This window comes from Gopherus evgoodei, unplaced genomic scaffold (assembly GCF_007399415.2).
Source record: "Gopherus evgoodei ecotype Sinaloan lineage unplaced genomic scaffold, rGopEvg1_v1.p scaffold_40_arrow_ctg1, whole genome shotgun sequence".
In the NCBI taxonomy this organism is placed as follows: Eukaryota; Metazoa; Chordata; order Testudines; family Testudinidae; genus Gopherus; species Gopherus evgoodei.
The window spans coordinates 1915851-1984521 of record NW_022060061.1 but is presented as its reverse complement, the minus strand read 5'-3'; the positions used below and the strand labels follow the sequence as shown (position 1 = coordinate 1984521).

The following is a 68671-nucleotide window of genomic DNA, read 5'->3' as shown; positions in this document are numbered from 1 at the left end:
CAAGAGTTAGGGAATTCCAGCATTAAGGTTGATTCACCCTGGAAATGGGGGCTGTGCACCCTAAAGGGGCGGGGGTCCTGGAGCCCCCCAGCCCTGTTTGAGGGAAAAGCTCTCCTAATGGAGATCTGCCGGTGCCTATGGCAGGCTGTAGTGCAAGGGGGAGAAAGATGCAAGGGAAAAGCCCCTGCAGGAGACACTGGGTCAGGGCTAGGAAAGGCCAGGTGGAATTCATGCTGAACGTCTTTATTGTGTTTTGAAGAACAAACTCTGCCCTGAAGAAAGGACTTGAAAAGACTTTGGGCATGGTGTTAGTCCTTTCTGGGCTGGGTGGACAGGCCAGAAACCCTATGAGACCCCTTGTGCATGTGCATTAGGATAGTCTTTACATGATCATGAACAACAACCTTTAATTCTGGCATTTACTAGCTTTTGACTTGGCTTTTAATGTAGGTTGTTTGTTTTTTTTGTTTTTTAATGCAATAAAGTATAACCCGGATGTTTTACTCTAGGAGTCCATTCTCCAGTCAAATCATAAATACAGGGGAATGATCATGTGGGAAAGGCTCTGGAGTAGGCCTCAGGAGATCAGGATTCAATTCCTAGCCATGTGTGATCTTCAGCAAATTACTTAGGACCAGATCCTCAAAGAAATTTAGACTCCTAATTTCCACTGATTTCAATGGAAGTTAGGAATGTAAATACCTTTTGAGGAGCTGGGCCTTAATTTCTATGTTTCAGTTTCCCCATCAGTAAAATAGGGGTAATACTTCCCTACCTCACTGGGTTGTTGCAAGGATAAACTCATGAGTGTCGGTAAAGTGCCTGGACAGCACAGTGATGAACGACAGCTAAGTACTTAGGCAGACTTTAGATGCACTGTGATGATGCTCTTTGAGTCACTTCCACTCATTCATAAAATGGGAAGGTTAACTGCATCTCTAAATGACTTATTATTCTCACCCCTGGTGATTCATACTGGATAAAAGCAGGCAGGAGGAGCACTGGGAGAAGGGTGGATAGGAAATCTAGAGGGATAGAAGAGGGACTGGAGAGGGCTAGAGAAAAGGAGGGGAGATGGGGCTGGATCCACACCTTCCACAAAAAGTGATCTATACACAAGCAGTGTAAAAAAGCCAGCCTGTTACATCTGTACACATGCGATGTCCTCCCTAATGGCTGCTCCTCCTAGACACTAACAATCTAGTACTGCTATCACTCAAGTGGTGGAGACCCTGGGCTCAAATCCCAGTGTTCTACAAATACCAGGAGGGAGTGGGTAAGGTACAAAGTGCCTCTGGAATGACCAGAATCTGTCTGCAAATAGACTGATAACTGTTCTAAAAAAAAAGTAAACTAAATGTTAGGATTGGGATGTGTCAGGCTTGTCACTAGTCCATCACCTAGTGGAGTTAGCCAGCCAGAGCAGGAATGCCTGCACCTGAATGTCTCACAGCTCAGATGAATTTAGGGGAGTTCTTTAGTCAGGATGTTTAGACTGGGAAGGAGCAGATCTATTTAACATTGCCGAGGTCTGAAGAAAACAAACTAGCTGTTCCCGTGTAGCCTGGGCCAGGAAGATGCACTGGGGCTGATGGATATGCCTGAGATGGAGACTTTCGGGAACACTGATTGCACAGCTACAGCTAGGATGAAGGTGGCAGCTTCAGGATAAGGGTGGGGAACTGGCAGTAGCTGGATAACATGGTGTAAGAACCAAGAGGAGAGGATTCACTTCTCATTCAACTGAACCCCCAAACTCTGCTGAAACCACCATAAATTGACCCAGGATTGTGCAAGAGTTTGCACACTAGGGGTGTGAACCCCACAAACAGGAAACAAAGCTCCTCAGCATTCAGTGGGTGTTTAGGCCTGGGGAGTGGGGATACACCTGTGATAGCAGCAGCAGAGGGAAAGCTTAGAATTGGATCTTGAGGCCTGCCTCCCTCCCCGTCAGCTGTCTGGGGCTGATTGACTTTCGGGGTTTCCTTTGCTCCCATCTCTGCTGTGACTCTTCCCCCCCTACCCCCCCACCACCACTCCCTGTAAGTATCAGGGAGTTCATTGGGCAGAGAAGGAGCTGCACAAAACCAGGGAATTAATCACAACCGACCTGTTGCCCTTTTGTCAGTGCTGGCCAATAGGCCCCTATCAGGCGCTGTGTCAATGGAGCAGGGAGCACGGTGGTGCCTCAGCACTGTGGAGGGGATGGGGAGGCATTGAGCAGCTGCTGTGGTGCCCCAAACCAGCCAGTTTCTAGAGGTTGCCTTCTGGAACAGGCCTGGCTCCTTACCACATGAGACATGAATAGTAATTACCCAAAGCCTTCTGTCCAAGGAGTTCAAAGCACTTTACAGACATTAGTTATGTTTCACAAGTCCCCTGGGAGGTGGGTCAGAATCATTATCTCCATTTTACAGATTGGGAAACTGAGGCACACAGAGGGGACATGATTTACCCCGGGCCAAAGAATGAATTGGTGAAGAGCCTGTATTGGAACCCAGGAATCCTGACCTCCAATACACTGCTGTGGCCAGTGAACCTCATTCTGTCCCACAGAACCTAACTTTCTGTCCCTGCACAAACCACTTGCCCATGCTCCATCCGATTTTATAGGATAAGAAGAGAAAGGTATGGATGGCACAGAGGTTAGTGCACTAGCTAGGAGTTGGGCAACCTGAGCACCTCCCGCTGAGTCACTACTTCCAGCAGCATGCCTGGGCTTTTTTAGAGACTTCACCATCCAAGTACCGGCCCAGCTTAGTTTAAGAGGACCTACAGGGAGCAAAGCCCTCACAGCAGGGCTGATAACATGCCCAGCTCTGGGTGAGCTGGATTTCTCAATGTTCCCAGCATGCCAGAGTCACATCTACTTACACTCTGCATCCTGAATGTGACATGTCTGAGAATAATAAAGGGAGAAAATTAAACAGACTAGAAAATAATTAATTACTTTAATTAAATCACCCAGTGAGCATCCCCTAAACAAAGTTATGCTGAAAGATAAGGAGGAGGAGATCCCTGTGCTGGTGGCTTTGGTCCAGCTGCATCTACGTGAACCATAAAGGCAGAGTTAAAGCATGCTCCCAGTCAGGGGCCCGTGTCTCCTGCCATAGCTCTGTCTAGACCCCTTGGTGCAGCGGCAGGCACTGTCTGAGCTTTCCTGTGCTGCTCAGCCAAGGCACCTCCATCCCATTCATCAGCACCCAGAGCAACTTCCAGTCCTAGGGCCCTGCACCTCAAAAGCAACTACAGCTAGCCCTGCTCTCACACACTGCAGCAATCCCATCTCATGGCCTCCACCAGCTCCTTCCCTCCGGTATTCCAGTACTGGACTCCCTACATGCAGAGCCCAGCTGATGCCTCTCCCGTTCCTCATCCACAGACCCTTGCTATGCCAGCCATGGGCTTCCCACTCAGACAGCTCCACCCCTCAGTCCTGCCCTATTCCATTCCGGAGTCTAGTTTCAAGCTGATCTCAGTGTATCCCATTCAAAACTTGCATTTTCTCACAGCTCCTCTGTGAAGGCCAAAACTGTGGATTTGATTCAATTGCTTTGAGTTTGGGGTCTGTTTACACATGGCACTGAAGGATTCAGATTACTGAGTTTCATACCTGTCTGCTGTTCACTTATACCAGGAAGTTAACCATGCTCTCAGCAGAGACTGATAAGCATGTTAGGAAGGAAAACTCCACCAGACAATGAATGGTACTGCTGAGGATTCAGCTAAGTTATTTAAACTCATTTTTGTACTGGCTGGGTCAAAACTGAGCAAAGGAACTGGCAATTTCCACCTCAAAACCAGCTCGGGGAAGGGAAATGACAACTCCTTCCAGTGAGTCCAACACGGTTGCACTTTGATGGGGTCTCCATTGCCAGTTCTGCTCTGCCTTCTGCTCCTTTATGAATAGCTGTGGCACTTTCTGCTCATGCATCTCCTCCAATCTGTAACCCCACAAAGGCAAAAGGCCTGGACTGGGCACTGTCTTAGCTCACCCCCAAATAACCGAGTGGAACAAAAGTTCTGGCTGCAGAAGTCAGGAGCCAATGATTACACCAGAAAGTTAGAAGACTTTCCCATCCATACATTTCCCTGTAATTGTAGCTATGTGACTTATGTTTATATGTGCTACACCTTAAAGTTTCTGCCATGTTGTGAGGCGGAGCTGACGGAGGATGCTCCGGAGAGGAGACCCACACACTGGACTCTCTCCCTCATAGAGACTTTATTTTGGTTCTGTTGTTTTACCATTTTCCTTAATCTACAATAAAAGATGCCTGCACTGGAATTCTATGGCTGCCTTATGTGGATGTATGAACAGCACAGTCATATATGTAAATGCTTAGCAATCCTTGGACAGGAGCTTCCAGAGAGGGGTGTTATTACCTCCAGAGGATTTTATTGTGATATTTATGAGGCAGAAGGCTGTGAGTGATGTGGGAGAATTTCTGGGAGGGGGGACAGTGCCTCTGCTCTAAGGCAGAACTGCAGCCACTGGTGGAAAAAGGATTAGAGAGGGGATTACCTGATGCAGAGCTGATACAGCTGATAATCAGCTCAGGACTCCTGGCCACAGAGTGAACATTTGAGGTGCTGCATGATTTCTCCATGATTAGCAACCACCTGAGAGATGGGAGGCGGTGATGGTAGTACACAGGCTGTTATCCACTAGTGGGGCCAAGACAGCACGGGTGAGTACTGGAACCTGATCGCCTTCAGGAGTCAAAACGGGGCCACTCCACACAGCTGCCACTAACGCGCTCCTCATTGGCCTCCTCCAGCCCTGGGCATGTCTCTGGCTAGCTGTGTTCCCTGAAGAGCACAGAATGGTCTGGGAAGGGCCCTCACAGGGTCCAGTCAACACGTTTCTTGCATCCAGCCCAGGAATGGGGAGGTGGATTGTTTGAGGCTGGCTAGAAAGGGGTCCCTCCAGGACTGGTCACAGGAAATTTGGCAAGGTGATGGACAGACAGCATGGATGCATTTTGGATTGTCTGGAGGCTTGCCCTGCCCGGGTGAGACCTGCTGTGGGATACATGCTCCAGCTGTCTATATCCAGTGCCTGGAACCCCCGCTAAAGAAAAGAGCAGCGTGCTCCGCTAGCTGGTGGAAGGCATCTTACTGAAGCGTTTGTCCCTTTAATTTTTTTTTCTGTCTCCCGCTTGCTGTGATTCACTCTCTCCTTTCTTCCGTTTTATTTCAAAGCCTTGTCTCAGGAGATCTCTGTTTTTAGCACCCGGCATCCAAGAGCACTTTGAAGGCTGCACTCGTCCACATCTTCTTCACGCAGCACAGGCACCAGCAGAAACAGCAAGTGGTGCCCTAGCATGCACCGGGCCTTCTCCTTCCGTTTTCCATCCCTCACCCCGACCTCCTCTGAGTTTTGTGCCTCACCGTTCATTCCATTTGCCCTTCTGTCCAAGGACTTTGGGTGGGCTCCCAAAGTCTGAGCCGAACAGCTTAGTGGGACAGACATTCAGTTCAAACCCTGGTAGCCTGGAGGGTTAAATCGATCCACTTTTTAAACCTGCAGCGAATTGGCATGAGAATCACTGAATAACAAGTCCTGATTACAGGTGCAGCATGAGCCAATGCAGGGCTAGCTTCCCATCATCACTCATACTTAGGTCAAGTGCTCCAGATATGCTGCTCCAGGTACGCCACTATAGAACTTTTGTTTGGACACTTGCTCTAGCATGGAAGGGGTTTTTCCATCACTGTCTTAAATCAACCTCCTCGAGAAGTAGCAGCTAACTCCAAAATTTTCTGTTGACCTTGCAGTGTCTGTACAGGGCTCGGTTGGCTTTACTATGTCTCGCAGGGGTGTCAATTTTTCACACCACTGGAGGATGCAGCTAGGTCAACTTACATTTTAGCTGAAGCTCAAGCCTGTGTCTACACTACAGGTGCTAGCACGGCAGAGCTACTGCGCTGAAGTGTCGTAGTGTAGACGCTTCCTACAGTGACGGAAGGGTTTTTTCCATCCCCGTAGTTCATCCACCTCTCCGAGAGACAGTAGCTAGATTGCTGGAAGAATTCCTTTGACCGACTCATATCGACATCGGGGATGGCTCAGTTACATCGCTCAGGGGGTGAATTTTTCACACTCTGGGCGAGACACCTAGGTTGATCTAAATTTTATGTGTAGATGAGGCCCTAGGCTTGGTCTATGCTGAAAAATTATATCAGCAGAGGCACATTGATCAGGGGTGTGATTTTTCACACCCCTGACCAACATAGCTGTACAAACAAACCCTCCAGCTTAGACGCAGCTATGTCAATGGAGGTAGTTAACTTTGGCCTGACCTAAACTAGGAAATTAGATCAGTACAACTATGTCGTGCAGGGGTGTGAAAAATCCACACCCCTGAGCAATGCAGTTAAACCACCCCATGTAGACAGCACTCGATCAATGGAAGAATTCTCCCATCAACCTACCTACTGCCTCTCAGGGAGGTGAGTACCTACGCCGATGGGAGAAGTCTGCCTGTCAGCAGCGGTAGTGTCTTCACTGAAGCACTGCAGCATTGCCTCTCGACAAGCCCTTTGTTTGGGAGCGATCGCCTGCTAAACCCAGGGTTGTGGGCCCAATCCTTGAAGGGGCCACTTAGGGAACTGAGGTTTTAAAAAAAACAAAAACAAAAAAACCCCACCTGTCTGGGGATTGGCCCTGCTTTGAGCAGCAGGTTGGACTAGGTGGCCTCCTGAGGTCCCTTCCAACCCTGATATTCTATCCGTACAACGGAGCTCTGCTGGCCTGGCACGATGTCTGCAGTGTAGACCTACCCTTAGTTCTGTGCTCAGGGGAGGTGGAGTTTAGTCCTCAGGCTGCAACATTCTTGATCTCTTCACCCTGACTTGCAGCAAGACAGGGCAATCAGTGACTATTGCAGTGGTCCCTCTAGGAACTGGATTGAGAACACCAAATATGTTTCCCGTTGGGGGAATGAATGGGTGAACTGATCCATTTCTAAATGCCTGCAGGAGGTGCACTCCCTGATCTGGTTACTCCAGCATGAGTTTGGGCTGGCAGGTTGTTTAGTATCTGGTAGAGCATATGAGACAGAGTTTTCAAAAGCACCTAAGCAAATCCTATAAAGAGTCAATGGGACTTGGGCTCCTGATTCACAAATGTGCTTTGGTAAATCCCACGCTAATGTGGGACTGTCATGGAGAAGGACAGCAATGCTAAAATTAATTGGTCAATGTGTGCAATGCTGGGATGAATTGAGCTGGGCAGTGTGTACACACACATGCACATAGGGCAATGCTAGTTTGAACTGATCCATGTGTGCGTGCCTTCCCCTGGATGGAATCAGAACTGCTTCACCATATGTCATAAGCCCTATATTACTAACGGAGATTCCTGCTTAGCTCCAGTGTCATAGTCTGTGCTTTTTGCACTAGGAGCATCTGAGTTCTATTGCTGCCGTTGCTGCGAACAGCTGTGCTTTGAGTGAGTGACAACTGTGTAGTGCCACTGTTTTGTCACATGCATTCTGGATTTGAGATTCAAATTAAAAATCGAGCCGCTTTTTCTAAAGGGGAAATCAAACCAAAGGGAATATGGTTAAAATTTTGTATTGTTCTCCTTTTCTTGCATGGCTCTTGGACATAGGGACAGAGGAGAGTTAAAGAGAGAGACACCTACGCCCCCCAGGAGATCTGTGTGTCTCATGCATGATATACAAGCAGGTCTCCCAGATCTATTGACTTTATAACACATTAAGAGTAATAAATACCCCAGAGACAGACTGCAAGGAGAACACACACACACCAGCATCTGTCTTCTAAGGCAGATGGGCGGCCTGTTTTTCAGCCACAGAGTGTGCCCAGAAACTGTCGCAGTGTTGGATACGGAAGGATCACAGAGGGTGGGTGGGTGGCAAGGCAGACATATGGCTTATAAATATTACCCCCTTGGGAGCGTCTTGAGGAGGGTCAACTACCCCCAGTGAACGAGAGCAGTGGCAACTGCACCATGCAGTTATAAGGCCCTGCAGAGGATCTTGGCGTGTTTTACCTGCATCCTCAGAGCCTACCACCCCTCATTAATTAAGCTTCAGTTCCTCTGTGAGGTAGATAATATAGTATCTCTGTTTTACAGATGGGGAAAACAAGCACCCAGACTCTGAGTGAGAGGGGCAATGGAAAGAAGCAGTGGAGACTGGTAAGACCAGAACATAGGTAGGTGAAATTGACTCACAGAAGTGCCATTGAGAGCCACTCAGGAACATAGGACTGAAGAGATTTCTGGGTCACCAGATCCAGTCCCCTCCTTTCTCAGGACGCCCTGCCATATCATCCCATTCAGAAACTTATCAGGCTCCATCATCACACTAGTTAGGTTATTTGGTCCTACTGGGAAGCTGTTCCAGAACATTCTCTGATGCTTAGACACCACCTTCTAATTTCCAGCCTATACCTATTCTTGACTAGTTTATCCTAATTTGTTCTCTTGCCAACATTGCTCTTTAGCTTCAATAGCTCTTCTCCATCCCTGGGGTGTCCCCCCGCCTCCCCCGTGGTGCATTTATAGAGAACAGCAGTAGGTTAAGCTCTTCGTGTAACTGATTCCAAATAGGGCAGACACTGGCCCTCCTTCTCCCCAAGGTGGTGCCACTGCACAGAGAGGGAGAACATGGCTTTGTGCTTCTTCCTTTTTGTGGTAGTCGCATTAGAAAGACAGCGCCTACGGACACAGCAGAGATTCCCACCTTGGGAGCACTGCACTGGAGTCACCTGCAGTATGACTAACAAGCTTGTGCATTATTGCTCCATGGGACAGGACCCCCCAAGGAGGGGGAACATACACAGCATGTGGGCTTCTGCTCACACAGCTCCTCCCTGCATGTAGGGGGGTCCTGGGATTTGAGGGGCATTACAGATAGGGTGACCAGACAGCAAATGTGAAAAATCGGGACAGGGTGAGGGGTAATAGGAGCCTATATAAGAAAAAGACCCAAAAATCAGGACTGTCCCTATAAAATCAGGACATCTGGTTACCCTAGTTACAGAGGCAATTGAGACATACTCTACAGATCTGGGAAGATATTGTACAAGGAAAGAGACTCACCCAGTCGGCAGCGCCTCCTTGAGGAGAGGTATGATCCTCTCAGCTGTGCCAGCTGGTCTCCTCCATCTAACAGCTCCTCAGCAACCTGTATGGAGCGAGTCGGGGAGCAACAAGCCAATTTCCAGGTGCGTGCCTATCATAAAACAACGCCCTGTGAGTTTTGCAGGGTAATCTCTCCCTGATGGAGCCAGTCGCCCCTGGATCTTAGACAGAGAGAGCCCTCCTTCCCATCCAACACAACCCTGTAGCAGTGAATGCTGCTCGCCTGAGTGTTACTGAACCAAGCAGCCCCAGTTGATATGAGCTCGGACTTTGCTAACAAGCCCAGTTTACCTGGTACAGGCTCCGGGAAATCATGAATGGGCATTCTCCATGGTAGGAGTTACCAGGCAGATGCACATAGCGAGGAGAGCTGGCTATCCACCTGCATATATACAAAGCTGTGCTCCAACAACGCCATCTCATGAAACTTGTGTCATCTTCACCGTCTCTCGGCAACTAACAGCCAAGTGTCTATTGTGATCCGGTAATTAAACAAGCTCCGGGGATGTCACTTTGGCCAGGTGTGCCATGGATTCATATTCCAGCCCTGTAACAAAAGGAACTGCCTGCCAGCAGGGAGAAGGCCAAGGGCTGGGTAAACAATCCCAGGGATTTTAATGACAAGGAAGTGACAGTGGCTTGTCAGTTTCCTCTTCAATGAGCAGTTTCACAGGTGCTAGAAATGGGTTCTGTAGCAAGGGCATAGAGCAGTTCTTCCTCAGGCTGTGTCATTAGTCGCACTCCAAAGCTAAGCAGGGTCAGGGCAGTTCTGTAGGGAGACCGCGGCAATGAGAAGTGTCCCTGACCAGTGTTAACTAGAGTGGTGCTGTGCAGCAGAAAGTAGTGTTAGCGATTCAGTGGGGGACACTTGTTCTTCTGAATCAACACTGATCCCGCAGCACTAGGGGATGATGAGATGTAGAAAACAAGGTCCCAGTCACTCAAGCTCTCAGATTATTCCTCCCCGCACCAGTCCACTAAGATTCTGGGTCCTGGCCAAATTCCTGCTTTGGCAAAAACATTCTGCCCCCTCCAAATCCTCACTGCAGCTGAGATGTTTCAGAATCATTTCTGAATTTTTCCCACCCCGCCAGATATTGCTTAGGACACGAACAAGGCTCCACCATCATCTATCTATCCTGGGCTGCTCTTTGCATGTCCTCCATGTTCTGTCCCATACACTTCCCTTGCTAAATCCTGTTCAAGGAAGGAAACTGTTTAAGATTGCAGGATTTTGAGGGAATCTCAGCCCCACATGCTAGGGCTGCAGCGACAACAGGCCTGATTTTCAGAGGTGCTGGAACATGCAGCTGCAGGTTGAAATGAGTGGGAGTTGCGGATGCTCAATGCATCTGAAAATCAGGCCCAATGCATCTATCAGAATGGCAGCCTCACCTACCGGCAGGAAATTCAGTGCCTTAGTGGACCTTATCTCATAGAATTAGGAGTGTGGGTTGATATTTTTTTTGACACTCAAAAAGTGCCAGTGGGTCTTTAAGAGCCGTAAGAGATCAGAGCTTCTATTTTGTGTCTCATCTAAAAGACAGCACCTCCAGCACCACTCTGGCACTGAATTCAGAGCTGACTAGGAGGGGGAGATTCTCCCACACCGCTCCCTGCAGCACAGTGACCTCTATTAGTGCACTGGGGTAAGTACTGACTCAGAGGAAGTCCCATCTCCCACAGTGAGCCACTAACAATAATTCCCTCAGGCCCAAGTGTTCCATAAAGGTCTCTCGTCCAGGTAATGACCAAGATTGACCTTTCTTATCTTGCAAAATCTGATGAGACCCATTGGCCAAAATGTAACATCCACAGCAGGCATCAGTGGTGAGCTGCAAGGCTCTCCCTACAACATGGGTGAACTGAAGAGACCAGGTACGTCACTGCTTTGAATTCCTTGGGACAAGGTCTGTCTTTTCGTTCTGTGTTTGTGCAACACCGAACACGCCGGGGTCCTGGTCCCTGTATTGCTACCACAATTCACCTAATAAATAACGTACTGCACCCAGCACAATGAGGAGCTGATCCATGACTGGGCTTCCTACGCACGACCATAATACAATACATAATAATAACCACCATAGCCACAACCTGCGCAGGGCCCTGGTTACTTCTGAGCCTGAGAGAGAAATCTAACCCAAAACAATCCCATAACGTTCCACGCTTGCTGCTTCCTACAGGTTCCTGGAACAGGAGGCTCTGACTGGAATATAGAACAGGGCTGCGCAGAAGGAACTGTGTGGTAAATGGATTGCGTAGGCAGCGCCAGCCCTTCAACAGCATACCTGAAAACAGAACATGTGGGCGGCAAGACTGCCTCCCTGCCCTGCTGGATGGTAAATCTGATGTCTGGAAAACGCCAGCTCTGGGGTGATTCAGCTTCATTTTGATCCACATGGATTTTAAGTGGTGGTGGTGGCATGATGTGAGGGAGCTGAGTGTCTGCATTGTGGCCTCTGAACCCCCTGTTTACACACCCGTGGCGTCATAGCTTCCCTTGTTGTCGCTTATTAGGGGAAACAGATATTGTGAGCCACAGCTGACATTGCTCACTACTGACAATCATACCACTACTTAGCATTACACAGAGCTGTTCATTTTCAAAGTGTTTTATTAACTAACTAATCAGTTCTTAGCAAGTAGGTCACTTAGAGAAACTGAGGCACAGAAAGAGGAAGAGACGTATGTAAGGTCACAGAGTTATTGTTTAAGCTGGACTCAGTTCCTGGTTTCCAATCCTGTGCTCCAACCACACCTTTCACCCCTGTTTATGTATTTTATTGCTGCCATAATCTGAGAGATTATGCTAAAGCACAGGACTAGGAATTGGGGCTCCTGGATTTGATTCCCAGATCTACTACCACCTTGTTGTGAGACCTGTCTCACTGCCTGTCCGTGCTTCCGTGTCCCCATCTGCAAAATAATAACAGCAACACCTAGCTCTTGTGCAGTAAGGTAGTGGGGCAAGAATGTGCAGGAATGATGTTCCCAGACTTCTGACCTTACATGCAGGGAAGAGATTAATTAACCTCTCTCTGGCCATCATGGCAACACTCACAATAGTCTTTAGCCCCCGTCTCCGGTGAGGTGAGAACTGGGGGAATCTGTGGAAAACGAGTCATTCTCCAGCATTTTAACCTGCAAGCAGAAGCAGTGCGTGATCTGAGGAGAAGGTTGGGGAGAGGCAGGGAGAGAAGGTGAAGGGGGAGTGGGACTGGAAGATCCTAAAGGCATCTCCCGTTTAATCGTTTAGCAGCCGCCTTATTTACTAGCAAAACCATTTATCATCTCTGCTGGTGACTTGCCTCCCCAGAGGCTCCTTCTGAAAACTTCCAGTCTGCTCACACATTCCAGGTCTTGGCATGCCATGGTTTGCAACACACTGCACTGTTTACACTGTTCTCCCCCTCCTTGGCAAGTGGCTGATCTGTCATGTCGCTGTCAAAACACATCCAGATCTGAAGAGTGGAGGGCACCCAGGTGAGAGTCTCCTTTCTCACGGTCTCAGTCAGTGCTGAGCCCTGTGGCCCAGCAGGTTACTAGGATGAGGGGAGGGAGGGAGGGGGGTTGCTACAGGAGTGGTGCTGGTGATTCTGCAGAGGGGCTCTGAGTCAGTAAGGAATCACTGCCTCAGCATAGTGCCAGCGTAGGTTATGAATGGGACTTAAATATCTTCTTCACGTGTGTCTGCCACATTGATTCAGTTTCCAGCCTTTTCCCAGAAAAAAGCAGGAGCCCAATGCTCAGTGGTGGCTATAATTCAGAGCCCTTAAAGGAGTTGGGGCTTTGTCCCCTTTTTCTGCCCTGTAAGTGTCACTGCTCCTCCTTACTCTATGACCCTAAGGGACAATTTCCCTGACCACCCAGTGGTTTTCCCTCCCTAGCTTGTTCCCCACAAAGCCTGGCTTCTTCTGAAGCAGTGGCCCTCTCCTTTCCCTAACACCAGGCACTAGTCACTTCAGATGTGGCTAAATTAGAGTTCCGGCTGCAGCACTAAAGTATCCAAAAGGGTCTAGTGGAGAGGATCTGCTGGAGAAACACTCTGAACGTAGAGCCTAGGAAGGCAGGAGAATCTATGAAAAGCCTGCCTTGCTCCTGGGAGCTGAAACCCTGGATTCTGGCTGCTATGTATGAAAGTGGCATTGCTGCCTCACCTGTTGGGTGGAATCAGAACTGCTTAGCTGTGTGTCACAAGCCCTATAGTGCTCACAGAGATTCTCCTTTTACCTTGAGGGCTGTAATCAAATACCCATTGCTGTCCTTCCCCAGCTGCTGCCATGTGGATCCTGACTCTTTAAGCCTCCCCACCACCCTCTTTTCAAGGCATGTCAGCTTCACAGCTTTGCTTTCCAAAGGCTCCTTATGTCATATATTACTTATACCCACTGCCCCCCCACAGCAGAGACAAGAGGAGCTGAGAGCTACTCTCCTGGGGGAGTGGTGCTGGTTCACTTGAAGTGGGCACAGCAGTCCTACATTGAATGGGAAGGCTGGCTGGCCAGGTGCTTGCAGGGATCGCAGTCCTCCGTCTCTAATTAACTGAGTGCCAACTGCTGAGACACTGCAGCGTAACTTGATTTCCTGAGGGGAAGGAACATAGGCTGAAGATGTAAGACAAACTTTCCCCCTGCGGCTATTGCTGTAATGAGAAGGGAGGCAGGAGAGAAAGGAGACGTGCTCAAGGCTCCATCAGGGGTAGACTGGCTGGAGTAAAGGGAGAATATAAATCCCTCTCTGGCTTTCATTCGCTCCTAGTTTATCACCCTCCAGCGATGGATTGAATCCCATGCAGTGTGAGGTAGTGGTCTCTTTGGCCTGAGTCCACGCACTGCATAGTGTGGAACTTTCCATTATAGCTCAAGTTCACACTCAGGCGACCAAGGCTGAACTTACCTCTCCCACAAGCTGAGTGAAACAAACAGCATCAGCCGTGAAAAGGACAAGACTGAAAAGTTCTTTCACTTTCAACAATCTCAGCTGCTGGGAGTAAAATAAGTTGAACATATGAATTAAAAAAGGTGTAATTTTTTTTAAAATAACTGTGTCCCTTTTAAAAGTGTGGTTTCATTTGAATAGAAGGTGTGGTCTTATTTGCATAGCAGCTGGCCCTGCTTCTGATGGGGTCTCTATGGACACCATGCCCTTGTGTTTGGTCCCTAACTTTCTAGGACATATGTTGTTTTCTTCTCTCTTCTGTTCCACTGCCATGTCATTTCTTCTTTTCTACAGGGTGAGTGCTCAGAGGTCACTGTGCTTTCCACACAGCACGCCTCAGCAGAGGAAGGGACATACACAAGCATCACAGAGGTCTAAGGTTTAGAGTAGTGAGCTGGGTAGTCAGGACTCCTCAGTTTGCTTTGCAGCTGTGGGAGGGAGTGTTGTCTAGTAGTCAGCAGAGAGCTGAGGTCAGAGATGCCTGCATTCAATTCTAAATGTTCCAATCGAGACTAAGCAGAGACCCGGGGAGGGGGGCAGTTTGTCTTCCTCTGCAGCATGATGCATGGGTCATCTGCTGGTTTGAACTAGAGTAAATGGTGGGTTCTCTATAACGTGAAGTTTTTAAAATCGAGATGTGAGGACTTCAATAACAACCAGAGGTTATGGGCCTAACGCAGGAGCAGGGGCGGCTCTAGGCATTTTGCCACCCCAAGCATGTGCTTGGCGTGCTGGGGCCTGGAGCTGCCCCTGCGCAGGAGTGGGTGGGTGAGGTTCTGTGGCCTGGGATGTGCAGGTTGGACTAGATGACCATGATGGTCCCTTCTGGCCTTAAAGTCTATGAGTGTGTCTGTAGCTATTTGCGTTCAGTGATCTCAAAACGCAACAGGGGCAAGCCATTAAATATCACACACTGTTTTCCTAGCCCCACTTTACAGATAGGCTAATTAAGGCAGAGGGACAGGAAGTGACTTGCCCAAAGTCACAAAGCAAGGTAGTGCCAGGGCTGAGAATAGCACCCAAGAGTCCTGTGTTTTCTCCTTTTGCACCTACCTCATTTGACTGACCTGATCTTCCCATTCTACGATCGCTGAAAGAGAACAGGTGCCTCCATTTTCCTTGCCTTGTGCTGGCAGTTACAGGTCCCACTATCTGCCTCTCTGATCCCTGCTTCCTTCCAATCCAGTCTGGATTTGGCAAATATTCTAAGGTTTCAAAAATAAGAGAAGAAATTTTCATGATTTGTTTGGGAGTTTATCTGAGCAAAGAAATCAGCCAAACTGGGGCTTTGCATCTTTCTGTGACAGTGAATTTCCTCTGAGCTAAATGAGTGCAGCTGAGCTGTGAAAATTCAGTGCAGTTTCTTGGGGATCCTTGGGAGCCAAACTGCCAGGGGCAGGGTCTTGCCAAGCCCAGCAAAATCTCCAGTCCTAGCCAAAGGAATTGAGGCTTGTCATGTTACTATTAACAGAGCTTCCTAGGGTGATGGGAGAGAGAGGAAATGCACTCATAGGGAGTGATGCAAAGGGAGGCAGAGGATAACTAAAGGCTGTGGAGGGCTTCAGACATAAGCAGGGAAGCAAAGGGGGGTGCTAAAGGGGGGAGGGAACAAGTGAGGATGGCCAGACCCTAGGGGATAGTGGGTAATGAGAGGGAATGAGAAGGAGGAAATGAGTGATCAGACGATGTGAAAGCAAATGAGGCCAGGGAGGAATCAGAGAAAGTGGCAATGAGGGAAGAGTCAGGTATATGGGCAAGTAAGGCAAGAGACGGGGGCCACGGAAGCTGGAAACCTCTCAGCTTTTCCTGGATTTCTGCAGTTCTTTTCTCACTGGGTAAAGGCTTTTGGCTCTGAGTGCTGCTGGAGGAAAGCCCCTCATGCTGCCAAAAGAGAGCAGCCGTGACGACTAGTGCTGAGGCCCCACTCAACCAAGATGTTCATGCAGAGGCCTGGACTTCTTTGGCTTCGGGGTGCAGTGTGTAGTCGTCCCTGCTTTAAGGGGGATTCTCTGGCAATTCCCAGCCCCATTCTCCTCCACTCTAGTGTGTAACATCTCCACCCCACAGGATGACGGAGCTCTGTGTGTGTGTGTGTGCGCGTGCCGTTTCCTCTAATTGTCGGTTCACACAAGGACAGCGTGGGAGTGTTGAGGAAAACAGAACGATACGTGGAAAAGAAACCCTCTGGGATGAGAATAAAAGAGAGAGGATGTCTGCGTCTGAGAGAGGCAGTTTCTGAATGCATGTGTGAGACGCTGTGCCTGCAGCATGTCTGCGTGTGCACACGATGGTAATCATGGGGGCATCAGAAAAAGTAAGTGTGTGCTTCGTGCAACACGTGTGTGATGTGACAGTGCATAGTCTGCAAGTGCACATAAGAAGGGCTAATTTTGGTGCATAGCTGTAGCAGCTGTTTGTGTGCAATGATATTTATCTCACCCCCGTTGCTGTAGTATCTGAGACCCTCAGAATCTTTAACGCATTCATCCTCACGCCCACCCCTGTGGCAGAGCCGTACGATTATCCCTACTGTTCTGATGGGGCACAAAGGTACAGAGAGACTCTGACTTGTCTAATGTCACAGGGAATCAGTTCTTCTACGTCCCAGGTGAGTGCCCTAACCACTGGGCTATGCCAGCTGCCTGTGCTGTTAGTGTAAGGGGGGGTGAGAAAGCGTGTGTGTGTGGGTGTGCACACACGAGAGTGAGTGGTTGTGTCTCTGACAGTGTGGGGGGTGTATGTGTGTGAAGGGAGGTGAGACAGCATGCATGTGAGAGCTCTGCTGGGTTCACACTGTGTTTCTCTCCTCCTCTGTTGGATTACACAGAGTAATGATAACTGGAGCGGCTCCAGCTAGCATTCTCAACACCCCTGGGAGTCACCCTTTGCACCCCATTCAGAGTGCCACCTGGGGCTAGCTCAGGATTTGGAGCGGCACAAAGTCTGCATGTGTACTTAACCCATAGGAATCTAGCTAATTCTCAGGGCTGGCACCAGCTAATCACTTGGAGGTGCTGTAGCGGGGAGCAGGGGAGGTTTCTGGGCACTGCTAGATGGGGATGGATAGGGAATTTAGGGCAGGAGCTCCAGCATACCCAGTTCGAGTGCCTCATAGCAGAAAGAGCTGTGGAAACTGGTACAGAAGCACAGGCTGTGGATGTGACAGGAGCTTCCAACTACTTCAGTCCGACTGTCCCAGCAGGAGGTGCTGTGGGGCATGTGCACTGAGTGCAGAGGGCAGACTCCCAGCTGCCCCAGTCCCGGACTGTCCTGGCAGGAGGTGCTACAGAGAAGTGTGCAGAAACTTTGATTGAAGGATACTGGTCTCCAGTGTATCTGTTTCTCCAAGCCTCTGATCTGCTGCTGGAAAGAAGAGCTGACAGGCCAGCTGGCATTTAAGGGTTTGGGGATTTTTGCTAAATGCATGGGATCCTCTTGGGCTGGCTAAGCGTAAAGGAAACACTCTCCGTCAGGTGTTACACAGCCCTTCCCAGCAGTAGAGCTGGCACTGAGGGAACTCAAGGCTGTGGGCTCATCTTGCCTCTCACAAGACAGCGGCTTCTTACATTTCCCCCTTGGTGATCGCTACGTGTCAACTCTGCTGTCAGAGACCCAAGGCCGTTGGCTTCTTGCTTCTCAAAGGACATTAGCAGTGTCTTGTTGAAGGCAGAACTGTTGCAGCAAGAACCTGCGGGTGTGGCAGCTCAGGACAAGGCCCTCCAAGATCTCATGGCTGCAGTTGAAAAAGACGGGGACAGGGCAGGCTTCTACGGGCAACTTCCCTGGACAACCAAATCCTTAAGATTTTGTTCTTTTGGAGGAAAATCCTCTGCTATAAAGGAGACCACTGTGAACCCTGACCTCCCACAAAGGGGGCCTATGCAGGCTGGTAACTGAAAAATTGGGTTGTTGACCCCTGTTGGATTGCTGTGCCCTATGCATGGGGTGATTAAGACATGATGCTTGGAATCAGGTCCCATAGTCAGCAGGTTTTTGGATGGGGCAGAGGTACCACAACAGGCGATGATGCAAGAAAAAGCTGATTGCTGACCAATTGTCTCCTGCTAAGATGGGCTGGCTTCATGGGGGAGGAAGACAGGAATCCATCTGGGGCACCTTGGAGGGAGACCAATTCTGATGGAGGGCTGGAATGGTTTGTTGTAGTGTGAGCGGCGCTGTTCCTGGGTTGCAGCCCGTTTAGTGAGAACATCCATTTTCAAACTTTACCCACAGAGGGATACTGTGGTCCTCAACCCCACAGGGTAATCACCATGATCCCTGACGGCCTGACCTCAGAGGGGGCCGGTGATATAGTGCCCCCAGGGTCTCTGGGATCTCCGAGGTTGGCCCATAGGCTGTACTACAGTCTCCTTTGGGGTTCCAAACATTCTCAGGCTGGACCCGCTGCCACAGATCACCTCTAGGAAGCCTGGCACAAGGCTAAGTGTGTTTCAGCAGCTCCTGACATCTGCCCTGCCAGTGCCAGGGAGCTCCTGGAGTCACATCTGGTTATAAGAGGAGCAAATCCTGGTTGTCCCCATATTCTCCCCCTTTAGGCAGCCTCAACCGATGGACCAAGGGCCATGGAGACCTGAATTCCTCCTCCTCCTTAGATGGAGTGTCTGCACCTAAGAGGAAGTGGTCTGGGGCAGGGTGTTTGGGTGTCAAACCCTACAAAAATCAAACACCCAGAGCGTCAGAATTAACTTAGAACTAAATGTAAATACAAAGGAACTGGGAGAACAGCCAATGGAACGGTCCTCTGCATTTGATGCCTCTTGGGTTGTGTGGCCTGTGGCACCACCATGCGGCCAGCAATGAGACTGTGACGGGAAGGAGAGGCAAAGGAGTGCAATTTTATAGTATGGGCCAAATGCAGACCATGGATCTGGCTCCACTGAGGCGATATCCTTGCTTACCATTGCTATTTGAGGCAGGAAACCGTGTTCATGTCCTGTTCCGGTATGGCATCCCACCATCACTGGTAGAGGCAGACCTATTATTTCCAGGTTTTGATGGGACTCTTACCACGCCAACAGCAAATGTCTTGTATAGCACAGGGGTCGGCAACCTTTCAGAAGTGGTGTGCCAAGTCTTCATTGATTCACTCTAATTCAAGGTTCCGCGTGCTAGTAATACATTGTAACATTTTTACAAGGTCTCTTTTTATAAGTCTATAATATACAACTAAACTGTTGTTGTATGTAAAGTAAAGATTTTTTAAATTAAGACACTGCATTTAAAATTAAATTAAAATGGAGATCCCCCCGGACCGGTGGCCAGGACCTGGGCAGTGTGAGTGCCACTGAAAATCAGCTCATGTGCCGCCTTTGGCACACATGCCATAGGTTGCCTACCCCTGGTATAGCAGATGCCGTCATTCATAAGAACATAAGAATGGCCACAGTGGGTGAGACCAATGGCCCATCTAGGCCAGTATCCTGTCTTTCAACAGTAGCCAGAGCCAGATGCTTCAGAGGGAATGAACAGAACAGGGCCATTTATCAAGTGATCTAGTCCCTGTCCAGGCCCTGCTTCTAGCAGTCAGAGTTTTAGGGACAGCCAGAGCATGGCACTGCGTTCCTGACCATCTTCACAAATAGCCATTGTTAGCTCTATCCTCCATGAACTTATCTAATTCTTTTCTGAACCCAGTTATACTTTTGGCCTTCACAACATCCCCTGGCAATGAGTTCCATAGGTTGATTGTGCTTTATGTGAAGAAGAACTTCTGCATATTTGTCTTAAACTTGATGACTTAATTTCATTGAGTAACCTCTGGTTGTTGTGTTAGGTGAAGGGGTAAATAACACTTCCTTATTCACTTTCTTCACACCAGTCATGATTTTATAGACCTCTATCATATCCCCCTTCAGTCATCTCTTTTCTAAGATGAACAGTCCCAATCTTTTAAATCCATCATCAGATGAAAGCTGTTCCATTCCCCTAATCATTTTTGTTTCCCTTCTCTGTACTTTTTCAAATTCCAATAGTTTTTTTAGATGGGTCAACTAGAACAGCACACAGTATTCAAGGTTTGGGCATTCCATGGATTTATACAGTAGCATTATGATAATTTCTGTCTTCTTATCTGTCCGTTTCCTAATGGTTCCTAATATTCTGTTTGCTTTTTGACTGCTGCTGCCCACTGAGCAGATGTTTTCAGAGAACTATCCACAATGACTCCAAGATCTCTTTCTTGGGTGGTAACAGTTAATTTCCACCCCACAATTTTGTATGTATAGTTGAGATTCTATTTTCCAATGTGCATTTATCAATGCACTTTGCATTTATCAACACTTAATTTAATCTGCCATTTTCTTGTTCAGTCATCCAGTTTTGTGGGATTCCTTTGTAACTCTTCAGAGTCAGCTTTAGACTTAACTATCTTGAGTAATTTTGTATCATCTGCAAACTTTGCCACCTCACTGTTTACCTCTTTCCAGATCATTTATGTATATGTTGAACAGCAGTGCTCCCAGTATAGATCTTTGGGAGACTCCACTATTTAACTCTCTCCATTCTGAAAACTAGCCATATATTCCTACCATTTGTTTCCTATCTTGTAACCAGTTACTGATCCATGAGAACCTTTCTTCTTATCTCATGACTGCTTACTTTGCTTAAGAGCCTTTGGTGAGGGACCCTTATCAAAGGCTTTCTGAAAGTCCAAGTACACTGCATCCACTGGATCACCCTTGATCACATTTGTTGACTCCCTCAGAGAATTCTAATAGATTGGTGAGGCATGATGTCTCTTTCCTCAACAAAAGCTGTGTTGACTTTTCCCCACACATTGTGTTCATCTGTGTATCTGATAATTCTATTCTTTACTATAGTTTCAACCAACTTGCCTGGTACATTAGGCTCACCGGCCTGTAATTGCCAGGACTGCCTCTGGAGCCTTTCTCAAAAATCGGAGTTACATTAGCTATCCACCAGGCATATGGTATAGAGGCTGATTTAAGCAGTAAGTTACATATCAGAGTTAGTAGTTCTGCAATTTAATATTTCAGAACTCTTCAATGAATACCACTTGGTCCTGATGACTTTTCACTGTGTATCAATTTGTTCCAAAACCTTCTTTTATTGACACCTCAATCTGGGACAGGTCCTCAGATTTGTCACCTAAAAAGAACCCTGGCTCAGGTGTGGGACTCTCCCACACATCCTTTGGAGTGAAGACTGATGCAAAGAATTAATTTAGCTTCTTCACAATAGCGTTGTCTTCGTTGAGTGTTCCCAGTCAATATGGAAATAGTTGAAATCCCCCATTATTACTGGGTTTTCTGTTTTTGTAGTCTCTGTAATCTCCCTAAGAATTTCACAATCGTCACCATCCTGATCAGGTGGTTTGTAGTATATTCCTAGTGCTATACTCTTATTATTCAAGCATTTAATTTCTATCCATAGAGATTCTGGGGTACTGTTTGATTTATTTAAGATTTTTACTATACTTGGCTCTGTGCTTTCTTTCACATATACTGCCACTTCCCCACAAGTGCATTCCTATATATTCTGTACCCTGGCATTCCGGTTTCCCCAGGGCCGGTGCTTCCATTTAGGCGGCCTAGGCAATCGCCTAGGGCGCCAGGATTATTGGGGGGGGCGGCATTTTGCCGGGGGGGGGGCAGCAGGCGGCTCCAGTTGACCTGCCGCAGTCGTGCCTGCGGACAGGAGCGGGGCCAGGCAGACGCCCTAGGCAGACGGCCATTTCACACACACCCCCCCGCGGGTCCGGTGGACCTACCGCAGTCATGCTGGCGGACAGTCTGCTGCTGGAAAGGCTCCGGTGGAGCTGCTGCAGTGATGCCAGCGGGCAGTCCGCTGGTCTAAAGGCTCCGGTGGACCTGCCGCAGGCATGACTGCGGTAGGTCCGCCAGAGCCTTTAGACCAGCGCACCGTCCGCCGGCATGACTGCGGTAGGTCCATTGGACCCGCGTGCCGCCCCCCCTTGGCAAAATAGCGCCCCCCAAAAATTCTGGTGCCCTAGGCCATTGCCTAGGTTGCCTAAATGGTAGCGCCGGCCCTGCCTGCGGAGGGTCCGCTGGTCCCGCGGCTCCAGTGGAGCTGCCGCATGCATATCTGTGGACGGTCTGCTGCTCCCACGGCTCCGGACCTCCTGCAGGCATGACCGTGGCAGGTCCACCGGAGCTGCGGGACCAGCGCGCAGGCCGGCGAAATGGCCGTGCGCCTAGGGCACTAAAAATATTAGCGCCGGTCCTGGGTATCCCATTGATTATCATCATTCCACCAAGTGTCTGTGATGCCTGTTATATCAATATAATCATTTATTACCAGGCCCTCAAGTTCAGCCATCTTAGTATTTAGACTTCTTGCATTTGTATACAAGCACTTATAACATTTGTCAGCATTTAGTTGTCTGCCCTCATGTGAGGTAACTTAAAAGGACTCTTTTTCATTTGACTGTTTCTCTTCAGCTCCTACCTGTACTTTATCAACATCCATCTGCTCCTCTTTAGCAGGATATAGAGGATCCCCTGTCACGGTTACACACGACACCGTCATACCAGTCAGTTGAGTCATGTTGCCATGGCATTGTCTGAAGCATTGTTGCCCTGGCTGGGTGCAAGGTGCTGTCGCTGTGGCTGAGTGCAAGGTGCGAGCCCCATGGTGCCATTCGAAGAACTGATGCCTTGCCTGGATGTGAGGTGCCATTGCGGTGCCTGGGCGTGAGATGCCGTGTCTGGGTGTGAGATATTGTGGTCTGGTGTGAGGCACCGTGGCTGGGTGTGAGCTCATATGGCTGTGGCCGGGTACGAGGCAGCATTGCCATGGCCAAGCGTGAGGCTTTGGGCATGAGGTGCTATGGCTGGGTGTGAGGGGCTGGCACTGTGGCTTGGTGTGGGGCACTGTGGTTGTAGCTAGGCATGAGGCGGTGTCGCTGTGGCCAGGCGTGAGGTGCTGTGGCTGGGCGTGGGGCACTGTGGCCGTGGCTAGGCATGAGGTGGTGTTGCCGTGGCTAGGCGTGAAGTACTGTGGCTGAGTGTGGGGCACTGTGGCCGTGGCTAGGCATGAGGAGGTGTTGCCGGGGCCAGGCATGAGGAGCTGTGGCTGCATGTGGGGCACAGTGGCCATGGTTAGCTGTGAGGCGGTATCGCTGTGGCCAGGCGTGAGGTGCTGTGGCAGGGTATGGAGCACAGTGGCCATGGTTAGGTGTGAGGCGGTGTTGCCGTGGCCAGGCGTGAGGTGCTGTGGCTGGGTGTGGGGCACTGTGGCCAGGGCTTGGTGTGAGGTGGTGTCGCTGTGGCCAGGCGTGAGGTACTGTGGCTGGGTGTGGGGAACTGTGGCCAGGGCTTGGTGTGAGGTGGTGTCGCTGTGGCCAGGCGTGAGGTACTGTGGCTGGGTGTGGGGAACTGTGGCCAGGGCTTGGTGTGAGGTGGTGTCGCTGTGGCCAGGCGTGAGGTGCTGTGGCTGGGTGTGGAGCACTGTGGCCATGGCTAGGCATGAGGTGGTGTCGCTGTGGCCAGGCATGAGGTGCTGTGGCTGCGTGTGGGGCACTGTGGCCGTGGCTAGGCATGAGGAGGTGTTGCCGTGGCCAGGCGTGAGGTGTTGTGGCTGGGTGTGGGGCACTGTGGCTGTGGCTAGGCATGAGGAGGTGTTGCCGTGGCCAGGCGTGAGGTGCTGTGGCTGGGTGTGGGGCACTGTGGCTGTGGCTAGGCATGAGGTGGCATTGCTGTGGCCAGGCGTGAGGTGCTGTGGCTGGGTGTGGGGCACTGTGGCCGTGGCTAGGCATGAGGTGGCGTTGCTGTGGCCAGGCGTGAGGTGCTGTGGCTGGGTGTGGGGCACTGTGGCCGTGGCTAGGCATGAGGTGGCGTTGCTGTGGCCAGGCGTGAGGTGCTGTGGCTGGGTGTGGGGCACTGTGGCCGTGGCTAGGCATGAGGTGGCGTTGCTGTGGCCAGGCGTGAGGTGCCGTGGCTGCGTGTGGGGCACTGTGGCCGTGGCCGGGTGTGGAGTGCTGTGGTGGTGACCAGGCGTGAGGTGCTGTGGCTGCCTGTGGGGCACTGTGGCCATGGTTAGGTGTGAGGAGGTGTCGCTGTGGCCAGGCGTGAGGTGCTGTGGCTGCGTGTGGGGCACTGTGGCCGTGACCAGGCGTGGAGTGCTGTGGTGGTGATCGGGCGTGAGGTGTCATCGCTGTGGCCAGACACGAGGCCCCATGCGCGTGGCGCCAGGGCTGCTTGTGAGGCGGGTTGGGGCGCTGTGTGTGGGGCGCCGTGGACGCCATTGGGTGATTTGGCCTTGGCGCCGTGGGGCGCCCCAGCCGGCCGTGAGGCGGGGGCCTGGTTCCAGCTCTCCTACGTCCCAGGCTGGGGCCACTCCCCCTCCCCCACCGCAGCCCTCCGAGGGCGGGAAGGTGGCGATAGCGCCTGGCTCCTCCCCCGCCACCAAGAGTGAAGGCTGGAACCGGCCGCCATGGCTATGGAGGCAACGCCGCTGTAATGAGCGGGTCTGCCTCGGTAGCCATGGCTAAGGGCGCCCACGTGACCCCCCCAGGGGGGTGGGGTAGGACTGGGATCATCCCTGTGACTGGCTGCGCTCTGGCCACGCCCACTCCCGCCGTCGGCCACGCCCTCTCTGTTCCCCACTCTCGGCCCCTGAGCAGACAGCGAGGCTGGGCCGGAGCCGACTATGGCGCCCAGTGGAGACTTGATGGGGGCTGCTGAGGACCTGGCCGACCAGGTGAGGGGGAGAGGTGTCCGGGCTGGGGGCGGCTCCTCCTGGAGGAGCGAGAGCTGGGACTGGCCTGCCCCCTCCCGCCCGCGATGGTTTGGTCCATCCCAGCGTGGGAGCCATTGAGGGAGTGGGAGATACCATCTCCCTCAAGGGTAGTGAGGGGTGGGACGTACCACCTGCTCCTCTTATAGTGAAGGGGGTGAGTATGGAGAAGGGAGGCTCTACCATCTGCCCCTGGGGAAGGGACTGTACCACCTGCTGCCCCCATAGAGCAGCAATGGGGGATGTACCATTATTGGGAGGGTATTGGGGGAATCTATAAAAATAGGGGGTGGGATATACCACCCGCTTTTCCGTCTCCTTTCCCCGGGGGGGTACCAATTACAGCTGCTTTCTTCCCCCCCCCCCAGCGTGGGGTCGTCTGTGGGGAAGGGATGGGGAGCCTGTAGGAAACGGGGGTATGTACCACCTGCTTCTCCTTATGCTTGGGGGGAGGGATGTACCACCTGTGCCCCCCCCACACAGCAGGAAGGGGGGCCAGGGAGAAGAGTGGGGGGAGGGGCTGTACCATATGTTCTCCCCTCCCCCTCCTACCCCCATGGGGGGTGGTATTGAGAAGGAAGGGGACCCACATCTTGTGGTTGGAAGTGGGGTACAGTGTACAGGGCACCCAGCCTGGGGTTTGCAAGGCTGCTATTTGTAGTATTGGGGCAGGAAGGGAGCCCACCCATATCTAAACCCTCCCCCCCCAATTCGGGGAGGAACCGCTAAGCCCACTACGCAATTGATTTCTGGGGACAAAAAATGAAAAAACAGGAGGAGAAGTGAGGTCAAAGTTTAAAAAAAAAATCAAGAGTGTGGGGAGGAAGGGGACAAAGAGCACAGAACCCCTGACAGTGCCCAGCACTCCTCCCACATGTCTAGTAAGTGGGGCTGGTGCACCATGGGATGCTCCGTTGACTTGAATTGGTATTTTCTTTTTGTGCCTCGAACCATGAAGTAATGAATCTGATGGGATTAACATTTCTGCTTTCATGACTATTTCCAGTTGATATCAGTTCCCTCAAAATAAACAAACCCAAGGCCAGAACAGGGGAATTTGTTCTCCTGAGCACTGGGTGCAAAGGGTCAGTTATAATGGGAGAGGGAATCTTCATGTCACTGGTTCAGTCCCATTCCGCACCAGTAGTAGTCCAGCATTACCTTGTGATAATCACACTTCACTAACAGATTAGTGAATCAAACCTCACAGCCCACGAATGGCAGGTGTTATCCTCATGTTGTAAATGGGGAAACTGTAACACAGAGAGGGGAAATGACTTACCTGTGGTCATACGGTGAATCAGTGACAGAGCTGGGAATGGAACGTGGGAGTTCTGACTTCATTTTAGCAGATTGCTAAAACTGCAGAATATCTTCATGGTGCTCACGAGTCTCCACTAAACTCCTACTAGGACTTGCACAATTGCTGTCAGTATTGCAATTGGATCTCTTGCCAGAGGTCAAAAAAGATGTAAAACAGATGCTAACAAAGATGGCTTTGAAAGGTCTAGGGTAGGCAACGGAAGCTGCCTTTAACACGTGCTAAAGTGGTCAAATTACAGTCTTGGCTAGGTTATGTTAGACCAGGGGTCGGCAACCTCTGGCACGTGGCTCGCCAGGGTAAGCAGATGGATGTGGATCCAAATTTTATATCTATCACCCTGCAAATCTGCGGATATCCACTTTATATCCATTGACCATGTTTGCAGATGGCGGAGTGGATGCGGATACAAATTTTATATTCGCGCAGAGCTCTACTGATAAACAGGGTTTTGGTATGAGTACACTTAACATAACTGATGGACTTTAAAGGATGTAAGCTGGTTTCAGACAACAGGGATTTGGGGATTAAACTGATTTCTACTCAACTGATTGCTCAAATCTGACAGAGTTGGGGGCCATAAAGCTACGTAGCCAGCTAGTGCTTTGGGATCCTTCAGGATAGGAAGGCATTATAGAAATATAAGTAGTGGTTAAAGGATTTGAGGTAGGCCCATAGATTCTAAGTCAGAAGGGACCATTAGAGCATCTAGTCTGACCGTCTGTATATCACAGACCATAGAATTTAACTCAGTTACCCCTATACTGAGCCCAATAACTTGGCTTTTTTGCCACCCTGCTATTCTGCTTTTTCCTCAGCAGTGTGTTCTGGCACGTAGATCTAGTGAGTTTTCTTTGGCACTGTCCCCTCTCACACTAGAAATACATCTAGATTAAAGTTAAATCGAGCTCCTTAGAAAGCATATGTGGTATCCTGTGTTGTACACACAGGCACTTTTAAATCCTACTTATGCTATGAAAAGAGCAATGTTTTAAACATGATTGGAGCCAATCCATGTTATAATATGGTTTAATCTAGCTGGTATGAATGGAGGAAAGCTGTGTTTTAAAGATGCTTGAGAATACTGTTCATATCCTTGTAGGTTCCTGTGCTTTCACAACCATGGTTATTTTTGTAGTGTAGACAGGACCTTAACGTTCGATAAACTTTCAATTTGATTTGATTGTTTTGACTTATTCACAGACTCCACCAGTAATTCAGTGCCACCTTGGGAAGGCACCTGTTTGATAACAGAGAGCCTTTTGCAGATGAAATTATTACATTGGTTAAAGGACTGTTTCTGCCTCTGAAGCAGGAATGGTGATAGAGGTGTGTATGTTATGTGTGTGTTACTTAGGCGTGTGGGGAACAGACTACACTATTGCTGCCTATGCTGTGTTGTATCCACAGAACAAGTATTTTGGCCTCCAGGCCAGCCAGTTTGCCATCTCTCAGGATCAAAGAGCTCATTTAAAATACCGAGGTGCTTGGAGATGAAGGTTAAGTGTATGGGTAGATAGAACTTAAAACTTCTAAAGGGTGTAGAGGAGGTTAGATGTGGTCTTGCCTTCCCTCTCCTCCCCTTCTCTTCTTTCATCGTTGTCCTCCCCCCCAAAAAAACCCATGGTATTTAATAAACTTAGTAATAAGAATATTGGTATCCCTAGAAGTTTGTTAGAGGATGTGTTAATGAACATTGGCTGCTGTTGAGTATCATACTTTACATGTATCCAGCCTTTTTCATCCTGAAAGAAACAAAGGACTTTTTGAAAGAGTTTGGGACATTTGAAACATTCAGGTATTTGGATAATTGGGAGCTCCGTTTCTGTGAAGCTGTGGGATATAATACTTTGATTTAACTTTTGGTTGTTGGGCTTAGTGTGTAGGTGCTGGGTGGTGTGGGTGGCCTGTGATCTACAGGACGTCAGAGTAGGTGATCTGGTGGTTCCCCCGGCCTTGAACTGTCTGACTTTGTGACTTAGAGATTTGTTAGGGCAAGGATCATCTTTTTGCACTGTGTGTGTGCTGCAGGTAGCACAGTGGGGTCCGTGGCTGGGACTTGGAGGCACCGCTGCAGTACACCTACTACTACATTTCGCGTTATTTCCCCTGGGAGTCAGACTGTGTCCACAGCACAGCTACAAGCTAATATTGTAACCTTGGACAAGATCCATCATCCCCTGCCGTGCCTTGTCTTCCAAGGGGTTAAGGACTGAATGGAGATGTGCGGTGTAGCCCGGAAATTTATACTGAAAACAGTAGGGGGTGGTTGGTGTACTCAGATGTGAGACAGTTCCAAGGAATTGGCTTGCCTGGCTTGGGCCCCTCTTGGATGGTGGAAGATGCTTCTAGACTAATAGCTACTAGGCAGTCTCCTACCCTGCTTCAGTGAATCTCTACTGTGTGGGGCTACAGAACGAACACACAGCGTAGAGCTGTGCGAATCACCTGCTCTTCAAAGCAGCGTCCTACAGCAGTCCTACCACTTCAAAGCTGTCCTTGTGTGTTTTCCCAGAGTTTTTAAACTGGGAGTTGGGACTCTTGGGACCTACTCCCAGTTTTGAAAGGAGAGTGTATTCTAGTGGGTAGAGCAGGGGACTGGGAGTCTGGACTCGTGGGTTCTATTCCTGGCTCTGGGAAGGCATGTGGAGTGGTCAGAGCAGGGGCTGGTTGCCGCTGACTTGTACAACCTTAGAAGAGTCAAGTTGCGGCTCTCACCTCAGTTTCCCCATCTCTAATATGGGGCTAATACTTGCCTCCCAGAGGCGAAATGAAGATTTATTAATGGAAGTGTGTAAGGTGCCCTCAGATTCTCCTCTGACCAAAGTCGTATCGCTTTTGGAGCTGGGTAACCTAGCAACACGTTGCTTCAGCTGCTGTGGGCCATTGTTTTCTGACTCTCTAATGCTGCCTTTTGTTCTTCCTCCTCTGGCCATATCTTCCCCCTCCAGTTCTTGCGGGTGACAAAGCGCTACCTACCTCACCTGGCTCACCTCTGTCTGATCAGCACCTTCCTTGAGGATGGGATACGGATGTGGTTTCAATGGAACGAGCAGCGGGATTACATCAATATGTCGTGGGGGTGCGGCATCATCTTGGCCACACTATTCGTATTAATCAACATGTCTGGACAGCTGGGTAAGAGCCCTCCCACCTCAATGATGCTTCTGAACTGCTGTTTGGGAGGGAGCCTGGGTACAGAATCAAAGAAAGGACCTTGAGAGTTCATCTAGTCCAGAAACCCTCCATGCTGAGGCAGGGCCAAGTAACCGAGACCACCCCAGTGATGGATTCTACAACCTACCTCCGTCAGTTGCTCCAGTACTTAACTATCCTTAGAGTTAGAAAGTTTTTCCTAATATCTTACCCTAATCTGCCTTGCTGCAAATTAACCTGATGGAGAACAATTAATCACCATCCTCTCTGGCAACCTTTCACATATTTGCAGACTGATATCAGCTGCCCCCTCAGCCTTCCCTTCTCTGGTCTAACCTTGCCCAGTTTTTTTAACCTTTCTTAGTAGGTCATGTTTTCTAAACCTTTTCCCATTTCCGTTACTCTCCTCTGGACTCTCGCATTTGTCCACACCTTTCTTAAAGTGTGGTGCCCAAAAATAGACAGAGTATTCCAGCTGAGGCCTCATCCGTGCCAAATCGAATGGAATAATTACCTCCCATTACAGCTGTCAAGCGATTAAAAAAAATTAATCTTGATCAATCGTGATGTTAAACAATAATATAATACTATTTATCTAACTATTTTTTGCACTGTGAAAATAAAAGAAATATTATTTTTCAATTCTCTTGATACAAGTACTGCGGTGCAATCTCTTTATCATGAAAGTTGAACTTACAGATGTAGAATTATGCACAAAAAATAACTGGTTCCCGATCCTGCTGGAAAGGTATAACAAGTGGGGTTCCACAGGGGTCTTTTTTGGGACTGACTCTGTTCATTATCTTCATCAACAACTTAGATATTTGCATAGGAAGGATGCTTATTAAATTTGCAGATGATACCAAACTGGGAGGGATTGCAACTGCTTTGAAGGACAAGGTCATAATTGAAAATGATCTGGACAAATTGGAGAAATGGTCTGAGGTCAACAGGATGAAGTTTAACAAAGACAAGTGCAAAGTGCTCCACTTAGGAAGGAGCAATCAGCTTCACACATACAGAATGGGAAGAGACTGTCTAGGAAGGGGTATGGCAGAAAGAGATGTAGGGGTTATAGTGGATCACAAGCTAAATGAGAGTCACCATGTGATGCTGTTTTAAAAAAAGCAAACGTGATTCTGGGATGCATTAACAGGTCTGTTGTGGGCAAGGCATGAGAAGTCATTCTTCCGCTTTACTCTGCGCTGGCTAGGCCTCAACTGGAGTATTGTGTCCAGTTCTGGGCACCGCAGTTCAAGAAAGATGTAGAGAAATTGGAAAGGGTCCAGAGAAGAGCAACAAGAATGATTAAAGGTCTTGAGAACATGACCTACGAAGGAAGGCTGAAAGAATTGGGTTTGTTTCATTTGGAAAAGAGAAGACACTCTTTTAGATACCTGAAAACTGCCATCATGTCATCAGGAGGAGGGAGAAAACTTGTTCACCTTAGCCTCTAAGGACAGAACAAGAAGCAGTGGGCTTAAACTGCAGCAAGGGAGGTTTAGGTTAGATTCATAGATTCTAGGGTCAGAAGGGACCAATGTGATCATCTAGTCCGACCCCCTGCACAAAGCAGGCCACAGAACCCTACCCATCCACTTCTATAACAACCCCCTAACCTATGCCTGAGTTATTGAAGTCTTCAGATTGTGGTCTGAAGACCTCAAGCTGCAGAGAATCCACCAGCAAATGACCCATGCCCCACGCTGCAGGGGAAGACGAAAAACCAAAAGTTCCTAACTGTCAGGGTGGTTAAACACTGGAATAGATTGCCTAGGGAGGTTGTGGAATCTCCATCTCTGGAGATATTTAAGAGTAGGTTAGATAAATGTCTATTAGGGATGGTCTAGACAATATTTGGTCCCGCCATGAGGGCAGGGGGCTGGACACGATGACCTCTCGAGGTCCCTTCCAGTCCTTGAATCTATGAATAAACGTGTGATGTTGCCTAACACATTCCAGAATATTTGCCTTTTTCACAACAGAATCACACAGTTGACCTGTATTCAATTTGTGATTCACTATAACCCCCAGATCTTCTTCTGCAGTACTGCTGCCTAGCCAGTTATTCCCCATTTTGTGCTTGTGCATTTGGTTTGTACATAGGTGACTTTCCCGCCTCTCCCCCAGCTCTGCAAATGCTGAGCATCGCACAGAGGCAGTATTTCACTGCAGAAGCTGGAATCCTTGAAATAGAAACACTCTGCCTGTCTCTGGCACCTTCCACACTGGGATCTCATAGCATTAAACTTCATGTGCCCCAGGGTGGTATGTCCCTCTTATGCAGATGGGGGAACTGAGGCACAGAACAGGGAAATGACTTTCCCATGGTCACACAGTGAGTCAGGGGCAGAGTCTGGAGTAGAACGTAGATCTCCTGTGATATTCCACCATGCCTCTGGAAAAAGACCTCTAAAGTCACCTAGTCAAGTGTCCCCCTGAGGCTGTTCTGTGGAGAAGATCCTCTTCTAATTCTGATAAGACTCCTGTGGGTGTCTTCCCTCACTGGCTTTGACAATCTCACCCTGAATGTACTACCTTGGTCGTAAAATGCCCCAAACTCCCTCACAGAGAAGAGTGAGTATTGAAAGGGTCATCTGTGTTTTTGTTAACCTGCATTGGCTCTGATGCTGATTTTTTCTGTTTTTTCATTCTCTGTGTCTCTGTTGCAGTTGGGTGCATTCTAGTCCTAGCCAGGAAGTTTGTTCCTTACGCTTGTTTTGGCCTGTTTGGGATTATCTTCATGCAGGTGAGTGGGAGATGGGCTAGCTTCATGACGCTGCTCCAGACGAGTACTGGATGCCACGGCTAGCAAAGAGTCTCCTGGCTGCTTGGTGAATTGATAGTAGTGGGCACTGATGGCCAGTAGCTGTGGAATAATGTGAGCTGTAGAACCATAAAAGTTAGAGAATGGAAAAGACCAGTGAGCTATTATTAGGCTTGGCTACATGGGGAGTTAATCAGAAGTAGCTATTCAAGAGTTCAGGTGAATTCTCAGTTCTAAAGTGGATTACGCTAATTCAGAATAAAGCACATTTATTCTGAGACAAAAGTGTCTACACATGGAGTTAATCAAGGAAAGTGAATCTGCTTTAAATTCACACCCTCCCTTACTCGGGATGAATGTTCATATGTTGACAATCCCTTAGTCTGTGTCTTCCCTGGGACAGAATTGTGCCCTTCGCTCTATTCTCTAAAGCTTTCTCCAGTCGAATGTATAAATGTCACACGCACCCGGGGTTTCCATCCCTTCCCTGGGAGATCCTGCTAGTACAGCTCACTATCTGGAAATGTCCTGCTATTCAGCCTAAATTTTCCCCTTTCTTACTTTCGTTCCTCCTTATCAGTCCCCATTCTATTAAACTAAACTTCTCACCTGTCATGGTGTCCTGCCCCCCTTCAACTATCTTTGTAGATCGTTATGTCCACCGACATCTTAATAATTGCTAAGTCTCTCCCAGCGAGAGGGTTAACTCTTTTAAAGATGGTGCGGTGGATAGAGCACTAGCATGAGACTTGGGAGAGACTCCAGTTCAATTCCCTGCTGTACCATAGACTCCTTATGTGTTCCTGGGCATAAGCGCTGATTCCGTGGGTGCTCCAGGGCTGGAGCACCCATGAAAAAAATCAGTGGGTGCTCAGCGCCCACCCGTGGCCCTGCCAGTCAGCTCCTCCCCCTCGCCACCAGTACCTCCTGCCTGCCAGCTGGCCCTGCCAATCAGTCGCTCTCCGCTCCCCTCCAGCACCTGCTGCTGATCAGCTGTTTAGCCATGTGCAGGAGGCCCTAGGGGTGAGGAGGCAGAGTGTGTGCGGGGCGGAGTAAGGGCAGGGCATGCTTGGGGGAGGGGATGGGGATAGGAAGAGGCGGGGTGGGGGCCTGGGTCAGAGTGGAGGTTGAGCACCCCTGGGGAAGTTAGGAAGTCGGCACCTGTGCTCTTGAGAACTGAAGTCCGGAGAGAGATGTAGATGACTTGCCATCTGCACAATGGAGATAGTAGCCTTGGCCTGCCTCACAGGATAAATACGCTGAAGACTCTGAGGTGCTCACCATTGACTTGCTGCGGGGCCGTGCGCAAGAGGCCTCGCTGCAGGACCTCTCTGTGCTTCAGTTCCCCCTCTATGACATGAAATTGAAACTGACTCATCTTCCATGGGGCTTAACTTTTGAACAACTCCTTGAGATCATCTGCCGCAAGCAGCTGAACCTGTTACCTGGCCACAGGGTTTAAACTGGTGGTTTCTCTTTTGCAGACAGTCGCTTACAGTATTTTATGGGATCTCAAATTCCTGATGAGGTGAGTTACAGCCGATGAATGGTATTGGTGCCCTCATTTCTTTGTGGCTAAGTAGCAAGGCCTGGCTCCTAAAGGCAATCCCTGACTCCAGCGATTAGAACAGGAAAAATGGAGGAGAGGACTCCTGGGTGCTTAACTGCGCTCTGTCACTGGCTTCCTATCTGACCTTAGTCAAGTCACTGCTACTCTGTGCCTCAGTTTCCCCACCTGTCAATCCCTCCTGGTAGGGTTCAGGTTTCTCTAATGAACCCAAGTGCAATTTGATTCAGGATGGTAAGGGCTAGAGGCAAGCAGTGTTGCTTGGTGGGGGCTTGTGTAACCCGCTGGTGAGTGTGTGCTCCTGGTCCCCTTCTGTGCCCGACCCACAGAGGATACGAGTCTGTTACAGCCCCAGCCAGGGAGACTGGGCTCTTGCTTTTAAGCTGGAGGTGCCCGGTTCGGTCCCTGGCGTGATAGTCATCACACTCACGTTAGAAGACAGCAGCTCCATGATCCATTGATCCTTTCACTTCCCCCTGCTGCAGGAACCTTGCCCTAGGAGGTGGGCTGCTGCTGCTGCTGGCAGAGTCCCGCTCTGAAGGGAAGTCCATGTTCGCCGGCGTCCCCACCGTGGATGACATTTCACCGCGACAGTACATGCAGCTGGGGGGGAGGCTCCTGCTGGTGCTCATGTTCATGACACTGCTGCACTTTGAACTCAGCGCTTTCACCGTAAGTAGCCTCTGTTACGCCCTGTCACTTGTCCTGGGGTCCCTCTCTGCTGCAGGCAGCCCATCCAGCAATGGGGCTGCACCCTGCACTTAGCCCTGAAGCAAAGGTGTTGCCACGTCCCTCCATGGTTATGCCTGTGATGTCCTCCCCTTTCACTTCAGGGACCCTTAGTGCCGTTGGATTCTCCCCTGTAACCCATGCACAGCAGCAGTGTAGGCAGGTGAGTTGGCTGCTCTGTGTTGCAGGTTCCACGCCTTGTTTGGAATGTGTGTGGGAAGGAAAGCGGGGAGGTTACTCCACTGCTGGTTAATCGCGAGAAGAGTGAGCAGAGGCCTCAGACCTCCCGACCCACCTGACCGTGCCTTGAGCTAGTGCAGTGGGCAGGATAACGTAGTCTTGCATCTCTGCTGCTTCCGCATTCCAGTCTGAACTGCTTGCCTTCCAAGCCCTCCACGTGCAGCCAGCTCCTCTGCCCTGAAGTGTCTAACAAGCAAGACCCAAAAAATGGGGAGAATAGGCCAGGTATGGGAGGCTGCGGAGAAATAGGGGAGGTGACCAGTGTAGGAAGAATCCCTAGTCGGAACTGGGTTTGAAGGAAGATGGAACTGAGTTGATGATCTTGGGGTTTATTCTCAGTTCTGCGGAAAAGTATTGCTCTAGCTGTGAGCAGGGAACTGAGAGCCAGAACACCTGAGTTCCATTCCTGGCTCTGCCGCTGACTTGCCATTTGTGAAAAAGCCGTTTTATGCTTTCAGTTCCTGGCATAAAAGAGCTGTGCAGGTACTCATGTCTCCTGATATTCTCCCCATCCCAGATCTTCCAGGACATCTTTGGCATGGCATTGATCATCTTGGTGGCCATTGGTTTCAAGACCAAGCTGGCCGCCCTGACCTTGGTCATCTGGCTGTTCGTAATCAATCTGGTACAGAACGCGTTCTGGAACATCCCCACCTACCGGCCTCTCCACGACTTCCTAAAGTATGACTTTTTCCAGACCATGTCGGTAATAGGAGGCCTGCTGCTGGTGGTGGCACTGGGCCCGGGAGGAGTGTCAATGGACGAGCACAAAAAGAAGTGGTGAAGACAGGAGGAGAATGAAGAACGGGGAGGAGGCTTGGGGCAGACGGGGTGGGGTGGGAATCTTTTTCCTTACAACTTTTTTAAACTTAGTCCCATTTGTATATTTTTTTTTCCTCCCTCATTCTGTTCTCTGGAGGTTTATCATTGTTCACTGTTGCCTTATCAGGATAGAAGAGTCTTTTTCTTCCTATCCGGTTGGACACGTGTAAATTAAAATATATATTCTATTCTACAGCCCTTGAGCCTTGTGTGCTGGTCCGTCCCTCAAGGCCTGGCTTTGTAATGAGCCCCTCTGCTATCCTGAGCTTGGATTGTTATAAAGGGCTCCTTTTGGGATGTGGAAAGAAAGCCCGAAAGGTTTACTGTCCTCTGACCTCTAGTCTCCTTATTGTGGGTCAGCAGAGCCTTGCGGAGACCCGGAATAATTACATGGCTGTGAGCACAATGTAACAGAACAGAACAACTGAAAGAGGGTACAGAGGCAGCTACCTTCCTGCTGCTGGTGCAATCAGCTTCCTTCTCTCCCTGAGCCAGGAGGCACACACATTTCAGAGTTACTTCCTGAGATAGGTGCATCCTGTAGGGGCTGTCTGTCTGTGCTAGACACATGCTCCAAGCCAGCTCAGTAATTCTGTCACAGTGTTACACTGTAAATATTGGAAACGTCAAGGCTTTCCTTCCCTGGCTTTGCTGGAGGACTCCCTGAAGGTCTGAAAGGCAGAGGGTGAGCTTTTGCAAACCTTGACTGAAGGATGCTGCAGTGTTGACTCTTTAACTTTGAGATCTTTTCTCCCAAATATATGTGGGTGTTTGAGTTAAATAGGTATTCAACATCCCCCAAAAGACAGTGTTTTAAATGACTGATCAGCCATTTATACTTCAGTATCTGCAGTGTTATTCTGCCAGTTCTCCATAAAGCCCTCTGAGGCAGATGTGGCCTGACTTTTTAGTGTAAAAAGCAGAAATATGCCCCGTCTTATCTGTCTTCCAAATTCCACTTCCTGGCTTTCTTTACGTGGAAGCACAAGTCACAATTTTTGTTTCCCTGGGAGTGGCGGGGAGGGAAGGTCACCGTTAATAACATTGCAAAGGGTGTCACTTTAACAGTACACAACTTAAGTGGTCCTTTGCCACAAACCCTGCAGCCTCCTCAGTGGACATTTGGCTTAAGGCTTGGATTGTTTGACTTTCTTGGGGGCTGTCTGTTTTGAAGGAAGGCAGCGGCTCCTGAAATGAGCATCGTGCCCAAGGGGGTCTCTGTGCCTGATTTCCAGTTATGTTACCGGGGGCAAAGCTGCTACTTTTGGAGTACGATCCCGACTGCAAATCTGCTGGGGTGGACAGGCTATTTTGAGTGTCAGCTTGGTCTCCAGGTTATGTGGCCTCAGCACTAGACTGTAATAAGTGAATGCTAGCAAAGGTAAAAGTGAGCTGAGATGGGGCGGTCAGGCGCTCTGGCTGTGAGATCCTGAGGGTAGAAGTAGGAGATGCATGTAAGTAGTTTTCTGTCTCTGTACACCAGGTGGGAAGGCTCAAAGCTCTTACTGCTGCTATCCGAGGGGTGTGCATGTATCTGCTAGGAGAATCCTAGAAATACAGGATTGGAAGGTACCTCGAGAGGTCATCTAGTCTAGCTCCCTGAGACAGGACCAAGTAAACCTCTAGACCAGTGGTCCCCAACGTGGCAGGGCATCTATGTGCGCCCGCCTACTGACAAGGGAGCGCCCTGCCGCCGCAGAGCGCGGCCGCCAGACAAGCAGCCGCCGAAATGCCGCTGAGAAGCAGCAACGGCAAGAAGCGTCGCTGCTGAAATGCTGCGGCTGCTTGGCAGCATTTCGGTGGCTGCTGGTCCGGCAGCCGCTGCTCCTCACCCACATTTCGGTGGCTGCTGGTCCGGCAGCCGCTGCTCCTCACCCACATTTCGGTGGCTGCTCGTCCGGCAGCCGCTGCTCCTCACCCACATTTCGGTGGCTGCTCGTCAGCCGCCCGCCACACTGAGAGATTGGGGACCACTGCTCTAGACCATCCCTGACAGGTGTGTTTAACCTGGTCTTAAAATCCTCCAGTGATGGCGATTCCTCAACCTCCCTTGGAAGTCTGTTCCAGTGCTTAAATGTCCTCACAAAGTTTTTCCTAACATCTAACCTAAATCTCCTTTGCTGCAGATTAAGCTGATTACTTTCTGCCCTACCTTCCGTGGACACAGAGAGCACTCTTTCACCGTCCTCGTTAGAACCACCCTTACATCTTTGAAGCCTGTTACCAGGTCCCTGCTCAGGCTTCTTTTCTCAAGGCTAAACATGCCCAGTTTTTCTAACCTTTCCTCAGAGGTCGGGTGTTCTAGACCTTTCATTATTGTGGGAACTGCCCAATCCCGAACATCTAGAATCTCGCCTGCCACACAGGGACAGAGCTCTTGTCAGTCTGATACTTTTGCCTTTCACTGTTGCCAGTGTCTGGTGCTTCAAAGGAAGGCACAGATTCCTGTGAGGCTGCTTGTCTGCTCTGTGTGGCTATTACATGGCAGGTGGACAGTCTGGCCAAGGGAACCACATTCAGGGGTAGCCTTGAGCTGCTCTTGATAAGCTGCTAGGACTCTGTTGGGGGGGATACAGCTAGCCATGGAGCTGGCTGCTCTGAACCTGCCCCCCACCTTTGTTACTGCTCGGTTCTGGTTTCTAGCGTAGATGGGATTTGCAAACAGTACAGGCCCTGGGCAGGCCAAGCCTTTGACGTATACTCATTGGTCCCTGTCTAGGCTGTTATCCGAGAATTGGAGCATTCTGCTTAGGGGCCTTGATCTTGAGCAAGTTCCTTAACTGGCTGTTCCGTACAGAAGATGATTAAACAAATCCGGCAGCGTTTTATTTCCCCTCTCCTCCAGCAAGAGCCTGCCTAGAGAAAAGATTTGACGCATCGTAGTGAGATCAGAGCCGCTGGCCAGTACAGCTGTTCTGCTCTGGGCCTTTTGTGGATGTGGGGTAAAGTTCTGCAGAGCTCCTGCTCTGGAGCACTGAGCCAGGCTGGCTCTTCCGCCCACACCATCCAGCACCTCTACTGCAGCTTGCTGTCTGCAGTAAAGCAGTCTTGGAACCGCTGGCAGAGATTAAGAACGTTGCAAGTGTTTTCCATGGCTACGACTTGCACTGCAGGTTATAAAATCTGATAGGAGCCTGGCTGAATCCTTGGGAGCTCTGATAATATGTCACATTTCCTATAGAGCACTTTGTGCAAGGGTTTGAGAGAGCTTTGGAAACACACGTCCTATAATCCCTAACTTTCAGATGGGGAGACTGTGGCACGCTGACAGGGGACTTGAGCTGGCTGAGCCGTCTCAGGCTGGGGCCAAGAGAAATGAAATGCCTGCTTTATAATCTTGTGAGTTGCTCAGATACCAGGGAGAGTAACAAGAACCTAGAAAAGGACAGAGCTGGGAATAGCATCCAGCAATCCTGGTCCAAGCCCTATGCACTAGCCAACAGAGCGTGTTGCCTCCAGTTGTAAATTAGCTGGTCTAGGGATCGCCCGTTAAGAATAATCTACTAGCCTGCCCTGTTAGTTCTTAGCTAATTCTCCGGTCTCCCAAGACTCTTTCTAGTCAAGGATGTGAACTCCATTGCTCGTCGTGGTCTCCTGCAATCCCAGCCCAGCTGGCAAAGACGTCTTTCATGCTGCTGCTTTCTCCATTCCAGAGACAGCTCTTGGCAATTTCTTCTCTTCTCCCCCCCCCCCGCCCCCTTTTCAGAAGCTGTCAAACTGGTTTAATTCTCTGACATGTCTCACAGAAAAGGTTGTGACACCCTGTCCTTGAGTCAAACTCCCTGGGCTCTGAGGCCAGAGCAGAGGGAGTGGATGGGCAGTGCCAAAGAGGGAGGTCTCTTCTACTGTCACTAACTCAAAATCCACCTGGGTAAAAAATGTAACGTTTTATAGCGAACTCACTCTGATTTTGTCCCCACACCAACCATGAGACTGGCTTAAAATGTCCAAGAAGTTGGGTTCTGTCCATGTGCTGACTGGTTTCAGAACCTTTTCAGAGAGGTATGTTTCCAGGAGTTCCCCTGCAGCTGTAAGGTCTAGAATTTTTTTGACAAGAACTGGGAGGGATATTCAACCATTTCTTACTTAATCTTGTGACTCCAGGAACTGGGGCTCTAAGGGAAATGTGGCATCCCCGTCCCATGCCGCTCTGTAACCCCATCCCCTGGGATTCACTAACCCTTCTCCCGGTGCCTTCTAACCCTGCCCTCACTTCTACTGCCAATGGCTTGCAATGATGTTTTAAAAGTGAGCAGAATCTTATAATTGGCCAGCAGATGTCCTGACAATAAGACAGAGGTTCTCAAACTGGGGGTCGGGACCCCTCGGGGTCATGAGGTTATTACATGGGGGTTCGTGAGCTGTCAACCTCCACCCCAAACCCTGCTTTGCCTCCTGCATTTATAATGGTGTTAAATATATAAAAAAGTGTTTTTAATTTATAAGGTGGTCGCACTCAGAGGCTTGCTATGTGAAAGGGGTCACCAGTAAAAAAGTTTGAGCCACTGCAATAAAAAGTGGCATTAGCGTTAAAGAGACATTGGTTTGTTGGGCTTGTTCCATTGTTTCAAAATACAATGGCTTTTTATTCTCTCTGGGGCAGAGCAGCTTGTTAAAACAGGGCATTTTTAAAGTCAAGATTAGATGTTTTTCTAAAAGATATGCTCTAGTGCATATGGGAATTAATTCAAGGAAGTCCTATGGCCTGAGTTGTACAGTAGGTCAGGTCTGATCTACAGCAGAAAATTAGGTCGGTTTAATGACATTGGTCAGGAGTGGTGTGAAAAATCCAAGTGTTAAGCTAACTTAAATCCCCATGTAGTCGGTGCTGAGTTGATGGAAGAATTCCGTCATCGTGTCGACATAGCTACCGCCTCTTGGGGAGGTGGATTATCTATGACAAAGGGACAACCCCTCCTGTCGGTGTAGGTAGTGTCTACATTGATACAGTGCTCCTATAGCATTGTAAGGATAGACAAGCCCTCAGATGAGATGGTCAAAGTGGCCCCTTCTGGCCTTTACAATCTATGAATACGTATAACTCCTGGAGTGCTCTCTTGGTTCAAAGCACTGTTTGTTTAAGCTTCCCATCATCCCTCTGGTTTACAGTTGTGGAAACGGAGGCACAGAGCCATGACTTGATCAGAGTCATGCAGCAAGTCAGCAGTGGAGCCTGGATTCGAAACCATGACCTTCCATGCTGCTCTCTGCCCCGCAGCTCTAATGAGGGCAATCCTTAAAGCAGAGCTCGTAGGAGGTGACTGGCCCATTTGCCTTCAGCTAATTACACAGCATTGGGTTGCATTTTGTTCTTTGCAATGACAGTGTATGACAAATGTAGGCGAAGTCATAGGTGTGGATTAGGCAGCCTAACTATAGGTGAGAAAACATGCCCTGTTTAATGGCAATCAGCACTTAAACCTCAGTTTTTCCCAAATTGTCTTAGAGCTTCAGCAACTGCATAAACAAGGGACCTATGCTTAGCACCCCAGCCTTCTTTGAGTTGCTGTCAGTGGTGTTCTGCCTCTCTCAGTCTGTCCCCACTGGGGCCGTGGTTCCAGACAAGAGGAAGAGGGGGTCCAATGATGAGGTCACTCCCCAGCTCCAGTGTAGCCTCACTGTGTGGCCTTGTGCAAGTCACTTAGGCCCACATTTTAAAATATATTTAGGTGCCTAAAGGTACATTTAGACATGGGAACTTTTCAGCATCCCACTTTGGTGCCTATCTGCCTCCTTAGACACCTAAATACATTTAAAAATCTCATTCTAAAGCCCAGATCCACAAAAATATTTAGACTTCTGTTAGTTTGGAGACTTGATACCTTCATGGATCTGGGGCTTAGCGTCTCTGTACCTCCCAGCTACAAAGTGGAGTTGATACTTCCCTACCTCCTCGGGAGGTTGTGAGGATAAATATGACAAAGATTATGAGGTGCTCCTCATGCATCAATAGGGAGCCAGGACTAGAATGTAGAAGTCCTGGCCCCCCGTCACCTGCTCAGCAGTGGACCCCTTAGGCAGATGTTCAATACAAAGTTTTCTGAAATGGAACAATTCTGGCTGAACTTGCTCTCTTTTAATGAGGAATAATAATACAACCGTTCCACTTTCCTCCCTTCGTCCCAAATTGCTTTACAAAGGCTGGGGAACTCTTGTGATCCTTGATTTACAAGTGGGAGAGGGAGGGAGAGGGGAAGGGACTTGCCCTAAAGGTCACCCACTAAATTAGCCAAGCTGCCTGGGAACAAAAATCAAGGCGTGCTCCCGCTCAGTTCCCCACGCCACACCAGCCACCCTCGCCTGCCAGAGCTGGGGCTAGAACCCAGGAGTCGTGATACTCAGCTTCACCAGGCACTTGCAGCCTGACGTGCAGTCTCTTCCTATTACTTGGAAAGATACCCTGCCCGCAAGCCTGATTGTACACAGATCTAACCCTATTGCAGTGAAAATATTCTGCCTCGCACTTTGCTGCTGATTCCCATTAATCTCAGGTTTGCCATGTTTCTTTTATATATGTGGCCAGCCACTGAGTCATCACCCTAAATCCCTTCCCTGCATGTCTGTCCCATTTCAAATGGCCTCTCGGCTGTTTCGCTGCCCCGAGTGGGGTTATGTTAGTGTCCCTGCATCTGCATTTTCCCTTCCCGCTGTCTTAGTCACTTACAAATGGCCTTATTTGTCATAATCTTGCTTTGTTCCTCAGCAACTGCTATGAGGAGAGGCAGTGTGGTCCAGGGGCTAGAGCGGGTTTAGGATCAATACTCCTGGGTTCCATTGCCATCTCTACCATGATGCACTAGGTCAGCTCAGGCAAGACACCGTATTCTTTGTATGTCAGCAGTACCTAAAAACTCCGATCAACTTTGGATTCAGGTCCATTGTGCCAGTCTCTTTTCGTGCTCTCTGCCTGTTTTCCCCCTTGATAATGGTATATAATACCTGCCTACTGTGTGTGTGTGGGGGGGAGCATGCCTCATCCCCTGTGTTAAGAATTACCTAATGAATATGTACCTGTATTGTTACCCCCGGTTTACCTGATGAGGAAACTGAGGCCTAGAAAGGGGATGTGATGTGCCCACAATTATGGACTGATTCATTGGAGGAGTCAGGGATAGAACTCAGGAGTCCTGCTACCCAGCTACCAGCTGTGGCCACTGGACTCCACTCCCAGCCCAGATCTGGTGTCCAAACCCAGGATTCCTCTAGCCCTTAGATCTCACCAATGGGAAAAGAAACCAGGCATCCTGCCTCTCAACCAGCAGCTTAGCCATGTGCTAAAGCTGGGAAGGGAGCCCAGGACTCCCAAGTCCCAACATGCAGGGGGAGCCCTGGCAAAGGCTCAGGCTATTTCCCCACCTCTACGATTGTGCGAATCGCCCCTTTTGATCCCAAAGCAGGTTTCAATGCTTCTGTCTGCTGAGAGGGGCTGGGAGTTTATTTCCCAATCCTGCAGGGCAGGGGGCATAAGCCTGAAGTATTCACTGCCTCCCTCCCCCTTGGACCCATTCCCCCAGCGCTAAGACCTGATTCTTCTCTCCCATGTGGAGACTGCGGACAGGGCAGCAGAGTTTTGGGTTGTTTAGGGTTGCCAACCCTCCAGGATTGTCCTGCAGTCTCCAAGAATTAAAGATTAATCTTTAATGAAAGGTTATGTCATGTGATGCAATTTCCAGGAATTCCGCCAACCAAAGTTGGCAACCCGATGCCTTGTTATTTAGGGCGAAAGGAGGGAGTCTCCTCCCTGGGGCGGGGGTTGCTGGGGCTTGCGGGCTCCCCAATGGAAGCCCCGCTCCCGCCCCATGCGGCACCCAGCCCAGCCAGAGCCCGCCACGTGGGTACTGCAGCAGCTGGGGGGCGGGGCCAGGGGCGGGGCCACACGGGCGGGGGGGGCCGAGCTAAGGCGGCTGTTGATGACAGGGAGGAAGAGGAGGAGGCAGAGGCGGAGAAGGTTAGCGATCGCCCTTGCGTTGGGGGCGGGAGATCTCAGGGCCCCCCCCCGCCCAGATATTGGAGGGGGGGGGAATTTGCTGTCTGCCCCCTCCCCCACATCCCCACACACTGGAGGGACCTCTCTGCCCCCCCATATTGGGGGGCTCCCTCTCTGCCCCCTCCCCCGGGCTGCACACGCACTGGGGAGGGGCCCCTCTCTGTGTGTCCCTCCCCCCGTTATCTGGTGTGTGCGGGTTGAAGGTTCCCTTGAGTGGTCCCCAACTCCCAGAAAGGCCCCTTATTGCCCCCCCCCTGTGAGCAGAGGGGGAAGTCACTGGCCCCCCCAGCACACACACTGGTGTTAGCAGCAGAGAATCCTGTGGCACCTTATAGACTAACAGACGTATTGGAGCAGGAGCTTTCGTGGGTGAATCCCCACTTCCTCAGATGCATGTTAGTTACTGGCGGGGGGTGTTTCTGGTGATGCCAACCCCACCCTTGGGCTTGTGTTCCCAAGAGCTTCCTGGTGCTGACTCGTTTAGGGCCCTTTGGCCTTTGCTCTGCTTGGGGGAGGGAGACGGGGGGGCTGCAGCAGCACCCCTTCTCCCTGCCCCATCATAGCTCTGTCTGGTAGCCTCTGAGGCTAGCGTGCTGCTTGGGGACATGCTTAGCCCTCAGATGGGGCCTGTTTACACTACTAAGCCAAAACTTGTTCTGAGTATGTTGGGCGTGGGGGGGGGCAGTGGGGTCAACTGGGCTACAACCAGTCTGTCCCCCCCGACCCCCCAGGACAATGGGAACTGGGAGCTGAGCCAGCCAGCAGGACAGGCTTGCAGTCACCCTTGTGAGATCAGTTTAACAGGCAGCGAAAGAGCTAGAGAAGCAGTGTGGCTGAGTGGACTAGGACTTAGGACGGATGCCCCTAGTCTTCTGGATGATCTTGGGCAAGTCCCTTCCTGCTGCATGCCTCAGTTTCCCCATTTGTAATAGGGGGATAATGATACTGGCTTTCTTTTTTAAAGTGCATTGAGATCTATGGATGAAAAGTGCTTCATAAAAGCAAGTTGTTGTTATTTCTAGCCCCGGAAATGACCTTCTCTTGTTATCTTTTCCCGTAGACTGTGTGTTCCAGGTGCTTGGAGCTGGAGAATTTTCACAATGGTGAGTGGAGCTGATCCCAATGTTGCCATCCTGGGATATTCAAAAATCACAAGTCAGGCCTCAAAAAATCATGAGATTGTTTTTAAAATCGTGAGGTTTCATGAGTTCCTTTTCTTAGCCTTCTGTGCTGTTCCGGTCACTCAGCCCAAGTTTCTAAGCTTTTCGCCATGACTTTCAGGGGCAGGAAACTGCCTTTTTTGTTTTTAATGAAAGCTGAGATTCTCATGAAATCGCTGAGACAGATGGATAAAAAGAATTGAATCTCACCCGAGATAAGAAATCGGCTGCTTGAGTCTTGCATCCTGACGTAGGAGTTTGTTTATTATGTTTTTGCTTGTTTCCTTCTAGGGCGAAAGAAAAGGCGTGAATAAGTATTACCCTCCTGACTTCGATCCAGCAAAGGTAAGAGCAGGGATTGGACAGCAAGGCCTGGTTATAGACACATCAGCTGATGCTTGGTGTCTGGGTTTGCTTTTGCCAGCTTGAACGCTGCATTTACCAGTCAGCCTCATGGACAAAGTTCTGAGCCTGCTGCTGTAGCTGGGAATGAAACCAATAACTGGGAATTAAGCAAGTCAGGCCTCACTTTGTCCCCTTTCCTGTGAAAAAGCAACAGGAGGGCAGCAGATTAAATTCAACGGCAACAGATTTTAAGTGGATAAAGGGTAACTTACTTTATAAGGAACTGTGGAACTCCCTGCTACAGGATTTTAGTATATTTCAAAGCAGGATTAGGTGTGATATTGGTAAGAACGAAGTCCACCATGGCTAACATCACAAAGGCTGTAGGTCCGCATTCTTCCTTGTATGAGCTGACTTCCAGCTGGGGGGGTGAGGATGAAATTTCCTCCATGGGATATTATGGTGGGTTTACACCCCCCTCTGAACCAACCAGCATTGCTGGCTGCCATGGATGGGATACTGGGCTGGAGGGACTGTCGGTCTGATCCGGTGCTCCAGTTCTAGGAACCAAACTGATGCTGGCCTGTTATGGGTTAACGGCTGCCTTTCTATTCTTTCCCGCACAGCATGTCTCCCTTAATAAATACCGGAACAGTCACCCACTGCGAGAGAGAGCCCGCAAGCTCTCCCAGGGCATCCTTATCATCAGGTAAGAGCCTGTGCTCCTTTACCATCCCTCAGGACCCCTGAATGCACCTCGAGGGGACCCGTGGGTTTCTGCCTTGTAGGTAGAGCGGGGGATTGGGAAGCCAGGACTCCTGGGTTCTATTCCCAGCTCTGGATTAAGAGTGGGGTCTAGGGGCCTCAGGGGCCAGGACTCCTGGGTTCTATTCCCAGCTCTGGATTAAGAGTGGGGTCTAGGGGCCTCAGGGGCCAGGACTCCTGGGTTCTATTCCCAGCTCTGGATTAAGAGTGGGGTGTAGGGGCCTCAGGGGCCAGGACTCCTGGGTTCTATTCCCAGCTCTGGATTAAGAGTGGGGTCTAGGGGCCTCAGGGGCCAGGACTCCTGGGTTCTATTCCCAGCTCTGGATTAAGAGTGGGGTCTAGGGGCCTCAGGGGCCAGGACTCCTGGGTTCTATTCTCCCAGCTACACTGAGTGGTGCTTTAGGGAGGACACTGGGGTTAGCCCCCAGCTGAGGCAGTGCAGTTGCCTCCCCTAGAAGTAACGGGCACAAACTCTCTGTGCTGGGGATGCTTGACTGTCGGTGGTTAAAGAAGCCAGGTCCCCTCTGCTCCCCGCATTCAGCCTGAGGCAGAATTTGGGTTGTTTGTGGACTCTTGACTCAGCTGCTGCTATCTGTGCTTCGCCCCTTTGCTCCAGCTCAGTGGTTGTTGGCCGGGGAGGCCGTGGGGTTCTAGCACCAGGGTGACCAGCACCGTCTTGGCTGCTCTCTCCTAGGTTCGAGATGCCCTACAACATCTGGTGCGATGGCTGCAAGAATCACATTGGAATGGGTAAGCTCCCGCTCTCCCAGGGATCTGCCCAGCGCTCACCTAGCACCCTGGGTGTGCCCAGCCTGACGGGAGCTCTGGCCTCCATCCTCCGGATGCTCGGCGCACAGGGCCATGCCCAGGCAGTTGTGCTCCTGGCAGTGCTGGGGGCTGAGCCATGGCAGGATTGAGAAGGTGGACAGGGGATGTCCCAGGGTGTGTGGGGGGGAGGTGTCTTAGGGGGTTGGCTCCTTGATTTTAGGGGAGGGACCAAACTCAGGTTTAATTTACTTTCTCTGATGGTTGCTATTGTGCTGTCCTCTCTGCTGCCTCTGGGCCTTGGCTGAATAACGCCCCCGCCACACACACCCCTCCCAGCTCCTACGGAGATATGGCCCTCCCATGTCCTGTGCACTGCCTGGGGCTTTGGCTCGGCCAGCAGCAGCTGTGGGGAAGGCGGTCTGGTGGGTAGGGCACGGGACTCAGACTTGGGAGACTGTGGTTCAGTTCCCAGCTCAGACACAGGCTTCCTGTGAGACTTTGGGCAGGTCACTTAATCTACCCAATGCCTCTGTTTCCCATCTGTGAAATGGGGGTGATGATACGTCCCCCTGTCTCAGGGTGCTGAAAGGATGGAATCTGTGATGAGACTGGGGAGAGAAGGTTTGTCGTACGAGAGAACAGCCACTTGTTGTGAGGTAGTATGGTCTAGTGGTCAGCATAGGGGGGCTAGGAGGAGAGGATGCCTGGGTCCTGCTCCCAGTTCTGAGTGGGGTCCAAGCAAGGGACTGAGGGGCAGGACTCTTCAGGGTTCTGGTCCCAGCTCTGGGAGGGGAGAGTGATAGTGATTACAGCAGGGGCAGGTCAGGACTCCTGGGTTCTCTTGCCAGCGGTGGGAGGACACTGGGGGGCGGGTTTGGGAGCCAGGACTCCTGGGTTCTCTTGCCAGCGGTGGGAGGACACTGGGGGGCGGGTTTGGGAGCCAGGACTCCTGGGTTCTCTTGCCAGCTGTGGGAGGACACTGGGGGGGCAGTTTTGGGAGCTAGGACTCCTGAGTTCTCTTGCCAGCTCATACCTCAACTCGCTGTGTGAACTGGACTTGTCCAAAAGTGTGTAGCCTTGCTGCTGACAATGTGGAGCGTCTGTGAACCCTGGGATTGAGAGCCAGGACTCCTGGGTCCTATTCCCAGCATAGCTTGAGAGCCCAGGTAGACATGGCATCCTTGCCAGTGCTGGAGGGAAATGCGGGATGTGGGTGGAGTTGGTGCTTCAGGCTCATCAGCTGTGTCTGTCGCAGGTGTCCGGTACAACGCAGAGAAGAAGAAAGTTGGGAATTACTACACCACCCCCATCTACAGGTGGGTGTGGGAAGCTCACACTCCTCCTCTGTCTCACCTCCCAGGCGCTGAACCTGGGCAGAGCAGTGACCTGGGTGAGCTGCGTCTGGGGGGGCCACTGGGCCACATCGCAGAATCCCACCATTGTCACTGGCCCCAAACGGCCTCCCCCAGCAAAGCAGTCAGGGTTAGAATGGGCCCCAGAGCCCCTGCCTGCCTCTTGCCCAGAAGGGGAGGGAACAGCCCCCTGCTGCTGAGCTGAGCTGGATTTAAAGCAACATCCTCTGGGCTCTGTGCGCCGCCACCTGTTCCCCTAGGGATGCGCCTGTGGTTAGAGCACAGGACTGGGAGCCAGGACTCCTGGGATCTCTTCCCAGCTCTGGGAGGGGGGTGGGGTCTAATGATTAGAGTGGGGGAGACGATTCCCAGCTTTGCCACTCAACTGGATTAGTCCTTGCTCTCTCCCCCTCCCATGCTCGATTTCCCACCCTGCACACACACACCTGCCGGGTGGATAATACTGAGAGGCGAAGTAAGTGTCTGTGGAGCACGTGGCTGGGATGAGCTGGCTCCACAAGTGCATGGCATATTGTGATAGAGGCAGAAGCTGCCCCCTCCCCCCCCCCCGCCGGCCTCCCCATAGCTAAAGAGAAATAAAACTAGCAGCTCCTGGGATTTCTTATGCCCCATGCAGCCACAGCGGCTCAGACTGGGGTCCAGCTAGCACAATATCCTGTCTCTGGCGGGATCACGTGCCAGAGACTTCAGGAGCTGGCGTAAGATCCCTCTAGCAGGGGTCAGGCGCAGAGGCCGGAGAGCTGGAGTCTGGCTGGGGCTTCAAGGAGGTGGCCAGGAGATAACCCCCCAGCCTGTCCCCTTGGGTGCCAGGTTTCGGATGAAGTGCCACCTGTGCGTCAATTACATCGAGATGCAGACGGACCCGGCCAACTGTGACTACGTCATCGTGAGCGGGGCCCAGCGTAAGGAGGAGCGCTGGGACATGCAGGACAACGAGCAGATCCTGACCACAGGTGAGCCCAGGGAGGAGCAGGCCCTGCTCCTGTCAGCGGCTGGGCGGACAGACCCCACCGGTGAGTCCGTGTGTCTGTCCCTCTGCCTCCAGAACATGAGGAGAAGAAGAAGCTAGAGACAGATGCCATGTACCGGCTCGAGCATGGCACCGTGGACCAGAGCAAGCTGCAGAGAGCCATCCCCACCTTGTCCAACATCCAGGAGGCCCAGAGTGCCTGGAAGGACGACTTCGCCATCAACAGTATGCTGCGCAGGAAGTTCAGGGTGAGCAGGGACTGAGAGCCGTGTGATTGCGCATTGCTCCTAGCTGAGACCCTCCTGGCCCTTTGGGAGGCAGTGTGACCTCGTGGATGGAGCACAGGACTGGGACTTGGGAGACCTGAGCTCTGCTGGGTGATCTTGGACAGGTCCCCTCCCCTCCCTGTTCCTCAGTTCCCTCGTCTGTAAAATGGGGATAATGATATTGGCCTCCTTTATAGAGTGCTTGACGATCTGGGGCTGGAAGGTGCTAGAGGGGAGAGCTGGGTGGTGGTGCTGGGCTGGAGGAAGGACTTGCTAAGACTGCCCTTTGCACTAGACGTTGTGGCAGTTCAGTGATGTGTCTCTGTTATTCTCTGTCCTGGACAGTCCTTGCAGCATCAGTCTCATGGCCACTAGATCAGGGGCCAAGTCTAACCCTGGCGTAAGCAGGCACAGCTCTGCTCAAGCCAGCGGGATTTACCCAGGGCTGAGCTTCAATGATTTACTGTAGATGCTGCTGGCTGGGCACTCTCTCTCACCATCCTGTCCCTCCCCTGTTCAGGAGGAGAAGAAGATTCTCCAGGAGGAAGAGGAGAAGGACCTGGCTCTGCAGACCAAGGCCAACCTGAGCATCCCTCTGGTGCAGGAGACGGAGGAGGACCGGCGCCTGGCAGCCCTGCTCAAGTACCACAGCCTGGACTGTATGTGCTGCCGGCTGGGGCTGGGGCTGTGGGTGGGGGCTGCCTCGGGTCTTCTGGGGGGCCCTGTGCACAGAGTGATTCAGGGCCCTGTCTTGGCCTGAGGAATGTGGGCAACGTAGGCTTACGGTCACCACTGGTACTGTCAGTTGGATGTGATTTACATTGGGGATGAACAAATCGGGGGAGCCAGGACTCCTGGGTTCTAGTCCTTGCTTTGGAGGGGTAGGGTCTAGTGATTAGAGCAGGAGGAGAGGGAGCCAGGACTCCTGGGTTCTAGTCCTAGCGTTGGGGGAGGGAGTGGGAGCCCAGGACTCCTGGGTTCTATTCCCGGCGTTGGTGGAGGGAGTGGGAGCGGGAGCCCGGACTCCTTGGTTCTAGCCCTGGCTTTGTCGCTTACTGATGTGTGATTTGGGGGTGGGCTCTGAGGGGAGCGGCATTCAGGTCTGGGGGTCTCTGAGCCCCGTAGATCAGTGTGTGCTGTTCAGCACAGGAGCATCATGTTGGTCCCAGAGCAGGAGCCCTGAGCCAATGCTCCCAATGACATTGGAGCTTTCAGGTGCCCTCTGTGGATGCCTGTCACTACCCTGCTGCCCCTCCTTCTCCTTCCAGCTTATGAGGACAAACAGAAGCTGAAGCGCACAGAGATCTCTGGCCGCTCCTGGTTCCCCCCTGCTCAGGCTGCAGCTGGCAAAGCCACCAACACGCTTAAGAAGCTGGGGCTCGCCGGGAAAGCCCTGCCCCCGAAGGCGCTCACTGGCGGCTCGCACATTGCAATCGGCCACTTGGGCATTGTGCGCCGCAAATCCAGGGAGGGGCCCGAGAGCCTGCACAGCGCGGGAGAGAGCATGGAGCACGGGGCACGAACTGGCGGGCAGAGCTGCGACAGCGCAGCCCGTGGGACACCCCAGCAGAGCTCCCCCGTGGCCGACAACGATATCCTCCCCGCAGAGGGCACTGCCAGCACCTCCTGCTCCGTCAGCCTCAGCTCCTCTCTCGTGGCAGACTATTCAAACTCCAGCTCTGATTCTGAAGTGGACTGACACACACCCCGGTTAGGGCTGGACTTAGGGGGCCGCATTTTTTCAATGACTCTAAGCCATAGACCCAGCAAGAACTCTGGCTTCTCCAAGCCACAGCAGGGATCCTGCCTTCTCCACAGAGCTCCCAGCCAGCCAGACCTTCAAACACCCTGTTTCAGCTCTGTCGATACCCTTCTGGCGTAACTCTGGAAAGGCAGAGCCTGTATCCTGTGTATATGAGATTCCTCCTCCCAGGATTGCAGGCAACCTCCTCTAGTGGGGATTCACATCTGCCCCTCTGATATTTATACAGTGCCCCTCACCCTTGTGTCCCGCCCCTCATCCCCTGTATCTGCTCCATTAGTCCTCTGTCCATAGTAAAGGAAAGGACAGACTAAAATAAACCTCCATTAAACTTTGGCCCCAACTGATTAACCATGTGGTTCGCTGACAGCACACACTCAGCTGGTTGTGATGAACCTTCGAGTCTCTCCTGCTTCATAGCAACAAGCCTGAAGAATGGTGGGGGAGGAAAGTAGGTAGCTGGGACTTTGCAGGGAAGAGAAGGGAATAGCTGCAATGGAAACGCTCGCAAGCTGCTGCTATCTTAAACCTGCTAAATGCAGGGCTGCCAAGGGACTTGTCTGCAGGTGCCATCTTCAAACATGGGAGAACCTATGTCCCGTTTTCAGAAATGACCTAGACCCTCAGGTCTGGTTTATGTACAGATCGTGTGTTGCCAGGACAGCCACTTCTCTCCTGAAATCATTAAAACTCTAGAACTCGCCCTGTTGATGGTCAATGAGACTAAGGCCTTGTCCAAACACACACAGATTGTACCACTTTTTAGCTGCACTGGGCTAGTTGAAACTGGTACACCGCCCCCTCCCCCGGGGTTGTCCGTGTTATTCCCGTATGAAGGTGCAATGTAATTATTCCTATCTGGGAAGGGGAATACACTGTCGAAGGCACTTTTTATAACAGCAGGTGTGTGTGTGTGTGTGTGTGTGTGTGTGTGTGTGTGTGTGTGTGTGTGTGTGTGTGTGTGTGTGTGTGTGTGTGTGTGTGTGTGTGTGTGTGAAATGTTGATAGAATAGGTCTGCAGAATCATGACGGGGGTGGAGAAAGTGACTAAGGAAGTATTATTTACCTCTTCACCTAACTCAAGAACGGGTTCACCCAGTGAAATCCATAGGCAACAAGTTTAAAACAAAGTTAAGGCTGTGTTTTTGTCACACAATGCAGTCTACCTGTGGAACTCCTTGCCATGTGATATGTGAAGGCAAAAAGTATAACTGGGTTCAAAAAAGAGCTAGATAAGTTCATGGAAGGTAGGTCCCTCAGTGGCTATTGGCCAAGATGCGCAGGGACACAGCCCCATGCTCTGGGGGTTTGGTTGTCAGAAGCTGGGACTGGATGACAGGCTGGATCACTCAATAATTACCCTGTTCCATTCATTCCATCTGAAGCATCTGGCTCCAGCCACGGTCGGGGGATCCTGAGCTAGATGGACCATTGGTCGGACCCAATGTGGCCATTCTTATGTCCACTAGGTTCTAGAGACAGCATGGTCAGTGGATTGGGGTCGGGAGTCAGGACCCCTGGGTTCTAGCCCCAGCTCAGGGAGAGCAGTGGGGAAGAGGTCAGCACTCTCTTCTGGCTAGGGTTGTCAGTTTGGGTTGGATGTATTCCTGGAGGTTTCATCATATGAACTAATCTTTAATTAAAGATTATTTTTTAGTTCCTGGAAACTACAGAACAATCCTGGATTGTTGGCAGCCCTAGTTCTGGGAGGTAGGGTGGGCGGGTATAGTGGTTATGGTGTGTGTGCTAGGATGCCTGGATTCTATCCCTAGCTCTGGGAGGGGAGTGGGGTCTGGTGGTCAGAGCAGGGGGCCAGGAGCCAGGACTCCTGGGTTCTCTCCCTAGCTCCAGGAGGGCAGTGGGGGCTGAGTTCTCTCCCTAGCTCTGGGAGGAGAGTGGTATCTAGGGGTTAGAGTGGGAGGTTGGGAGTAGGGTGAGCAACTGTCCTGCTTTTGGGGTCTTTTTCTTATATAGGCTCCTATTACCCTCCACCCCTCCCAATTTTTCACATTTGCTGTCTGGTCACCCTAGTTGGGAGCCAAGACACCTGAGTTCTCTCCCCAGCTCTGGAAGGGGAGTGGGGGCTGTTGATTAGCGCAGGCAGCTGGGAACCAGGATGCCTGGGTTCTCTCCCCAGCTCTGAGAGGGCAGTGGGGGCTGGTGGTTAGAGCGGGGGGGGGGCGGGAGCCAGGACTCCTGGGTTCTCTTCCTACCTCTGGGAGGGCAGTGGGGGCTGGTGGTTAGAGCGGGGGGGAGCTGGGAGCCAGGACTCTTGGGTTCTCTCCCTAGCTCTGGGGGGTAGTGGGGGCTGGTGGTTACAGTGGGGGTGGGGGCTGGGAGCCAGGACTCCTGGGTTCTCTCCCCAGCTCTGGGAGGGCAGTGGGGGCTAGTGGTTAGAGCAGGGGGTGGGAGCCAGGACTCCTGGGTTCTCCCTAGCTCTGGGAGGGCAGTGGGGGCTGGTGGTTACAGTGGGGGGGCTGGGAGCCAGGACTCCTGGGTTCTCTCCTGGCTCTGTGGGGGCTGGTGGTTAGAGCAGGGGGGCCTGGGAGCCAGGACTCCTGGGGAGGGCAGTGGGGGCTGGTTGTTAGAGCAGGGGGCTGGGAACCAGGACTCCTGGGTTCTCTCCCCCACTCCAGGAGGGCAGTGAGGGCTGGTGGTTAGAGCAGGGGAGGCTGGGAGCCAGGACTCCTGGATTCTCTCCCTGGCTCCGGGAGGGCAGTGGGGGCTGGTGGTTAGAGCAGGGGGGGCCGGGAGCCAGGACTCCTGGGTTCTCTCCCTGGCTCCAGGAGGGCAGTGGGAGCTGGTGGTTAGAGCAGAGCGCTGGGAGCCGGGACTTCTGGGTTCTCTCCTGGCTCTGGACGGGGAGTGGGGGCTAGTGGTTAGAGCAGGGGGGCTGGGAACCAGGACTCCTGGGTTCTCTCCCCCACTCCAGGAGGGCAGTGAGGGCTGGTGGTTAGAGCAGGGGAGGCTGGGAGCCAGGACTCCTGTGTTCTCTCCCTGGCTCCAGGAGGGCAGTGGGAGCTGGTGGTTAGAGCAGAGCGCTGGGAGCTGGGACTTCTGGGTTCTCTCCTGGCTCTGGGCGGGGAGTGGGGGCTAATGTTTAGAGCAGGGGGGCTGGGAGCCAGGACTCATGGGTTCTCTCCCCGGCTCCGGGAGGGCAGTGGGAGCTGGTGGTTAGAGCAGAGCGCTGGGAGCTGGGACTTCTGGGTTCTCTCCTGGCTCTGGGCGGGGAGTGGGGGCTGGTGGTTAGAGCAGGGGGGGCTGGGAGCCAGGACTCCTGGGGAGGGCAGTGGTGCCTGGTGGTTAGAGCAGGGGGCCGGCCAGACGCGTGGTCTTGCGGGTTTATAATCCTGGTTTCCGAGGCAGAGCCTAGCCCGGCACTCGGCGGCGCTAGGGCCGCAGCGCAGCGCGGGTCTCCCTGTGCGGAGCCCCGAGGCCCGGGTCCGTCCGGAGCTGCAGCGGCCAAAGCCCGAGTCCCTCCCGGCCGAGCTGCGCCCCCCGCCCGGCCGCGGGCCATGAGCCTGGAGTCCCTGCGCTACCGCCGCGGCTCCCTGCGCGTCCTCAACCAGCTGCTGCTGCCGCAGCGGAGCTGCTACGAGCAGATCGGCGGCGTGCGGCAGGGCTGGGAGGCCATCCGGGCCATGCAGGTGGGGGCACCCCGGGGCGCTGGGCAGGCGGCACCCGTGGGCAGAAAGGGGAGTTCAGCGCAGGGGCGAGCTGCGGCAGGGCGCGGGGCTGGGCGCGAAGCTTGGGGGGTGCAGGGCTGGGTATGAAGGGGTAGGGCGTGCGGGGCTGGGCGTGGAGCGGTGGGGGGGTGCGGGGCTGGGTATGGGGTGGTGGGGGGTGCATGGCCGGGTATGGAGTGGGGTGCGTGGCTGGGCGCGGAGTGGTTGGGGGATGCGGGGATGCGGGCCTGGGCGCAGAGGGGTGGAGGTGCAGGGCTGGGTATGGAGTGGGGTGCGTGGCTGGGCGCGGAGTGGTTGGGGGATGCGGGGATGCGGGCCTGGGCGCAGACGGGTGGAGGTGCAGGGCTGGGTATGGAGGGGGTGCGGGGCTGGGCGCAGAGGGATGGAGGTGCAGGGCTGGGTATGGAGGAGCATGCGGGGCTGGGTATGGAGGGGGTGCGGGGCTGGGCGCAGAGAGGTTGGGGGTGCAGGGCTGGGAGGTGCAGAGAGGAGGGTGCAGGGCTGGATATGGGCATGGAGACATGGGGTGGGGACTGGATCTGGGCTGGTCTGGGGACAGGCCTAGCTGGGCTCTTGCTCTGACCTGGAGTGGCAGCTCCTCCCCTGCAGCATCTCTCCACCCTACCCCCTAAAGCTTCCCATATGGTCCTTGGATCCCACTCCACCCTGACAGTGCCCCCTGTCCCCCAGGTGCGAGGCGCCCCTGCCATTGCCATCGTGGGGTGCCTGAGCCTGGCAGTGGAGCTGCATGGCGGGGCCGGCATGGGGCAGGGCAAGGCTGGCCTGGAGACTTTCATCCACGACTCCCTCCGCTACCTGGTGACTGCGCGCCCTACGGCTGTGAACATGGCGCGGGCGGCCGAGGAGCTGGGGGCTTTCACTTCCCAGGAGGCCCAGCGTGAGGAGGTCACAGCTGAGAGCCTGCGGGAGAGGTGAGAGCTAGGCCCATGGCCCCTTCCCTTCCTTGGGGTCAAGGGAGCAGTGCCCTAACCTTCCCCTCACCCCCCAGCGTCATCCAGTGGGCAGAGGCCATGCTAGAGAAGGATCTGCGAGACAACAGGAGCATCGGGGAGCACGGGGCGCGCCACCTGCTCCAGGCATCACCGCAGGACAAGGTGACAGTGCTGACCCACTGCAACACCGGTTCCCTGGCCACCGCTGGCTATGGCACCGCGCTGGGTAAGTGGGGCTGGGGGAGGGCATCTGCCCACACTGGGGGGGAGCCACGTTGCCTGTAAACATTGGGTTGGAGGAAGAGGGGGGTTCCGCCAGGTCTGCCAAGTAGAGTCGGGTCTTACTACTAGACCCCTCTCCCCTCCCAGAGCCAGAGAACCCAGGAGTCCTGACTTCCAGTTCCCTCTGCTTTAACCACTAGTCCATCCTCCACCCCCCTACTTAGACCCAGGGAGTAGAACCCAGGAGTCCTGACTCCCAACCTTTGTTCTAAGCACTAGACCCCATTCCCCTCCCAGGTCAGGGGAATTCACCCCAGGGGTCCTGCTACCATGCTCTAACCACTAACCTGCGCTCTCCAATCACTAACCTCTTGCCCTCCTCCTCTCCCTCCCCTCATGCACGATTCCCCTCTCGCCTTGCAGGGGTCATCCGCTCTTTGCACGCCCTGGGTTGTCTGGCACACGTCTACTGCACGGAGACGCGGCCGTACAACCAGGGGGCGCGGCTGACGGCCTACGAGCTGGTGTACGAGCACATCCCGGCCACGCTCATTGTGGATAGCATGGTCTCTGTGGCCATGAAGGAGAAGGGCGTGTCGGGTGAGTGGGAGACACTGCAGCCTGAACCCCACCACCACAGGCGCCAGCTGGCCTTGTTAGAAGGAGATGTGGATCCTAGGGCTTGTTAAGCTGGTGAGCCCTTCAAGGCAGGGACCATCCTGGAGTCTGGCATGGTAGAGCCCTGATCTCAGTCAAGGGCGGGCATCCGCAAAGTGGCACAAGGATGCCCCGATCTTCGCTGGGGTCTGTGCAGCATCACGCACGATGGTGATGACGGGGGTGTGGGGGGGACGTCTGTGCCACACCCAGTGCGATGGGGACCCATCTTGGTTGAGTCTCACAGGAATCAAGACATCAGTAGATCCCTCTAACCCAGTATGACACCAACAGGAGCCAGCACCAGTGCTGCCTTGTGCATGGATGAGACAGTAACACCTATTTCTCAATGTAGGGCACTTCATCCCCAGTGTATTAGTACCACTGTCCCCCGTCTGTGAGCGGGGTGGACATGCTGAGGCATAGAGAGGGGTTGTGGCTTGCAACTGCTCTGCTGGGTGTGTCTAGGCATAGCCAGGAATAGAATCCCGGTGTTCTCCCAGCACGGTATCCTTTCCCCGGACATCACTGCCTCTTGGAGACTCATGCTGGGTGCTCCATAGAGCTGCTTTCTTGGGGCCCTGTGCAGTCCCTGGGGGTGCAGGAGGATTGGGGTCTGCCAGCCACAAGGCTGACTAGCGGCAGGAAGGGGGCAGGAGGAGAGGACCGCGATAGGATCTCACGAATGCTTAGGTGGCCATCTCAATGCTGACTCCTTGGCGGTCGTGTGGCACAGGAATCGCCCCTCCAGGACTTTAAGCGTTGCATTCCCTTGCCCAGCTGTCGTCGTGGGAGCCGACCGGGTGGTGGCCAACGGCGACACCGCCAACAAAGTGGGCACCTACCAGTTGGCCATCGCTGCAAAGCATCATGGGATCCCCTTCTACGTGGCGGCCCCTAGCACCTCATGTGACCTGAGCTTGGCAGAAGGGGCTGAAATCGTGATCGAGGAGCGGCCGAGCCAGGAGCTGACGGACGTCAATGGAGTGAGGATCGCAGCGCCAGGTGCTGCAGTGGGGTCGCATCCCCGAACAGTATTGTGGACCAGTGGGCTATTCTGGTGCAAGAGGAGGTGGCAGTACTGGGCGAAAGGGGCCAGTGGGGGAATTCTTGGTTGGGTATTTGTCACGTTGCTGAGTGGCTCACGGTGTCTCTGTTTTTCTCCTGCCCAGGGATCGGTGTTTGGAACCCGGCCTTCGATGTCACGCCGCATGAGCTCATCACTGGGGGCATCATCACGGAGCTTGGTGTCTTCCGCCCTGAAGAGCTCCGAGAGGCCCTCATCCGAGCAGTGAAAGGAGAGTGAACCCCTTGGGCCAATAACTGCCCTGACTCGGATTACGGGAGAGAGACCTGGCTTTCCCTCCACAGAGACCAGACTCTGTGTGTGCCAGGGTAATACATCCCCTGCCTGGCTCTGTTTTACACGCTGTTAATAAATTCCCATCGCCTTTGACTACCACTTGTCCACATGGGCTGATGCCTGTAGCTGTCTAAATTAGCAGGGCTTTAAGGAGCTGGGTGTCCTCTACTGGATGGAGTCTGACTACCTCGCTCCCTCCCTGTGTGTCATAGCCCCTCTACTGCCACAGGAGATTCTCCCGTGGCTGGGGTTTGTGCTTTAGGCTCACTTGATGTTCTGAATGGCAGCAGGGGGAAGTGCCCACGTGGCCTGGCAGAACCTGCCACAGCGGTTCCTCCTGACTCACTGATAGCAGAGCAAACGGGGGGCAGAGGGAGCTTCCCCAGGAGGCCCCAGCTGCCCTCAGAGCTTTGAATTGGGGGGCCTGGGGGGGGCAGATGAGCATATCTGGAATTGGGTGGGGTGACATCACTGCCCCCCAGGGTGTTCGGTATCCCGGCATGCACTGGGGTTAGCGTGCCTCTATGTATCCAGGCAAGGTTGCCCTGAGCGTGTGGTTTGCAGCCGCCCCTCTGTATCCCGGCATGCACTGGGCGGTTGGGTCCCGTTCTGTATTCAGGCATGCAGCGGAAGTGACGTTACCCCCGCCCCTCTGTATCCCGGCGTGCACCGTGCGCTTGGGTTCCCCTCTGAAAGCCCGCATGCGGCGGAAGTGACGTTTTTTCCCCGCCCCTCTGCATCCCGGCGTGCACTGGGGCTCCGCCGGATGTGGAGGCCGCCTCATGGCTCAGGGGAAGCAGAAGTTCCAGGCCCAGAAGCCGGGCGGGGGGAAGAAGCCGGCGGCCCAGGGGGTCCGGGGACCCCGGAAGGGAGGTGAGCGGCCTGGGGGCGGGGCCAGGCCCCGAGACCACCGGGCGCCCCCGGGGGGGTTAGCGGGGCCCCGGCTCCCGGGCACGCGGCGGGGGGGGGTTGGCGGGGCCCCGGCTCCCGGGCACGCGACGGGGGGGGGTCGGCGGGGCCCCGGCTCCCGGGCACGCGGCGGGGGGGGGGGTTAGCGGGGCCCCGGCTCCCGGGCACCCCCGGGGGGGTAAGTGACCCCTTAGCCCTCCGCACTTCAGAGGCCCCAGCAGCCCCATCCTCCTGCAGTCCCCAGGGAGAGGCTGTTACCCCCCCTGCCCCAGGCCCCTCCCAGGGATCCCCACCCTGGGGCCGTTCAGCTGCTGGCGCTGAGTTGTGCTTCTGTGGGTCCCAATACTGATCTCCCCTCTCCCATGTGTCTCCTCCAGGCCGGATAATTGCTCCCAAAAAAGCTCGGGTGATCCAGCAGCAGAAGCTGAAAAAGGTGAGGTGGGGTGTGAGAAACAGACAGCCCCCAGCAGCAGTGGCAGCTTTTATATGAAATCGGATCTTGTGTGTCCCATTACCCTATACTGTACAGATTTCACAGGGGAGACCAGTTTGTCTCAAAGTGGGGGTCCTCACCCAAAAGGAAGTTGTGTGTGTGGGGGGGTGGGGGTTGCAGTATTGCCACCCTTATTTCTATACTGCCTTCAGAGCTTGTTGGCCAGGCACCACCAGCAGCATCGCAGAAGTAAGGGTAGCAGTACCACGCCCCCCCCCCCCAACAATATCCTTGTGACCCCCCCCAACTTTTTGGATCAGGATCCCTACGATTATAACACCATGAAATTTCAGATTTAAATTGTTGAAATCATGATATTTACTATTTTTAAAATCCTACAGCCGTGAAATTGACCAAAATGGACCATGAATTTGGTAGAGACCTAGTTATTAGAGCAGGCTTGGCCAAACAGCAGCTTGTGAGCCACAGTGCAGTTCTTAGACAGTTAAAGTGCAGGGCTTGCAGAGAAACTTCAGGAAATTTTGTTTTTCTGTATTTAGATTTTGTTCTGTGTGGACCTGGTGTGTTCACAGAATACAAGCTCTGTTTATGGTTCATAAGTTGCATTTGAATAGTTTTTAGGTTTAAGTGTTAACCCTACGTTAAGTTCATGAATGACAATATCTTCAAATTGTAAGAAATACAAGTATGAAGAAGAAAACCGAAGTTTTAAGCCAGAATGGGAGGAAGAGTTTGCATTTACTGTTAAAGGTGGCAAACCTCTGTGCCTTATCCGCAATGCATCGCTCATTCACTATGAAGCGAGCAACTTGAAACATCACTGTGAAACAAATCACAATAACTTTTCATCTAATTACCCTCCTGATTCAGAATTAAGGAAAAACAAGCTAACCGCACTAAAATTATGCCTAAACAGTTAACAGACGCTGCTTTCAGCATTCAGTAAGGAAGCCGACACAACGACTGAAGCTAGTTTTATTATGTCATGGAATATCGCTCGTGCTAAACATCCATATTCTGATGAATATTGTGGAAATGGTTGCAATTTTAGATCCAAATAACACACAACTTCAACGACTAATAAAACAAATTCCAATTTTATGCCACACTATGGAGACGTGTATCTTCCCAGATCAATGCTGATGTTGCAAGCAAGATGCAAAACGATCTAAAGAATTCTCTAGCATTCAGCCTAGCTCTCGACAAATCCACAGATATACAAGATAAACCGCAAATAGCCATATTTGTTTGCTACGATTCCATGGAAGGATAAGAATATTTCTGACCTTATTCAGACAGTCTTCAGCTTCCAGAACAAGTTACAGCTTCTGCAAAGAGACACAGTTTCAAGAGACTTCAACCACTTTTTCCATCTCAAGAATAGGGTGAACACATTCCCGAAATCAAAGTGGAAGATCCCAAAGTTGAGGAATGCAGAGGTAAATTACAAGGACTGCTTAATGACTTTCTGGCCAGGTTTGAAGACTTGCAGAAGTTGAGATCCTGATTCGCCTTTCTTGTAACCCCATTCATGATTGATTGTGATCAACGATGGCTGTCCAATTCCCAAAACCATGGTTACGGAAACACTTACTATAGCAATGGAACTCCAGGAGGACCAGGCTCTAAAGATGATGCATAAATCACAGTCTTCAATCAAGTTCTGGAAGCAAGTGCCAGGAACAAAGTATCCTCAACTGAAGAAGACTAGTATGCGACTCATTCAATTTTCAGCACAACATACTGCTGTGAATTGCTGTACTCCCTGACAAAGTTGGTAAAATCAGTCCTTACAAATCAACATCTCTACCGCCTTGACAACTGGATTTCCAAAGACTTACAGCTGGGATGGAGACCCAAAAGGCGTCTAGCTCTAGCAGTAATTATCCAGAATACAGTAAGTAGGGTGTTGTTGTCTTAAAAAAATGCACATGTAAAGGTTGTGCAGCTCTCGAGCTCCTGAATATTATTGTACATGGCTTGGAGGATCAGTAAGTTTGGCCACCCTTGTGTAAAGGTTCCTCTCCAGGGGTAATAGGACAGCTGCTTTTCAGTTTTACAAAGCCCTAACTCGATCCTCTGGTGTAAACACAGAGCAGCGTGTACATCTGCCACACCACCCTACCCAAACAGACTGCACCACTGTTTCCTTGTGCTCATCTGTCAGTCGGCCTGCATCATCTCTTGTCTCTTGCTGTTCATAGTAAATTCTGCGACGGTGAAAACTGCCTGTTCTGTGTCTGTACGTCACTTAGCACAGCGGGGTCCTGGTCTGCGACAGGAGCTCCTAGCCACTACTTGAATACAGCTAATCAATAAAAATGAGGGCTGTTGATTTAATCGCAGTTAACTCATGCAATTAACTCAAAAAAAAATTGTGATTTAAAGAAACTAATCGCAGTTTTAATCACACTGTTAAACAATAGAATGCCATTTATTTACATATTTTTCTACATTTTCAAATATTTTGATTTCGATTACAACAGAATACAAAGTGTGCAGTGCTCACTATATTACTTTTGATTACAAATATTTGCATTGTAAAAATGACTAGTATTTTTCAGTTCAACTCATACAAGTACTGTAGTGCAATGTCTTTAGTGTGAAAGGTGCAACTTACAAATGTCAATTTTTTTAAATTAAATAACTGCACTCAATAACAAAACAATGTAAAACTTTAGGGCCTACAAGTCCACCCAGTCCTACTTCTTGTTCAGCCAATCGCTCAGACAAACAAGTTTGTTTACATTTACAGGAGATAATGCTGCCGACTTATTTACAATGTCACCTGAAAGTGAGAACAGGCATTCACATGGTACTTTTGTAGTCAGCATTGCAAGGTCTTAAGTACCAGATATGCTAAACATTTGTATGCCTTGGCCCCATTCCAGAGGACAAGCTTCTGTGCTGATGATGGATTGTTTTAATCGCTTGGCAGCACTAACAAAAGCATGACTGGAACCATGCTAGACATGGACATGGGAAATGTTAGCCTGGAACCCTGTGTGGGAACACAATTTGAGTTCTGCTCTGTGTGTGCAGACCGTGGTTGTGGAATCTCCGTCACTGGAGATTTTTAAGAGCGGGTTAGATAAACCCGTCAGGGATGATCTAAATACTCACTCCCGTCAGGAGTGTCAGGCAGTGGACTAGATGACTTCTCAAGGTCCCTTCCAGTTCTGTGATTTCCAAAGGTGTCTCACTTGCTCAGGCAGAGACCTGTTTAGTTGCACTTGTTGGTAGAGTGGTGAAGGGAGGTGAGAGGCGGGGGCTGGGCAGGGACTAGGGGGCTCCCATTTAGCTCCTTAGGAGGCCCCTGCTTAGATGGCGGCCACAGGGTTAATTTGCCTCTCGGCCTTCTTCCTCCCCAGAACTTGGAAGTCGGCATCCGGAAGAAGATTGAACACGAGGTGATGATGAAAGCCAGCACCAGCATGGCCAAGAAGCTGACCGTGGTCAAAGCACCAGAGAAGGGAGCCAAGAAGAAGGGCCAGTCCAGCAAGTCTCCCCTGTAACCTGAGTTGCTCAGCTTGAAGCCCTGTGGAGGGATGGGGCAGCTGTGTGTCCCTGAACACAAGTGCTTTTGCAGCAACTTCCTCCTCTAACTTCTCCCGTGGTTCATATTCCCCCAGGGCCTGTTCCATGCCTTGTAGCTGGGGATGGCTTAACCCTATGTGGTTCACCTGCCTCGTGCCACAAATGGCACAAGCGAAGCCTGTCTTGTCACCTGGAAGGACGCTGAGGCTCAACGGGACTGGGCAGCTCGGTCGTTCTCAGCCAGGCCCCATGCGAGGGATTCTCTGTCCCTTCCGTATGGCAGGAAAGTGACTGAGGGCTGTACTCCCACTGCAGAGTCAGGCAGGGTGTTTCCTCGGGCGGCAGCAGGTGTAGCTACAGAAGAGTTAGCAAGAACAGTCTCAAGGCTTTTGGCTGGTGAATTGCTGGCTGTGGGCCCCACCTCCCAAGCCTGGGAGTCCTGTTGGAGTTTGTGGCAGCACCTAGGAAAACCTGCTTGTGTGAGTTACGCACCTGGGGCTAAACTCATTTGCTGTGAGTGGAAGAGGAGCAGCTTGGGCCTGTGGAGCTGGGATGCTAAATCTCATGTTCTCTTACCAGCGCCCTTGACTGACTCCAGCCACACAGATTGGTCTCTGAAAATGCCTGGGGGAAGGAACACACTGCCGGGGTGTCTCCCTGCCCTGACTATCCTCCAGTGCTTTAATAAAATGTACTGGGGGGAACGTCCTCTCCTGTAACTCCTCTGTTCCACCTCCTTGGGGACTATAAAATTAGGATAGCTGTAGGCTCCTGCCCTGGGGGCTTGGATACAGGATCCACTTGGTTCTTGTGAGCTAACCATCCCTAGAGCCTTCTGTGCTCAGGACAGCCTGAGGGAGGTTCCCCTTGGCTTGGCTAGCAGGGATCTGTGGTGGATCTCAACATAAGAAGGGGCCATACTGGGTCAGACCAAAGAACCATCTAGGCCAGTATCCTGTCTTCCAACAGTGGCCAATGTCAGGTGCCACAGAGGGAATAAACAGAACAGGGAATTATCAAGTGATCCATCCCCTGTTGCCCATTCCCAGCTTCTGGCAAACAGGCTAGGGACACCCTCCCTGCCCATCTTGGCTAATAGCCATTGATGGACCTATCCTCCATGAATTTATATAGTTCTTTTCTGAACCCTTTTACAGTCTTGGCCTTCACAACATCCTCTGGCAAGGAGTTCCACAGGTTAACTGTTGTGAGAAAAAAAAACTGCATTGTGTGAAATCTGGTCCCTGCAGGACTTCCACCCTGTGCGGGATCTGCATTCGTGACTCCCTGTATGGTTCTGTCTCATGTCCTCATCTGGCCCCATCACCTTGATGTCTGAGCACATCACATGCTGTCTCTGTCAGGCAGTGTGGGGCTAATGTCCCACTTCAGAAGCAGGGGGGTTAGAGATCCAGACCCTCAGAGCAGTTAAGCACCAAACTCCCAGGGAACTCAGAGGATGCCCCTAATGCCTCAGAGGAGCTGGGCCTAAGTGACTTGGCCTAGGTCCCCTAAGGAATTCTGTATCAGGGCTGGGAATGGATCCCAGGGATCCCAATTCCCAGGTTACTGCCCTAACCATTGGGCTGTCCTACCTGCCGTGGCCCTCACAGGGAGAATTAAGGGTACAGTAGAGTCTTCATCAAGGGGGGCATCTTTTGGTAAGGCTGTGGTCTATCTCAGCCATGAGCTTTGGGCTGGTGGGGGCGATTCTCCGGCTTGTGTTCTGCAGGAGCCTGAGCTGGATGATCGCAATAGCCCCTTCAGCCTTAAACGATGACTGTGCTCCCATGTGAATGCCGGCACTCAAACTTTGAGGCACAGATTCCGCCTTGCTGAGGCCTGGTCCACATTAAGGCTGTGTCTGCATGATACTGGAATAGCTAGCTTGCTGTAGCTGTGCTGGCATAACCCCTCAGCGAGGGGAGGGCCTGAGCTGCAGGAAGCTATTTCTGCTGGTGTAGGAACTCCACTACCCCAAGCGATGGCAATGTTTTGCCATTGACATATCTGTGCCTGCGCTGGGAGTTCTGTCCACCTGCCCCTGGTGCTTTGCGGGCAGGGGGATTTTCACAGCTGTGTTGATTTAACTTTCCCATGTTGATGAGCACTGTCCTGCTATGCTACAGCAAGAGAGCCGGCCAAGCGTGGGCGCTGGCAGAGCCGTGCTGTGTACGGGTCTGGCTCACGCGCGAAACCAGCTACGCTAGACTCTTCCGCTGGATGTCGGACAGGGATCACACCTCTTCGTGCCCCCGCTGGCCAGAGCTGTGCACCAGATGGCTGCAGTGTAGCTGTGGCTTGTGCATTTCCTGGTGCTGGTGCCCCCGCCCATGTGCTAGACTGGACTGTGCACACTCTCCAAGGCCCAGCTCAGCTCCTTAACCTGATTAACTCCCATGGAGGCGACTAGTGATGAAGTGCTTTCGGTTCAGGGGCATGGGGGAGATAATCCTGGCTGCTGGAGGTCATGCGGGAGGCGTAGTGAGCCGGGGGGGGGGGGGGGGGGTTGAGGGAGATAGATCAAAGCATCTTCCCAGGAAGTGGAACAGAGGGATTGGAAGGGAGCAGAATGAATGGAGACTAAAAACGTTGGGTCCCAGTGTGATGAATCCTTCGCCCTTGCCAGCCTTTGTCACACACGTGCTAACAGCCCAGCAGTGGGAAGGAAGGAGGTTTTTATCTGCTCCTGCTGGACCTGGCCTGGTCTTTGGTCTGTTGGAGCCGTGTCAGCCCCCTTCCCTGCGGATAATTGGCTCTGCTAAGCCCGGGCCTGGTTTCTAATCAAATGGGGCAGCCACTGGCATCTGGGGCAGGCGGGAGGGGTGATGGGGATGGAGCCCTTTGCAGCAGGTGCTGAAATTCCAATCCCCTCCCCTCTGCTACTTCTCTGGTGGCCTGGCTGCAATGTGTTTGACTCCCAGCCCAGTTCTCTAGGGAGCAGAGGAGGAAACAGAATAGAGAGTAGAAGCAAATTGAGCAAAGACACATGAGGTGGGGGACTTGGGGATAGACAGAGCTGCGAGCAGGGCCGGTGCAACCATTTAGGCGGACTAGGCAGTTGCCTGGGGCGCCAAAAAGCAGCGCCCCCCAATTTTTTTTAAATGGTTGAGCAGCTGCTGCTGCTGGGACAGAGAGGGAGTCTGAGCTGCTGGCAGCCTAGGGTGTCCCCTGGGTCAGGGCGCTGCCGCGGCAGCTGGCAGCCCAGGGCCTGCCCTGGGTCAGGGCGCTGTCATGGCAGTCCTGGGGCCCCTGTGGGTCAGTGGGCAGCCAGTAGCCCAGGGTCCCCCCTGGCTCAGGGTGCCGCCGCAGCAGCCAGCAGTTCAGGGGGTCCCCTGGGTCAGCGTTCTGCCGTGGCAGCCCAGAGGTTCGGGCTGCCCGCGGCGCGCTGACCCAGGGGAATCCCTGGGCTGTAGGCAGAGGCTCAGAATCCCTCTCCCTCCCAGAGCAGGGGCTCCAGCCTGTGCCATTTTTCTCGTTGCCGGCGGGGGCGCCGGTGGCTGGGCAGAGCTGCGCAGCTCTGCTTAGGGCACGTGGCAGGAGCCCTGCGAGGGCAGCGCGACACCAGGGCTTCTGGAGGAAAGCAGGGGCTGCCCCCTGTTTCAGCCTCCACGTCAGCCCCAGCGAGGGGCAGGAGAAGAAGAGAGTCTCAGCGGTGGTCTGGTGGAGTGGAGGAAGGAAGAGGGCCCCGATGCTCATGCGTTGGGCAATGTAAGCAAGTGCTTCCCCACAGCTTGGCCTCAGGTGCCTGTGCTCCTGCCCCCTTGGTCCTTGGCTGGTCCCTGCTGCTGCTGCTCCCCGTGTGCCTGGATGGCTGGAGAGAAGAGCAGCCTGCAGAGCTGAGCTGCCCCAGTGCCCCCAGGCACCCCCCTGACCCCATCCCCCCCACAGCCCTGACCCCCAGCTCCGAGTCCAGTCTCTCTGAGCTGGAAACCCCCTGACCCCATCCTCCCCACAGCCCTGACCCCCAGCTGACAGATAGTGTCCCTAACACAGTTATTGCTCTTCACATCCTCTTGACTCTCCCAGTTTCTGTGGCCAGTGGTGAGCAAAGCTTCTCGAAGCTCAAGTTGATAAAAACATACATGCGAACATCAATGTTGCAACAAAGACTTGTTGGGCTCTCTACCTTGTCACTAGAACATGATGTTGCTCACAGCATTGACTTGGAGGAACTTGTTTCTAAATTTGCTAAACTTAAAGCGCGGAAACATAAATTCTAAATTATAACATGTTACTCTGTGACCGTGTATTGTGTATACTGTATGTGATTTGGGGGGGGGGGGCGCAAGATGGAAGTTTCGCCTAGGGCGCCAAATATCCTTGCACCGGCCCTGCCTGGGGGGTAGAACCCAGGATTCCTGGACCCATCCCCCTGCTCTAACCACTGGGTCCCACTCTGTTATTTCTCAATGCTCCATTGTTTAGCACAGACAATTCCCCACTCGTGCCAAGGCTGTGAGGCATTCAGCAAGGTCCCATCTTTCCTGTGCTAATACTTCACGTGTGGGAGGAACCTCCAGGTTCCGGGGGGCGGGTGTGTGTGGATTCCAAGTGATCTCCGAAGCCAGCTCTGTTTGAAGTAAGTGACCCCTCGCCCCAGGCAATGGGCTGCCTCCAAAGGGAAAGGAATTAGCCTGGGCTGGGGGACCCCATCAGTCCCCAATTGTCTGCAGGGATCAATGGGGATTCCGCAGGGGCCAGTTCAAGGCTGTTCTGAATGCTGGAAGCGACCAAAAGGATCATGCTGTCTTTGCCCTGCTAACCCAGCTCCCAGACCTCACAGCTGGGAGAAGCAGCTGAAACCTCTTTCGGGGGCTTTATTTATACAGTGGATTTAGCCCTGGGGGAAAGCACAGACTAGTGGCTAGGAGAGGGGCCCTGGAGCCACGACTCCTGGGTTCTATTCCTAGTTCCAGAAAAGGAGTGGGGTCTTGTGGCTGCAGCAGAGAATTGATCCAGGACTCCTGGGTTCTATTCTGAGCTCTGGCAGGGGAATGTGGCCTAGTGGCTAAAGCAGCAGATCGGGGGATCTGGATTCTGTTCCTGGCTCCACTTCTGCCTATTTCCATGACCTCAGACTCAGTCACTTCCTCCATCTGGGCCTCAGCTTCTCATTCTGTAAAGCAGAGATAACGCAGGCCTGTGCCTCCAGGGCTGGTGGATCAATGTTCTCCAAGTTCTTTGGGATCCCAAGGTGCCAGAGAAGGGGCAAAAGGCTGTCAGGGTTACTCTAGCCCAGATTCTGCCTCTGTATGCGCCTCACTTCGTCCCAGGGTGTTAGTTCCTCCTGGCTTCTATTCCCAGCCCTGCCACTGACTTGCTGGGTGACCTTGAGCAAGTCACTTCCCCCTGTGCCTCACTCTCCCTACCTGTACAATGGGGCTAATGTTACTGCTCACCGCTTGGCAGGATTGTGAGGCTCCTCTCATGATGAGATTCCCCAAGAGGACACACCAAGGTACTATCATTATTGCACTTTGGGGAGAGCTGCCATTGGAATGAAGAGTGCCTGGATCCCTTCTTGGCATTCTGGCAGAGCTTGTCAGCTGTGTCACTGCAGGAGCACACCCCTGGCTCTTACAATGGGAGACAACTTGCTACAGCTACGAGTCACACCTGAATCAGGTCTGGGTTTCCAGCTCATTCTGGAGCACATGCCTTAGTTGCATCTTCACTGCAATAGATTAATAACAATCCCTAGTTCCTATCCATCAGCTTCTCATCAGCAGCTCTCAAAGCACTTTACAAAGGAGGTCAGCATCCTTATCCCCATTTTACAGAGGGGGAAACTGGGGCACAGAAAGGCAAAGTGGCTTGCCCAATGTCACCCAGTGGCAGACCTAGGAATAAAACGCTGGTCTCCCAAGTCCCTGTCCAGTGCTTTATCCACTATCCCATGGCTCTGAAGAGAAACCAAGTTGCTTTTTAATCATTTTTAGATGGGGAGTCAGTGGGACAATCACCTCATAGCCAGTGTCCCCTGTACACAAGTACCTGCTTGTCCAAGAAAGGCACTAATGCTTCCAAATCCTACCTTGAATCTAGGCCACACTGTGGTTTCTTAACAGGCTCAGACCCAACGAGCGTTGAGATTTG

General features: G+C 52.0%; 4 protein-coding genes across 5 annotated transcripts; all 4 read left to right on the top strand.

Moving 5' to 3' along the window:
• The first annotated feature begins 24637 nt into the window (after window positions 1-24637).
• On the top strand, window positions 24638-35590 carry LOC115642493 (surfeit locus protein 4-like). Of its 2 annotated transcripts, none has more exons than XM_030546044.1 (6): window positions 24638-24757; window positions 29066-29252; window positions 31943-32019; window positions 33522-33565; window positions 34090-34276; window positions 35091-35590. In XM_030546044.1, exons 1-6 carry the CDS (start codon window positions 24707-24709, stop codon window positions 35355-35357), a joined length of 813 nt encoding a protein of 270 aa, XP_030401904.1. In that variant the 5' UTR covers window positions 24638-24706; the 3' UTR covers window positions 35358-35590. The 2 variants fall into 2 exon arrangements, with proteins under 2 accessions (XP_030401904.1, XP_030401905.1); XM_030546045.1 differs by lacking the exon at window positions 35091-35590 and adding an exon at window positions 34438-34507.
• Window positions 35591-43280: 7690 nt separating this feature from the next.
• On the top strand, window positions 43281-51494 carry LOC115642491 (coiled-coil domain-containing protein 130-like). Its single transcript, XM_030546042.1, has 10 exons — window positions 43281-43343; window positions 44443-44485; window positions 44834-44887; window positions 45514-45596; window positions 46347-46402; window positions 47676-47736; window positions 48604-48746; window positions 48839-49011; window positions 49550-49688; window positions 50298-51494. The coding sequence occupies exons 1-10, from the start codon at window positions 43306-43308 to the stop codon at window positions 50726-50728; spliced, it is 1221 nt and encodes a 406-aa protein (XP_030401902.1). The 5' UTR covers window positions 43281-43305; the 3' UTR covers window positions 50729-51494.
• A 2719-nt stretch (window positions 51495-54213) lies between these two features.
• On the top strand, window positions 54214-57765 carry LOC115642452 (methylthioribose-1-phosphate isomerase-like). The gene is made up of 6 exons (XM_030545951.1): window positions 54214-54438; window positions 55168-55409; window positions 55487-55656; window positions 56076-56252; window positions 57090-57314; window positions 57482-57765. The coding sequence occupies exons 1-6, from the start codon at window positions 54307-54309 to the stop codon at window positions 57613-57615; spliced, it is 1080 nt and encodes a 359-aa protein (XP_030401811.1). The 5' UTR covers window positions 54214-54306; the 3' UTR covers window positions 57616-57765.
• A 635-nt stretch (window positions 57766-58400) lies between these two features.
• Window positions 58401-63291, top strand: LOC115642471 (leydig cell tumor 10 kDa protein homolog). The gene is made up of 3 exons (XM_030545999.1): window positions 58401-58545; window positions 58959-59014; window positions 62407-63291. Exons 1-3 carry the CDS (start codon window positions 58455-58457, stop codon window positions 62548-62550), a joined length of 291 nt encoding a protein of 96 aa, XP_030401859.1. The 5' UTR covers window positions 58401-58454; the 3' UTR covers window positions 62551-63291.
• Window positions 63292-68671: the final 5380 nt, after the last annotated feature.

Excerpts from the sequence above, each read along its gene's own strand:
- LOC115642493 (XM_030546044.1), top strand. The coding sequence starts at position 24,707 with ATGGCGCCCAGTGGAGACTTGATGGGGGCTGCTGAGGACCTGGCCGAC. Across the intron at positions 24,758-29,065 it reads CTGAGGACCTGGCCGACCAG|TTCTTGCGGGTGACAAAGCG; the intron begins GTGAGGGGGAGA and ends TTCCCCCTCCAG. Across the intron at positions 34,277-35,090 it reads TTGAACTCAGCGCTTTCACC|ATCTTCCAGGACATCTTTGG; the intron begins GTAAGTAGCCTC and ends TCCCCATCCCAG.
- LOC115642491 (XM_030546042.1), top strand. The coding sequence starts at position 43,306 with ATGACAGGGAGGAAGAGGAGGAGGCAGAGGCGGAGAAG. Across the intron at positions 47,737-48,603 it reads TACACCACCCCCATCTACAG|GTTTCGGATGAAGTGCCACC; the intron begins GTGGGTGTGGGA and ends CTTGGGTGCCAG. Across the intron at positions 49,689-50,297 it reads CAAGTACCACAGCCTGGACT|CTTATGAGGACAAACAGAAG; the intron begins GTATGTGCTGCC and ends TTCTCCTTCCAG.
- LOC115642452 (XM_030545951.1), top strand. The coding sequence starts at position 54,307 with ATGAGCCTGGAGTCCCTGCGCTACCGCCGCGGCTCCCTGCGCGTCCTC. Across the intron at positions 55,410-55,486 it reads GCTGAGAGCCTGCGGGAGAG|CGTCATCCAGTGGGCAGAGG; the intron begins GTGAGAGCTAGG and ends CTCACCCCCCAG. Across the intron at positions 56,253-57,089 it reads GAAGGAGAAGGGCGTGTCGG|CTGTCGTCGTGGGAGCCGAC; the intron begins GTGAGTGGGAGA and ends TCCCTTGCCCAG.
- LOC115642471 (XM_030545999.1), top strand. The coding sequence starts at position 58,455 with ATGGCTCAGGGGAAGCAGAAGTTCCAGGCCCAGAAGCCGGGCGGGGGG. Across the intron at positions 58,546-58,958 it reads CCGGGGACCCCGGAAGGGAG|GCCGGATAATTGCTCCCAAA; the intron begins GTGAGCGGCCTG and ends TGTCTCCTCCAG. Across the intron at positions 59,015-62,406 it reads AGCAGCAGAAGCTGAAAAAG|AACTTGGAAGTCGGCATCCG; the intron begins GTGAGGTGGGGT and ends CTTCCTCCCCAG.